The sequence below is a fragment of the Mesoplodon mirus genome, assembly GCF_964341445.2.
Source record: "Mesoplodon mirus genome assembly, contig: HAP1_SCAFFOLD_883, whole genome shotgun sequence".
In the NCBI taxonomy this organism is placed as follows: Eukaryota; Metazoa; Chordata; class Mammalia; order Artiodactyla; family Ziphiidae; genus Mesoplodon; species Mesoplodon mirus.
In genome coordinates, this window is record NW_028295157.1 from 136761 (window position 1) to 206000 (window position 69240).

At 38.4% G+C, this 69240-nt stretch overlaps 1 pseudogene across 1 annotated transcript; it reads right to left on the reverse strand.

Moving 5' to 3' along the window:
* Positions 1-41133: 41133 nt before the first annotated feature.
* On the reverse strand, positions 41134-56017 carry LOC309797683 (ferritin light chain-like; annotated as a pseudogene). Its single transcript has 2 exons — positions 55949-56017; positions 41134-41822 (listed from the first exon to the last, which is right to left on the reverse strand). The product of its transcript is annotated as a ferritin light chain-like (transcript).
* Between the last annotated feature and the right edge of the window lie 13223 nt (positions 56018-69240).

A 69240-nucleotide genomic window follows, 5' to 3' on the forward strand; every position in this document is an offset into this window, starting at 1 on the left:
GGCCCCCTTCTCTTGGGCCCCACTAAGTTTCCAGTATCAACTCTCATTTCTTTCCCAAACCCTGAGTTCCAGTCCTGTACATTAGTTTTGCCATATTTTCTTATATTTCTCAAACATCAACACACACTGCTCTCTCCTGCCACCCCAGGAGCTTCTACATATCCTTAGAAAGGATGCCACCTCCTCCAAGAAGCCTACCCTGAACTTTCCCTTCCAAGATTCTGAGCTCTGCAAAGGGGAAAGATCGGGGGGAGGGATACATTAGGAGTTTGGCATTAACATAGACACACGACTCTATATAAAACAGATAATCAACAAGGACCTACTGCATAGCACAGGGAACTCTACTCTATATCCTGTAACAAACTTTACAGGAAAAGAATCTGAAAAAGAATGGATACATGAATAACTAAATCACTTTGCTGTACACCTGAAACTAACACAATATTGTACATCAACTAACCTCCAATATAAAATAAGAATTAAATTTAAAAAAGATTCTATGCTCTGTAGCACCAGAACTCACTTCTTCCAGAGTACTGACTACTGTGCTTGTGTTTACCTGCCGCCCAGTAGAAGGGGAGATTACCTAGGGCAGAAGCATCGTCTCCAGCAGCCCTTGGTTCTGACAACTCATTCAAGTGCCAGGCTACTTGACACACATAACCTGCTTAATTAATTCTAAGAACCCACAGAAAGAGTGGTTATTAACGTCATTTTACAAGTGTGGGGATTGTAGTCCATAAGAAACCTGCCCAGGCCACAGACAGCATAAGCCCTGGAATTCAAACCCTAAGCTGCCTTCACACCAGTGCTCTTTCCACTATATGATACGACTATTGAAAAAAATATTTTTTTCCTGAACCCTGTTTTAATGGAAAGGAAATGAAGCTGGGATATATCCATTTCCTAATCGCTTTGGTGTGTACCAGGCAAAGTCATTCAACAGACCAGGAAACATCTGTGCAACAATTAACGATGCTCCAAACTGTGCTAAGTGTTCTACTTTGTAGAGTCTAGAAGCATTAATACAGTGCATCCTTGTAACCACCACAGAGACTGGGACCTGTTAAGCCCACGCTACAGATGAGAACACTGAGACCTAGAAGCCTTAAGGCACTCGGCCGGGGTCACCGAGCCGGCAGGAGTCCTAGGCCGCACGCCCCGTCTAGTGCACGCACACCCGGGCACTGGGCACTGGTTCTAGTGCCCACCCTCCACCTTGCACCATTGAACACCCCGCTTCTCAGCGCCAACACGAGAGGCCCTGGAAGCGGGAAGTACAAACCTGTCTCGACAAGCCATGGCTGGAAGAAGCTCTGGATACAAATCAGGGGCAGCGGGTGCTCAGGAGCGGCGCCAAGTGCACCCCGCGCAGGCGGTCGGCCTTAAGTCCAGCGGGGCGTCCCGCAGGGAAGCGCGCACAGAGGGCAGAGGCACCAAGTCCTGCAGCGCGCACAGGTCCTCAGAGCGCGGAAAGAAGTCGGCCGCGCTGTCCCGGCACAGCTTCACCGAGTGATCATGGCCCAAGCACGGCCTCGGGAATGCTGGCTGCGGACACGATGGCCACACCCGCCTGGGGGCCCCGGCCCCTCGGGCGCCCACCGCCTGGCGGCTGCGGCCCCGCAGCCTGCACAGGACCGGCGTCGCAGCCAGAAGACATAGGGCCACAGGCCCCAGCTACGCCGACCCCCCCATGCCGCGCTCCAGAGACCCCGCGCGGCCTGGTGTTGGCGCAGGCATCTACGGCCTCCATGCCACGGAGCTGGGGTTTACGGCAGCGGGCGGGACCGTTGGGGCGGGGCTCGAGGACGTCTGCACGCTCGCCGTGCGTCCGCACGCAGCCCTGTCTCCCATGGTGACGCGGCCTGAAGAGTAGGGGCTTGAGCTCTGAGACTAAGGCAGCGCGAAACCTACGAGGTGTGGAGACTTTGGGGTTTCCAAAAAGCGTTTGCTGACTCATCCAAACAAAACTGAGACCTGGTTGTATCAAGCATTTTAAAAGTAAACTCCCGTAAGTGTCTGTGCTCCCCCCACCCAGGAGAGAGCGTGCACTCCGTGAGGGACACACGAAAGGCTGAGTGAACGTCTGCCTGTGGTCCCTTACCTGGTGCACGGGTGTGTGAATTTATGCGGAGAGCTCTTAATTTCTGTAGTTTCTGCTAATTTGACACAGTAGTTGGCAAATGGTGACGTGTTCCATGCATTCAGGACATGATCGTGGTTACTAATAATCACTTTGTTTGGTACTGACAACTCCACAGAGAATTTACTACTGAATATCCACTTTCCAGAAGAGAAACTGAGGCGTAGGAAGTGAAGTGACTAAGAGTAAGGACTCAGACAACTGGTGTTAGTAAATTAACCCTGCAAGGAGGCCGTTAGCCTGCGGTGGCTCTAGTGATGCGGCCGCCTACGTAAACCAACAAAAATCTAAGCCTGTCAACGCCTCAGGGTGGCGAACACTGCTGAGGACAACGAGTCACAAATCACCAACTAGGCTTTAAAGTTATAACAAGTCAGTCATTACCTTGCTTTGCTTCTGCCCTTTTAAAATAAACATCTCTGCAGCTCCTGTGGCTGGAGTGCTCCTCACCATTTCCGCTTTGGTGGTGCCTGAATTGAATCTATTTTTGCTCACGTAAAGTCTTATTTTCAATATGCCTCAGTTTGTCTTTTAACATTGGTCGTAGAAGTTGGATTTGTGTCCAGTGTCTAGAACAGTGGTCGTTCTCTGGTCAGGCCTTAGGTGTTATGCATACAACGTTCCTCTTCTACCACCACCTTCTGGATGCCTCCACCCACTACCAGCTCCCACGTATCAGATCCCCTAGATGTGGTCAGCAATGGCTTTCACATGCAGCATGCTCACATTATAATATCGCAGACACTCCTCCATCCTCCAGCCAGCGTGTGAACTGAAACATTACCATTCCTGTTGAAGAGCCTGCTGTGACCACTTTCCCAAACACAGCCACTCCCCAGCTGACCCTGGGTAACCACTCTTCTGAACTTGGTCTCCATCACTGCATGGATGTCTTTCTATTTAGGCTACATTTTTAAGTATTCTTCAACCTCATATAGTATTCTACTATGTTTTCTCTTCTTACTTGCTTTTTTTAGTGTTATCTTTGCTAGGTTCATCCATGCTGACACGTAAAGATCTGTCTAGTTCATGTACTTTCCTCACAATGTAGGATTCCCATGTAGGGAAGTACAATAATTTATATGTGCATTTTCCTGTTGATGGACATTTAAATTGTTTCCAATTTTCAGTATGATTTCTGTTTTAAAATATTTTTATATACTTTCTAAAGGTCACTTTACATTTACTGTTATTACAAAATATTGGCTATATTCCCTGTGTTGTACAATACATCCTTGAGCCTATCGTACACCCAGTAGTTTACATCTCTCACTTCCCGACCCCGTATTGCCCCCTCCTCCCCCTCCACACTGGCAACCATTAGTTTGTTCTCTATATCTGTGTCTCCCCTTCTTTTTGTTATATTCGGTAGATTGCTGTATTTTTTAGATTCCATATATAGGTGATATCCTACAGTGTTTGTTTTTGTTTGACTTATTTCACTTACCACAATGTCCTCCAAGTCCACCTATGTTGCCGCAAATGGCAACATTTCTTTCTTTTTTAAGGCTGAGTAGTATGCCATTGGTTATATGTACCGCATCTTCTTTATCCATTCATCAGTTGATGACACTTAGGTTGCTTCCTATCTTGGTAATTGTAAATACTGATGCTCCGAACATTGGGGTGCACGTATCTTTTCAAATACATGTCTTTGAAAACACGTGTTTTTGTTCTTTTTGGATTTATACCCAGGAGTGGAGTTGCGAGGTCATATGGTAGTTCTATTTTTAGTTTTTGAGAACCCTCCATACTGTTGTCCACAGTGGCTGCACCAGTTTACATTCCGACCAACAGTGTACCAGGGTTCCGTTTTCTCTAAAAATTGTAAATTTTCTTCCTAGGGGTAATTGAGATGATAGTTGAATAATAACATAAGATCAGGCGAAGTCTAAAGAAATTTTAGAAAAGCTGGATAGAGTAGAAAAACTTCTGTTCGCTGGCGTCTGAATGTTAGAGAGACACCAAGACATGTGGGCCAAGTTGTGGAGAGAAGGGAAACACAGACGCAAGCTTGACACTTGGTGCAGCTTTTCTCCTTGGGGCATTTGCTGATTCAAATGTTACAGCCTAGGAGCTGAAAAGCCAAAGAGTTCAAAAGACTCTAACAACAGAAGCCAAATGGCAAGAACAGTTTTACATTGATAAACAGCATTTTAACTATGGAGAAGCAGAAAATGAAAAGAAAGAACTTTGCATTACATTTCATAAAAGTTTAGAGAGATCTTTGTGGTATATTAGTGAACTTATTTGTGGAAATTTAGCCATGTACATTGTGTTGGAGAGGCACCAAGAGTTCAAGAATTCTCACAATTTGAGTACACAGTTGCCTTAAATGTAGGCATGGTAGCATGCATTTACATAACAATGATTTGGAGGATGTTGTGTTAGTCAGCTCTTGCTGTGATAATGCTTTGGAACAAATCACACCAAAGTCAGTTACATAAACAAGAATTTATTTCTCTTGGACCTATGGGCTAGCTGCAGTGGCTCTCTTTTAGACCTCTAGATGGCTAGTTTTGCTCCGTGTTTTGGGTCAGTTTGAGGTCTGTCACACACCTCTTCGTCTGGAGCCCAACTGTGAGGCCGCAGCTCCCAGGCCTTGTCTTCTCTAAAAGTTCACTGAAACGTAAGAGGTGAGCCCAACCACACAAGCCCATTTAAGGCCTCTTCTGCTCTTTTAAGGCCATCATGTCTGCTCATACTTCAGTGGCCAAAACATGTCACAGATCTAAGCTGTATTTAGAATATGTGTATTTGTTTAAAGTTGGGTGCTCTCACAGAAGAATATTGCATTTTGGACAGTGTTAGCTTAGCATTTCCATTGGCATTTGCAAACGTGATAAACGTCGTGTGCACTTTTTCACCTTTGAGAACTTTTTGAAATTGTGGGACAATTTCTATGGGAAAAGAGGAAGGTACATTTTAGAACTCAACTCTAGTTATAGCAGTGTCGGGAGAAGAATTAATGAGATAAGGTCAATACAAATGAAAGATTTGGGATTCACATATTCATAATTAACATTAGCATTCTTCAGAACATTCCTGGAGAATTGTGATGCTTGCTTTACGTGATTTTATCCTAAATCATTATAATCTGACCAAGCCACTTCAGTAAAACATACATCATACAGTACATCGCATTTTAGTTTTTCCTACCACTGCACAACTTCTCATCAGGCACGAAAGCCTACATATGGTATGGTTCCATTTATGCCAGATGTCCAGCAGTGGCAGATCCATACACATGGCAAATATTATACATTAGTGGTTGCCAGGGGTTTGGAACAGAGGGAAATAGGGAATGACTCCTTAAAATGGGTGTAGGTTTCCTCTTGGGGTGATGAAAATGTTTTTCAGCTGGACAGCGGTGATAGTTGCACAACATTGTGACAGTACTAAATTCCACTGAATGGTACAGTGAAGTGTAAAATGATCAAAATGGTGAATTTTGTGTTCTGTTCATTTTACTACAATAAAAAGGAGAAAGAATTAGGGAAAGACTTAGAGTTTGGGAAAGTAAGGTGAACTGGTCAAGAAAAAGACAGCTCTACTGTTCAGTTCTCTCTCAGCTCTCCCAGTGCATTAATCCTCAGCAAGAAGTAGCCTGAACTTGTAGATGATAGTCATTCAACACAGTCCAGGGAAAAGTAAATAAAATAAAAGCCAACTCTTCTTCTTTAGCACAGCTGTGAAAGGTTAACTTCCTGCTCAGCCACATGGACATTCATGAAGACGTTTCACTTCAGGTGTCCTCTACTTCAGTACTTTACTCACAGCTCATTCACACATGTAGGCAACAGCATTCCTGGTTGTGATCAGTCTCATGAAAAGAAAAGGGAAAGAGGAAACAGCCTCCACATTGACTTGGTGGTCTTGACAAAATGGATGCAGAAGACAGCTTGAGTGTCAAACTGGAAACTTATTTTCCTTTTCCTTTTCTTTTTAGCTTTCCTATCAGGTCTTCTGCCCACTTCCCACCTGCTTCTTTCAAACAGGAGAGACACTAATTAGCTGCTTTTTTTTGTTTGTGCTAAAACAACTATTGTTTTGGGTTTCTTGTTGTTCGGTGAACATTTTTGTTTTTACTGCCAAATGAGCTTCGGTGGTTGGTGTAGGGGGTCTCTTGGGAACTTAACTTTTTCCAGTTTAAGTGGGAAAGCTTTTTTGTTTGAATGGGCTTTTACTGGGTGCTTCAAGGTTTGCTCTTGGCTCTTTGATGGGGGACTGGATAGCACTGTGTTTCCTTTGAGGCCCCGATAAATAAAGGATCCTATGTCCTCCTGGGCACTTTGTGTTGATTTTGCTGTGTGTCCTCTCTAATAGCCAGATGCAGATTCCAGGAAAATGACATATAAATGAATATAAGTAATCTAATATTTTTAGAATTTGCTTTGGCCATACTCCTGGTCTTATTCTACTTGTAGCAGATGGCTTTAAAGAGCATTAGCTATGTATATATTAAATATAATATAAATATACCAATATTAAATATTATATTGATATATAAATTTAATATACTAATATTTATATTAATGTATAACAATTATGTATTATATTAATATATATTTTTGCCTAGCATATATTATATACAAAATGTATGGGTAATGAAATGTATTTATATGGTTAATATGTTCATAATATTAATAGGATATATCCTGTAATATTGATTATAAAACAATTATATCATAATATATAAATTATAAGTATATATATTTATATATATTATAAATATATAATTATTATTATCTGATATAATACACTATAGTTAATATATTCTATATAACCCAATACGTAATGTATGAGTATAAGACAATTATATTATGTAATATAAATATAATACATCTATAAAACTATATATATTTTAATTATACATTACACATACAAGTATGTATAGCTATTTATAATTTTATTTACATAGGAATCTGTTCATCCTAACAATTGATATAAAAATATGCAATATTTTCAATCAAATGGGCCTTAACCTCACTACCTACACATAACTACTTTTATAATCGTGAGCCCTGTCTAACTCATGCTTCCATATCTCTCAACCTGCTTTTCTACACATGCACATAGACGACACACATTTATACACAATATATATGTATACTACCAGTTTTCAGTTCAATGTATATAACTATATAATTTATATAATTATATTCCTGTGTATGTATACAAATATAAATCAAAGGTATGTGTATAGGTATGTATTTCGTATGTTTATATAACTATATCATACAAATAATGTATGTGTATATAAATACATGACTATATACATACATACACAGAAATATACTTATTTAAACAAAAGGGACCTAAATAAACATAGTTCTCTAAGAATAAAACTAGTTATGTCTCACTGTTTCAATAAGAGTTTATAGTTTTCTACTGTATGTGCTTCTATAATTGTTATGAACAATTCCCATTTGTTGAATGTTAAGTTGTTTTAATTTTTTGCCATTATTAATGAAGCTCTAAAGAATACGGTGGGCAAGATTACTTGAAAAAGTCTCCTGAAGGAAAACGGTTAGGTATGCTAGGTTAAATGTACGCAACTTATTTTTAAGTGCGTGGTTGATTTTTGAAGTATGCAGTAGAAATTTCCAGGACCCATGAAAGAAGTGTGGTACATGTATGAGAGTTATAGCTATATTAGGAGTGGATTGAAGATCTTGATAGCTTAGAACAGAAGCTGGAAATCCTGTTTTTATGGAGCCAAGTGGCAAATATTTTAGGCTTTGTAGACCAAAGAGCAAAATTGAGGATATTATTTAGGTAACCATTTAAAATGTTACCAGTTAAAATGTGAAAATTATTCATAGCTCACAGGCCATAGAAATAGGCATCTGTCTGGATTTGTAATACAGGCCATAGTTTAATGACACAACTGACATAGAGACTTGTTTATAAATGGCCATAACCACGTGAGAGGCAGGAGGTAAGACTCCATCCCTACTAGATGGGAAGTTAGAACTAAACCTATCTCTCCCTAGCTTCACCTTCAATGAAAGGGTGTGCCAGGAGAAAAAATATCTGCTGGCAAAGGGAGACTAAGACCAAATTCTCTTGGCCTCTGCTCTGGGTAGGAAACAGGTAGGAAATCTTGAGAATTCTGAACCCCAGATCTGTGTTCCCAGTGTTTGGGTTGCAAATTTATGTGCGGTCTTGCAAACAGAAGCTAAGAAATTAACTTAAAATGCTCCCAAATCGGTGGTATTCCAAACACAAAACTAAACCCTTTCTGGAGAGGTAGACCTTCAACACAGGCCTATAGCATTCCCACAGATAAAGTTTAGCTAAACATGAGCTCATGATCTAAATTTACACAATAATGAAGAAATCAGCTAGAAGTGGAGAGAATCAGCAAAAAAACAATCAATACCAGAATTATATTCCCAAGGCCATCCATCAGATGTTGGAATAATCAGGTGCAAGGCAGAAAATACACATAAAACTAGAACTGAAACAAGGAACAAGGATGTTTTAAAAGACTGGGTAGGATCTTTAAAACATTTTTCAAGTACATGTCATTGATAAAGCTAAAAACTCGAAGGTTGTGTAATACAGCAGATTAATCATGGAGAAGTGTGAATTTATGCTGTTTTTAAAAATATGGCAGGTCAGATTTTCTGCCTAATTATATAAGTAGATTTAGCTTTAAAAAATACACATTATTTTAAAGACTTATTGGCTGTAAAATAAGTTAAGGTTATTTCAAAGGGCTTCTCTCCAAAGAAAAGTGAGAAGTAGCAAAACACAGAAAGTCGAGGGGAAAAAATGTCAATATACACATTGTGGTAGGGTGAACTAAGCCTTAGGCTAGCAACAGTGTGGACGAGCTGACCCTTAGATACTTACAAGTAAGCTGGAATCTTCAAAAAGTTCAACTATTTATAACTAAAAAGATTTCTTAAAATTAATGACCAAGTGTTTTAATTGACATCAGAAGAGTAAAACAATAAACCCTGAGAACATAGAAAAATAGATAATAAATATATGAGCAGAACTTAATAAAACAGAAAAAAGTATAAAATTGAGGTGATTTAGTATGTCAAAGAATATTCTTTGAAAAGATTTAAAAAACACACTTTGATTAAGCAAAACAAAAACATAAGTAAATAATATACAGAAAGAATCAGGACAATGTTAGAGCAGAGAATATATGAAATGCCCGTAAATTTGAACATTTCTGTAAAGTGGACAATTTCCTAGCTCCTAAAGTTTACCAAAACTGACACAAGAGGAAATTTATAGCTGGAGCTCTTTCACCAGTAAAGGAATTATGTCAATAGTTTACGATCTTTCACCAAGAAAATACCAGACCCAGCCAGATCATTTGGGAGGTGAATTCTGTGGAACTTCTATTAAACAGATAACATCAATATGAACAAAGAAAAAGTTCTAGAGATAGCGAAGGAAGAATGCTCCTTTATTCATCTTATGAAGTCTATATAATCCTAATACTGAAAATAGATTAGGACTGTAAGGAAAAAGAAATTTACAGGTCAAACTTACTTGTAAATATAAAAGCAAAAATGTTAAACTATGATATTAGCTACCCAAGTTCACTAGAGTAAGAAAAAGCATGAGCAAGTTAGGTAATCCAATGAATGAAAAGGTAGTTTAATGTCAAGGATATATATCAATAGATTGAAAACACCACATTTTATTTCTTTCATCTGTCTCTTTAAAAAATGATAAGTACTTATATTGATTTCTCTTGTACTAGGCACTGTGCTAAGTCACATATTTACTCCTTTAAACCTTCTATCATCCCTGCGGGAAAGTTCAATTTTGCTTCCATTTCTTAGCTAAGACTCTAACCCCCAGGAAAGTGAAGCAACATTTGTAAGTTTTTGTGGATGGTCAGTGATGGGACCAGTACAGGAACATCCAAAGTCTGTGCTTGGAAACAGCGCCCCATGTGGACACTCACATTACAGATGAAAGGAAAGGAACCATGCACTTACCATATAGATTAAGTCTCACATTACAGGTTAAAGGAAAGGAACCATGCACTTACATTATAGATTAATACCCCCATAACAGGTTAAAGGAAAAAGAAACATGTGCTTCCTCAAAAGTTGTAAAGAAAGCATATCCATTTCTTAATATATTTCCCAATTTCTTTTGCTTGTTTTCTGACCTTTGTAGTGCATTTTGCCATGAGGCAAATTTTATTTCTTATATAATTAAATGTATCCTTTTTTCTTTGTATCTGAGAAAGGTATTCCTCATGAATACTTTATTTCATGTCTCCCAGGTTTCTGATACTTTTACAGTTTCATTATTTTTTAACTTTTAACTACTTGCTGTATCTAGAATTTACTAATGATAGCCATATTTTCCCACTTTTGTTGAATAATTTTTGCTACTGATCCAAAATGTGAATTTTATTTTAAACTCAATTCCCTTATGCTCTTGCATCTAGTTTTAAGATGCTTCCTATTCCACTGGTTGTTTTGTCTATCTAAAACAAAATGCTACCTTAGTTATAATGTAATTATAATATAATAAATGTAATTAGTAAACATAATATGATATATAATAAATAGCATATATAAAATAACAAAATATAATTTACCATATAACAAGGTCCAAGGAGAGCAATACTATACAATCACTTGAAATATCCCGCAAAAGATAGTTTATAAAATTCAATATTCATTTGTAATTTAAAAGAAAGAGTAAAATAGGGATGATGAATGCTTCCAAAATAAGAAGAAATTATATGTCTACAAGAGAAAAAGGTAAACGATAAACTTTAGTAACACTGGCAATAAATGCAGGACAAGAAGAGGATGCCTGATATAATGTTAAAGAAAAAGTATTATGTAACATTGTTTTTGCAGCACTGATGAGTTCAGTGAAAAGAGAATCTCATAGAAAAGAGTATCTCGTTCTTCTTAATGTCTGTACACTTGTCCATTGCATGAACATAACAGCTTATTTAGCCAATATGTTACTGATCTGCATCTGGATTTCTAGGTTTTCATGGAATTTTTTATTATGCACAATTGTTTCCAACACTAGGACTTCCTCTTATGTTTATATCTTTTGAAAGAAACAATATCTCCACAGATGATTTATCTGTGCTGGCTGCTAGCTGACTTTGGGTACTTCTCAGTTCTTCCCTTTACCTTCCTTGTCAATATGAAAACGGAAGGCAAGAAGGTCTCCTGTTTAGAGACTGTCAAGATAGATCTTGGTGATAAAGTCTTGGTGGTAAAGGCTAAAAGTATCAACCCAGAACAAACGTTTTTCCAGCTGTAACTATGTGTGATTCCCTTGGCTTGATTCCGTAGAGGATGTCAGACAAGACTGTAGAATCTGCCGTCAAAGTGCTTCCAGTAGGATGAGCTAAGTCAAGTATGGTGGCATATGTAATTCAAGACAAAATATAATGTCTCCTTTTCTCTCCTAGCAAAACTTGGTAGAGTGAACGTAGAAGTCACTGTATGCTTTGAATTAAAGGAACACAATTAATCTTGTTTTGGAAGGTAAGTGTTCTGGTCTCTTTGTGGAGATGAATTGGAAATTGTCTAGAAGAAGGAAAATGAGGTTAACCAAAGTTAAACTCATAAATAATTGGGCATTAATTAAATATCTGTGGTCTATGTTTGTCTTTGATCATAATTTCTCCCAATTTATGGACCTCTTTGATACTTGATGAATCCTTGTCAAAGATGCACTTAACAATGGTTATCACTTGTGTATTGGGTTTTGCCTGGGCCCTGAAGAAACTATCCTAAATTACCAGCTATGATTGTCACTTGATTTCCTCACAGAGAACAATCAGAACTCCTTGTCTTAAGTGGCTTGGAATGTGAAACTAGTCTCTTAGATATTGTTAGAGGACCCTACAGAGCCCATTGGTGAAAGTTTGGAAAACATGGGGCTTCTTAAAATTGATTCTTGTAGTGCTATAGGAAAGATCACTGAACCAAAAGGATAACGGTGTTTCTGGTTCTGTTGTTAGCGTTCTCCATGGAAACATTGCTGAAGCTTCTGGACTCAATTTCCTTCCCCATGTGTGAATGTCACTGAAAATATCCAACTCCATTCTATCCCCATATAACTTCAGGAACTAAGCAAAATGAAGACTCAAAATTCATTTCAAATAATGAAATGAATATATAACATAGAATGGAACTGGGAAAATACCTGGTTTAAATTCTGGAAAGTACCAACTATACAATTCTGGATAAGTTGCTTACTCTTGCTTAGTCTAATTTAATGCCCATCTCACAGGATGTTATGATTAATTTAATATCTTTGTATAACATAGTGTTATGTAATTTCTTCTTGTTTTTCTTGAGTAAATACATATCCTTAAGCAACTCACTGTAAACAATAGTTACTTACTTGCTTAAATTACTCTTATCTTCTATTATCACCTGAACTGTGTCCTGCTCAAGTTAATATGTGGAAGTCTTAACCCCCAATACCTCGTAATCTGACTGTATTTGGAGATAAGGCCCTTAAATAGGTAACTGAGGTCAAATGAGGTCAAATGGATGGGCTCTAATTCAATATGACTGGTGTCCTTATAAAAAGAACATATTAGGACACAGACATGCACAGAGAGAAGACCATGTGAAGACCAAAGGAAAACATGGCATCTACAAACCAAGAAGAGATACCTCAGAAGAAATCAATCCTGTTGACACCTTATCTCAGATTTCTAGCCTCTACACCCGTGAGTGAGTAAATTTCTGTTGTTTAACCTCCTCAGTCTCTGGGACTTTGTCATGGCAGCTCTAGGAAACTAATACAACTTTTTATGGCCTCCTTGTCTCAAGTTGAAAGTTCAATATTTGGCATCATAGCTAAGAAACAAAAATATCATCTACATTCCTTGTTGTAGTCTTTCTTCCCCATTCTCATCGCTAGTAATTTCCATATTTGGGTCTGTTTTCTGTATCTTGTAAACAGAGCGTTACACTCATTTCTTGTCTTACTGCTAATATACAATAAATGTGCAGATACCGAATAGATTTTGGAGAAGTGCAACATATAGTTGATACATGTGTGATATGTGTGTATTCATATAATTTATACTTTTTCTCTATTTTCTTCCTTTGGTGTGAGCTAAGATTCTCTGCTTTTGTGACTAGCGCTCCTGAATACTAATCCCTGAATTTAATTCACCAAAAATTGTCAAAAATAATAATCATATGGGGAAAGAGAGAGTGATAGAGGGAGAAGAACAAATAATCAGGCAAAGGCAGTACTGTGAATTATTAGGGTCTTATTAATAAGATTATGTTAGTCTAGAGGAAATGACCGTAAATACCATCAGTGAGCCCAGTTGGTCTTTACTGAGTGCTAGACACATCCCTGAGTTCTGTTCTTAGTCTCCAACTGTATGATGACTACTGTCTGGAAGTATTATCTGAACAACTAAAGTCACTTAATGGAAAAGGAATATGTCTTTAGAGAAGCAACAGTAATTTTTCTATCTGATTAAAAAGCAATGTTGACTGTCTGGAAACCTCAGTCATATTTGTAAGCAGAAAAGCATTGGCTATTCAAAGTGGATGATGTAAAGAGATGAGCAGAAACTTTGGCGATAGGTATACCTGGATTTAATTCTCACTTCTACCACTTGGCAGCTGGATAGCCTTAGGCAAGTTTCATACCTCCCTGAAATTCACTTAATTCAGTCTGTAAAATGGCATAATAACTTATTATAGCATCCTTTTAGGAATTTTAAATCAGTTATTGAAATAAAAGTACACACTATATAGACAAGTATGGATTCCTCAATAGGTGTTTGACCTTTCATTTCTCCAGTATCCCACCCCCATCAAATAAAGAAAAATACTTTTTAAAATTTACGAATATTTCATTATTCCAAAGTTAAAGCCCTAAAAATAAAAATAATCAACTGGCCTATGATCATACCATTAGAAGAACAAAAAAATAGGTGTTCATGAGAGTTCCAAATGAGAATACAAGTTTTCATTAGGCACCTGTTTATGTATGCTATTCTACTCTTTAAAATAAATAATTAAATTTGAAAGACTTATTTCCTCACTTTTAAGACTTTATTAGTTTACAAATTACATATCGACCTATGCTAAATATTATACCGACCCATGCTAATGAATTCAGTACAGAAAACAAAAAACACTGCACTCAAGCAAACTACATATATATGTGTGTGTGTGTATATATATATATGTATATATATATATATATATATATATATATATATATATATATATATATAACTTAAATGCATTTATATCCTAGCATGTCCCATAAAGCATTGTGGTAACTCACCGGAATACATACAATCAAATATAATGGCAAAAGCACTTAATATAAACAGGGCCAAGGAAACATAGACAGAAGATGAAGAAAAGATGAGGGAAATGTGAACAGGAGGAAGTGTAGTTAATCGAGTTGTATGTTTTGACCTTAAGAGTCTCTGTGTGAGGACTTCCCTGGTGGCACAGTGGTTGGGAATCCGCCTGCCAGTGCAGGGGACATGGGTTCGAGCCCTGGTCTGGGAAGATCCCACATGCCGCGGAGCAAATAAGCCCGTGTGCCACAACTACTGAGCCTGTGCTCTTGGGCCCATGAGCCACAACTACTGAAGCCCCAGCGCCTAGAGCCCGTGCTCCACAACAAGAGAAGCCACAGCAATGAGGAGCCCGCACACCACAATGAAGAGTAGCCCCCGCTCGCCCCAACTAGAGACAGCCTGTGTGCAGCAACAAAGACCCAACATGGCCAAAAATAAATAATAAATAAATTTATTTTAAAAAAAGATTCTCCGTGGATAAAACAACATGTAAATAATTGGTTACAAAGCCACATTATTTGATGGTGCCAGACTGCACATTAACAGTCTGACACAAAGGGACAGCACAGGAAAACTATTCAAAGATAGAGATTTTTAACTATTTGCAGTTTGAAACCTTTTAGAGCACGTATAATGAGCTCGACACACATTTCAACACTCAACATGTTAATCACATGTTCAAAGTATGTCTCAAAGTCATTGGAAATAGCTGTTGTCTCTGTCCCTGATATCCAAAACTGATCTGTGATGTGTAAAACTCAGGAGGTATTGATATCCACTTTTTGACATCTGAACAGGAAACAAAGTTGTTTCGCAGTGATAATAAAGAATGAAGTAAATGCAAAAGGATACAAAAGACAAAGTACTGAGGGAATGTATTAACAGAACGAGTCAAACTAAATTCTGGTGAACTGGGGCCTACGATTGTACACACTCCATGGAAATACCCCAGCCTAAATACTGGCATAGGAGGAAGGGTACTGCGAAGCCCATCACAGTATAATCCTTTAAAATGTCCCTTTCAAGGTTGGCTCCACTCAACACTGAGTATAGGAAATCTTCCCATCAGGCAGAAACACTGGCTGCCCAATGATTGACCAAGAAATTAACACACTAATGAATAAATGATGCTAATTTATTTCTATCCCTGACAATGGGAAACAGCACACACTCTGTGTCAATGGTATGTCCTCCTTCCCACTTTTCTAAGTGGGAAATTATGTTTTTCCCTTCATTGCTTTATATCATGTGTGGCAGGCATGATGGGAAATGGCTATCAATGGTTCTGTTATTGATTTCTACCTTCATTTCACTGTGGCTAAAGAAGATACTTTGTATGATTTCAATTTCTTAAAAATGTATTGGTACTTGTATTGTGGCCTAACATATGGTCTTTCCCGGAGAGTGTTCCATGTGTACTTGAGAAAAATGTGTATCCTGCTGTTGTTGAGTGGAGTGATCTATATACGGCTGTTAGGTTTAGTTGGTTAAATGTGTTATTCAGTCCCCCTACCTCTCTACTGATCTTCTGTCTAGATGTGTTTTCCACTATTGAAAGCAAGGTATTGATCTCCAACTATTATTTTAGAACTATCTATTTCTTCCTTCAATTCTGTCAATGTTTGCTTCACATATTTGGGGGTTGTTTGGTACATATATGTTTATAGGTGTTCTATCTTCTTGATAGATTGAACTTGTTATCAACATATAGTGGCCTCCTTTTCCTCTTGTGATAGTTTTTGATTTAAAGTTTATTTTGTGTGATAGTAACATAGCCATCCCAGATCTATCTTCCTTCCTTCCTTCCTTCCTTCCTTTCTTTTTCTGTCTCTCTTTCCTTCTTTTTTGTTACTATTTGCATGGGATATTTTATTCTATGCTTTAACTTTTAAGCAACTTGTGTCTTTTGAAATCAAGTGAGATTTTTGCGGACAGCATATACTTGGATTATGGTTGTTTTTAAAGTCCATTCTGCCAATGTTTATCTTTTCATTGGAGAGCTTAATCCACTTACTTTTTCAAAAATTACTGATGAGGAAGAACTTAATTCTGTCTATTTCCTGCTTGTTTTCTGTATGTCTTATGCATTTTTTGCCCCTCATTTACTCCATTACTGACTTCTGTGCTTAGCCGATTTTCTTGTGGTGAACTCTTGATTCCCTTTTCATTTCTTTTTGCATATGGTCTATTGATATTTTCTTTGTGGTTATCAAGAAGATGACATTTACCATTCTAAAGTTAAAACAATATAATTTCAATTGAAACCAACTTCAGTAGCACACAGAAACTCTGTTCCTCTACAGTTCCATTCCTCCTCTTTACATTATTATTGTCACAAATTACACCTTTTTACTTTGTGAGCCCAATAACATGGATTTATGATTATTTTATACGTTTGTTTTTTCAATCATGTAAGAAATAAAAAGTAGAGCTACAAGCCAATAACACAATACTGGCTTTAGTATTTGCCCATGTATTTATCTTTACTGGAGATTTCTATTTCTTTCTACAGCTTCAAGATGCTGTCTAGTGTCCTTTCATTTCAACCTGAAGGTTCAATTTAGCATTACTCATAGGGCAGTGGTAGGAAGTTGTAAAATAAATGCCCTCAGCCTTTGTTCATCTGGGAATGCGTTAATTTCTCCCTACGTTTTGAAACCAGTTTGGCCAAATATAGAATTCTTGGTGGACAATTTTTTTTCTTTCAGCACTTTAAATATGTCTGGCCTCTTGCTTCCGTGGTTTCATATAGGAAATTAGCTCTAATCTTTTTGAGGATCCCTGCTTTGTAACAAATTTCTTTTTTCTTTCTCCTTTGGGAGAAAAGATTCTTTCTGTGTCGTTTGGCTTCTGAGAGTTTGATTATACTGGTTTTTGCTGTGGGGTTCTTTGAGTTTCTCTTAGTCCTGAAATAAGCCAAAGATTTATAGCAACCAAACACATAGTGAACCAGGGAAGAGGCAATTTGAAAATGGCAGGAAAGCTTTGTGGCATTTTTACTTGCCCTTGCCCCATCCACTGTTAGTGTAGTGATGGTGTTAAAGTGGTGGAGTCTTAATGCAGTGATAGTCTTAAAGTAACAGCAGACCATTCCTAGTATGGGCCCCTCAATCCTGCTTCAGGAGGGAGCAGAAGAGACCGTACTCTCAGATTATTATGTGTATCTGTTCTAACCTGTCTGGGAGCTACCTGAAGGACTGACACAAGACGCTTATCTCTGTCTTAGCTAACTTGAAACACAGTCTGGAAAAGCAGTGGTCAATGCTCAAAAAAAGTGCAAGGTGAACTAACAAAGCACAGATGGCTGGGGCAGAAGACTGTGCATTGAAATACAATAGACCACAGAAGATGCAGGAGCCAAAGTTGGGAGAGATTCTTTGGGAAATTAGAACCTACAAAAAGTACACATGTGTCCAGAGAAATTAGGAAAGCCACATGCATACTCGAGATAAGATGCATGTTCTGAAAACACCAGAGGAGTCTCTAAGCTTTTACCATGGGCTGAGCCCTGAACTCAATGCAGGTCAGCTAAATGTTGAAGGAGTGATCCAGCAGTCTGCACAATGGGCAGAGGTGTGTGGTTTTGGGTGTGCATGTGGATGTGCTTGTGTGTATTTATTTTTGTTTGTTTTAGGTGCAGGAATTCATCTCTGTCAAAACATTAGCTAAACATGAACTAAAGGAACAGAGACTTCAGTGCGTACATATGATAAGGAAAATAGTCATTGCAAAAATAGTTTGGAAAGGTCCCTAAACAAACAGACTACTACAGCCTCCAACAATCAAAAGCCCAGGAAACCCTGGGAAAGTGGGAGAATCTGATTTCCATAGATACCACATTATAGTATTTGAAAGACAAATTTTCAACCAAAAAAATCACAAGGTATACAAAGACATGGAAAAGTATGGTCCATTTAAGAAAACAAATTAATTGATGAAACCATCCCTAAGGAAGCCCAGACATTTCTCCACTGCATATTCTGGCTTCCTTTGTCATAGATTCATTGACCATAAGTGCATGGGTTTCTTTCTGCGCTCTCTATTCTGTTCCAGTGATCGATGTTTTTGTGCCAGTACCATACTGTTTTGATTACTGTAGGTTTGTAGCACAGTCTGAAGCCAGGGAGCATGATTCCTCCAGTTGTGTTCTTCTTTCTCAAGACTGTTTTAACTATTCAGGATCTTTTGTGTTTCCATACAAACTTTAAAATTATTTGTTCTAGGTCTGTGGAACATGCCCTTGATATGTTGATACAGACTGCATTGAATCCGTCGATCTCCTTGGGTATGATGGTCACTTTAACAATATTAATTCTTCCAATCCGTGACCATGGTATATCTTTCCAGCTGTTTGTGTCATCTTTAATTTCTTGTATCAGTGTCATATAGTTCCCTGGGTACAGGTCTTTTACCTCCTTAGGCAGATTTATTCTTCTGTATTTTATTCTTTTTTTACGCGATTGTAAATGGGATTGTTTCCTTAATTTCTCTTTCTGATAGTTCACTGTTAGTGTATAGAAATACAGTAGATTTCTAGATATAAATTTTGTATCCTGCAAATTTACCAAGTTCATTTTTGAGCTCTAATAATTTTTGGATGGTGTCTTTCAGATTTTCTATGTATCATGCCATCTGCAAACAGTGACAGTTTTACTTTTTCCTTTCCATTTTGGAGTCCTTTTATTTATTGACTTTTCTTGTCTGATTGCTGTGGCTAGGACTTCCAAAAGCACCTTCAATAAAAGTGGTGAGAGTGGGCATCCTTGTCTTGTTCGTGAACTTAGGGGAAATGCTTTCAGCTTTTCACCATTGAGTATGTTAGCTATGAGCTTGTCGTATATGGCCTTTATTATGTTGAGGTATGTTCCCTCTATGCCCACTTTCTGGAGAGTGTTTACCATGAATGGATATTGAATTTTTTTCAAAAGCTTTTTCTTCATCTATTGAGATGATCATATGGTTTTTAGTCTTCAATTTGTTACTGTGATGATAAGAGACCTAAGAGAGCTACAGAGGCTAAGTGACCTTTCCTTCCCTGAATGGGTAGGTATCCTTGTTCTGCCTTCTAATTGAGTTAGTATCTGCGTAAAGAACTGCCAGGTGTCATTTAGTTCACAATACACTGTTGTGGCAATATAGAAATGAATTTGCCTAAATCGTTTGGCTTTTCTAAATTATAGTAAATGAATATACTGAATGAATACTTCAACTTAAGGAAATGTTCTTAAAAATATATTAATGTAGGCACTTCAGTGGAGAATTGAAAACAAAACAAATAATTCAGGTAAAATTAAAGTACACTCAGTTGTATCCAGTTTCCTCTTGTAAATCTCTCTTTTTCATTTGAGTGGACAGTCACTGGAGAATATCTGACTTGGGGCTAAGGAAATCTAAGCCTTCTTGGCCACACTGTATTCCCTTATGTCGTTTAATAAAGACACCAGTTGGGTTGCTGAAAAAATAGTGGGAAAAATCAATGCCTCACATCCAAAGGGCAGCTCTTGAAAATATGTGGATTGTTGTAGTCATTTTGCTCTTCTGGCCTCAGAAGTTCTAATCTTAACCTTAGCCCCTCATGCAGAGAGACTTTTGAAACCAATTCGCACATTACTCATTATGTGACTGTTGAATAAGAGAAACCCAGCTCTTTTCCTGTGCTTTCCACCAGTTATCTTCTTCAAAACTTTGTGTGGATTGTTATACTTTAATCTTGCCTGGCAAGGGACTTATGGGAAGGTTGTTATTGTTTGAAAGTTTGGTGCCAGTATCTGCAAAGAAAGAAGGAAAGGTGTGTTTATCAAACATCCCAATAGTGAAGGTGTGTGAAAGCAACTTTTGAAAAAGTGAATCTGTCAGAGTTTAGCCATATTATTACATTTTATATTATTCATTGAACATAAATAATTATCAGTGAATCCTTTCTAGATTTTCTAGTTTCCCAAAGTTCCCTGTATTCACATTCTAAGGTGAAAAATGGTATTTTAAGTCGCTGCTCTCCACCTTATATTATGTATAATCACTCCTCATGACCTCTTCCTTCAAAGAAACGTGATCCTGAGAAGTGTCCTTTGTTTGTCTTTGTGGAATAAGTGATGGGGATGCATCCTGGAGACCTGTGAGATGTTTAAATTGTGGCCTAATGAAACTAGGATGGAGAGTTCTGGAAAGATCTGGAAAGATGGCTGGTAGAGTGTGGCCAGATGTGGGAGAAGAGACGCATACAGAGAGAGGGAGAGGAAATTTTCAGAGGGAGATAAACAAATAATTCAATAAGTTTTGTTGTGTGGTGTGGGATGCAAGCCTTTCTCTCCCCCTTTCCTTCACAATCTCTTTGTTAAAGACTGTGTTTTTCATTAGTTTTACTAAGATAGGATTTGCCGTTTTCTTTGGATACTGAGAATGGACCCATGGAAACAGTTACATTTGGGTTATCTCTGACTATCTTTAATGAAGAACATAAATATTGGCCACACTATCTATGCACATGCTATCACCATGCCTTTTTTGTTCTCTGTTCATATATCTAAGTCCTCTTCTTTGAGGTCAATCTCAAATCTCATCTGAAATGTACATTTATTGATAGATTCAACCCATAATGAACTGTCCCTTCTTTGTGCTCCTTAAGCTCTGATTATTTATAAAAACTCATTTTTGAACTTAGACACTGTCCAATATGATATATTAGTTATTTCATCCGTATATGTTATATCCTCAACACAGTTATAAGCTTTTGTGGGGCTGGGATCATACATTCTGTAATTTTTCTCAGTACTTACACTTACTTTGATAGAAAGTGCATTCATTCATCTAAACATCATTTATTGAGTGTTAATTAAATGTCTCAACTCAGTCAATATTGTTTGAATGAATGCATGCATGAATGAGGGAGTATGCAATAGGTAGCCTAATGTACCGCCTGATGTGAAAAAACCAAAAGCATAAACACAAAAGAAAGCCGAAAAGTGGCCCAGGACTTTCTGTAAAATATCCTGCTTTTGTTGGATGAGGCCATGAAAATCAAAATGCTCCTGAAAGGTCTTAAGAGCTGACCAAGAATAGTAAACAATTGAAATTCTCTCAGGCTTATTCAACCCTATCACTGGACACATTTATACCTCTCAGGAATGTTATTAAAAGAAGAGATTAATAAAGCTTTTATAGATGAGTCGATAAATCTCTAAACATTTAAATCTTCATTTCCTCCTAGGTTTCTCTAGTTTGGGTTTCCAAAAGATTTCAAGAAACCACAAGATAATTAAAAAATTAGACATTATCTTTCTTACCTTCATGTTTTTTGATGGTAAACACATTTTATTTTCTCCATAGTGCTGCCCAATTTCCACCAGTACAGTTCTTAAGTGAATTTTGCTCTGGATGGTGGGATATATAAGATGTAAATGAATTGTTTGTATATGTTTTAGAATTCTTCAAAAGGGCCTGGCCATGGGAATGCATTGAATCTTACTTAAGTAAGTAAAGTAACTTCCTCAGAATTATTATTTTGTTCTGGTTAGGATACTCTCTGCCCTGGTTTGTTAAAATTTCCCTCTAGAGTGGTTTTAATTTTGTTTCTGATAGGGTCCTAGGATTTATTGCCACACCCATCCTGCATCTGGTTTTCTTTGAATTACTCTCCTTGCAGTTTCTGATTCATACAGGGCCTTACAGGTTAGTGACAACCTGGCCATCACAACTCTGGGAAGGACAGGCCTACTTTTCAGAGGTGTTGATGTTTTCTGTACCTGAAGGATTTCAAGAAATATCAATCTTCCTCACCACCTCCCTTGGCCCTCTTAATGGACTAAGCAGTTCCTCATGAAAGTTCTGTAGGATATCTGTACTAACTTCTCCATATTGTTCCATCCTGAGTCTAAATTCCTGGCCTCAAGGTAATGTTAGATTTCTAGCTCCAGCCCCTATGTACATAAGGCCTATACTAAGGAACGGAACCCATACACATCAGTCTGCTCTTATTTCTCTGGATTTAATTTCTCTGTTACTTTCTGAAACATGCAGGTGTTCCTTTCTTTCTTTTAATCTCAGCTATGTGCTTTTAACATTTTCAAAACTGACCCAGAATTTACATGTGTCTCCAGTAAGAGTACATTAAATTGAGCTTAGTCTGCTCTTCTACTGGCATATTTGAGATCCAAATAATTTGCTACTTAACTGGATTCAGTTACCTGTATATTTCAGGCACCTAAAACTCACCATGTTCCAAATTTCCCCCTTTATAGTTAGTAATTTTCTTGGGAATCTGGATAACATTAGATGGAATAAAGTTAGTGAGTGGCCCAGGATTGCCTGAAATTTTGTTTGTCAGAGTGGCCAGGGAAAGTTAAGCAAAGAAGAAAACCAAATGAAAAACAGAATCACATTATTATGGCTGAGACAAGATTCCATGCAGAACTCTCTGTAGAGCTGGGTTGGGTCATAACTTATGCCAGAGCTCTAGGTGGGGTTGACACCATCTCATGCCAAGCTCTCAGTTCTGGGCTGACGTCATCTCTGGTCCACTCTATGGAGTGGAAACTTTGGAGGAATGGCCAATGTGTTCCACAGTGTAGGAAGAGGGAAACTGTGAACGTTACTTTCTAAATTGTGGAGGAACTAACCACTGTAAATGTGCCTTGAACTATGGTGTTTAATTTGACCAGTCAGATCAATGACTTTCCCCTTGAATGAAATGCTGCTACGTATATGAGCAGAAAAACAAAACTGGTATAAGGAATAGATAGCTAGTGGGAAGCAGCCACATAGCCCAGGAAGATCAGCTCTGTGCTTTGTGACCACCTAGAGGGGTGACATAGGGAGGGTGGGAGGGAGGGAGATGCAAAAGGGAAGAGATATGGGGACATATGTATATGTATAACTGATTTACTTTGTTTTAAAGTGGAAACTAACACACCATTGTAAAGCAATTATACTCCAATAAAGATGTTTTTAAAAAAAAAACTAGTATAAGGAGATGGAGAGACTGGGAGTCTTATTTTCCCAGCAATTAACTTTTCCTCGACCATGACCTTCCCTTTCAGTCTCCTAGACCTTGGGGATGATCGCAACCCCTTGGGTTGGGTGATGGCAACCCCATCTTCACTAGAACCTCTATAGTTAACTTTGATTTTTCCCACTCCGTCTATCCATCCCATGTATGCAGTCAGACATTTGATCTTGGACTTTTACTGACAAAATATCCTTGAATATAACCATTTCTTTTCACTGCCACTGCTACTGCTTTTGTCACTGCCTTAACTAGGGCTTTATCTTTAAGTTCTTTATATAAATATATAAATATCTATATATAAATAAAATATACAAATAAATAAAATGTAATATTAATTCTGATGATTTTAAAGTCTTTTCTTGATAAAGACTTTTCCTGATAAATATACACAATATCTTATATAAATATTTGTGTATTATCTGTTCTTTTCTTAGAATTTTAGTCATATGATTCTATCTCTTGGTATGTCTAGAACTTTTTGATTGAATGCTGACTATTTTATTTGGCTTTTTAAATTTTTATCAGTGGAAATGTTGTTTTGCTTCAAAATATTTTACTCTACCTGGAAGTAGCAAATCTTCAAAGTACAATTTTTTAAATGCTTTCAAATATCAATACTATAGGTGTCACAAAATCTAGAAAAATGACATTTGAAAATTAACTACTGCCAGATGTGTCTCTATAAAACTTTTTCCCCACTCTTGTAGCTATATATTCTTTAACTGCCTCCTCATATGACAGTTTATGTGTTTTAGAAATAAAATTTTAAGAAATAAACTTTGTAGTCTATAGACATAGATTTCTTTTCACATGGTTGATTAGAGTTTGCTTTTAGTTATTAATAGTTTAGAAAAGTTTATTTCAGCGTCACAATTTATTATTGATAATGTCGCATTAATGTTCAATGTTAACTTTGAGAAAACCTCTATGGATTACTTCCTCATAAATATTTACTATTATAAATGCATTACTGATTTCAGTACTGCTATAGGTTTGTGCATTACAGGAATTCTGATAAAATACTCATTGACACCATTCCATTACACACATTATTGATGGGGTATATTCTTTTATTTATTTATTTATTTATTTTTGACTGTGTTGTGTCTTCGTTGCTGTGCGCAGGCTTTCTCTAGTTGCAGCGACCGGGGGATACTCTTTGTTGTGGTGTGCAGGCTTCTTATTGCGGTGGCTTCTGTTGTTGCAAAGCACAGGCTCTAGGCACACAAGCTTCAGTAGTTGTGGCTCGCAGGCTCAGTAGTTGTGGCTCACGGGCTCTAGAGCAAAGGCTCTATAGTCGTGGCACACGGTCTTAGTTGCTCTGCACCATGTGGGATCTTCCCGGACCAGGGCTCGAACCCGTGTACCCTGCATTGGCAGGTGGCTTCCTAACCACTGTGCCATCAGGGAAGCCCCTGGAGTATATTGGGGTTGTTTTTTTTTTTTGCGGTATGCTGGCCTCTCACTGTTGTGGCCTCTCCCCGTTGTGGGGCACAGGCTCCGGACATGCAGGCTCAGTGGCCATGGCTCACGGGCCTAGCCGCTACGTGGCATTTGGGATCTTCCCAGACTGGGGCACGAACCCGTGTCCCCTGCATCGGCAGGCAGACTCTCAACCACTGCACCACCAGGGAAGCCCTGGAGTATATTCTTGACAGAAGGAAATTTCCGTTTTGACTAAGCATTGAAGAAAACTGAATCTTTGACTTATCTTTCACATGCCTGATGATTGAAATAATTTTCCACAGAATAACTTCTGGTTTTATACTTTTCAGTTCTTTTTTCTTCTTCACACGCACATGCTTTGAGAGCTGTGAAGTGCAAGACATGGCTATATTGTAAGGTTGTTTTGTCCTTATGCTTCTGTGTCTTGTGCTAGTTAAGTCAGTAGAGTAGTCAGTAAGAGTACTGAAAGTTATTCCTGTAATGGGATATTATATAGTCAATTACATATGGTGGTGTCTGAAAATCACATAATAGCCTCACTTAAAACATCTCCTTATCCAGATTTCAAAAAAGCCTGTGACCAATCCAATATGATCCAACATAGCAGAATATGATAGAAGGAAAATTGACAAAGAAATAGACGCTGGACTTACCTGATGGAAATTAAAATATCTCACTTTTGACAATTTTGCAAAAACCTATAATTACATGAACTAATTTCTAGGGTTCTTCGTAGGACCTCAAAAGGAACCCATAGAGTTGTGGAACAACAATAGTAGCTACTGTGATGAGAAGCCCGGGCACTGCAACAAAGAGTAGCCCCCGCTCACCGCAACTAGAGGAAGCCTGCACGCAGCACTGAAGACCCAACGCAGCCAAGATAAAAATAAATAAATAAAAATAAATAAATTTATCTTTTAAAAAGTAATACTCAGGTTTGAGGCATGAGAAATTTGATGAGGAGAAATTAGCTAATGTTTGCAGAACTTTTAAAATATCAAACTCAGTCTCTAAGATTTTAGCATTCTATACAACATCGGTTACTTATTAGTGGTTTGGAAAGGCCAATTTAAAATTTTCTCATCTTACTGTATTGAAATTCATGGCCCTAATGTTTTCCACGTTGACTATATGAATGATGAAGAAAAGTCAATCATGTATTTCATTTCCAACTGGACAGAAAACAATATTTTAAGAAGTGTTTGGCCTACTGACTTTTGATTTCTTCTAAGACAAATGGATAGGTAATTTTTATTCCCTGATTGGGAGAAAAATGGTGGAAGAGGGCAGGGTTAAGGATTAAGATTTCAAGAGCATGAGAGGTAGATGGACAACCATAGTTCCTAAGGTTCGGTGCCTGTAACTGTTGCCGCTGCTTAAGCGTGCCAAAGCAGTGGTATGGCTGCTGCGCTCGTGTTTGCTACCACTAGAAACATTCTTGCCAGTAGTGGCGGCAGCGGGACTCAATTACTCCCTTTTTTCACTCTCTCCAGAAGCTCCAGATGGCGTCTTCCGTGGGCAACGTGGCCGACAGCACAGAACCAACGAAACGTATGCTTTCCTTCCAAGGGTTAGCTGAGCTGGCACATCGAGAATATCAGGCAGGAGATTTTGAGACAGCTGAGAGACACTGCATGCAGCTCTGGAGACAAGAGCCAGGCAATACTGGTGTACTTTTATTACTTTCATCTATACACTTCCAGTGTCGAAGGCTGGACAGATCTGCCCACTTTAGTACTCTGGCAATTAAACAGAACCCTCTTCTGGCAGAAGCCTATTCGAATTTGGGGAATGTGTACAAGGAAAGAGGGCAGTTGCAGGAAGCAACTGAGCATTACCGGCATGCATTGCGTCTCAAACCAGATTTCATCGATGGTTATATTAACCTGGCAGCCGCTTTGGTAGCAGCAGGCGACATGGAAGGGGCAGTACAAGCTTACGTCTCTGCTCTTCAGTACAATCCTTCTTTGTACTGTGTTCGCAGTGACCTGGGGAACCTGCTCAAAGCCCTGGGTGGCTTAGAAGAAGCCAAGGCATGTTATTTGAAAGCAATTGAGATGCAACCGAACTTTGCAGTAGCTTGGAGTAATCTTGGCTGTGTTTTCAATGCACAAGGGGAGATTTGGCTTGCAATTCATCACTTTGAAAAGGCTGTCACCCTTGACCCCAATTTTCTGGATGCTTATATCAATTTAGGAAATGTCTTCAACGAGGCACGGATTTTTGACCGAGCTGTGGCAGCTTACCTTCGTGCCCTAAGCTTGAGTCCAAATCATGCAGTGGTACATGGCAACCTGGCTTGTGTATACTATGAGCAAGGCCTGATGGATCTGGCAATAGACACCTACAGGCGAGCTATTGAATTGCAACCACATTTCCCTGATGCTTACTGCAACCTAGCCAACCCTCTCAAAGAGAAGGGCAGTGTTGCTGAAGCAGAAGATTGTTATCATACAGCTCTCCAGCTGTGTCCCACCCATGCAGACTCTCTGAATAACCTAGCCAATATCAAAGGAGAACAGGGAAACAGTGAAGAGGCAGTTCGCTTGTATCGTAAAGCATTAGAGCTCTGCCCAGACTTTGCTGATGCCCATTCAAATTTAACAAGTGTATTGAAGCAGCAGGGAAAACTGCACGAAGCTCTGATGCATTATAAGGAGGCTATTCGAATCAGTCCTACCTTTGCTGATGCGTACTGTTATATGGGAAACACTCTATGGGAGATGCAGGATGTTCAGGGAGCCTTGCAGTGTTATACTCGTGCCGTTCAGATCAACCCTGCATTTGCGGATGCCCACAGCAATCTGGCTTCCATTCGCCAGGATTCAGGGAATATTCCAGAAGCAATTGCTTCTTATCGCACTGTTCTGAAGCTTCAACCTGATTTTCCTGACGCTTATTGTAATTTGGCTCATTGCCTACAGGTTGTCTGTGATTGGACAGACTATGATGAGCGAATGAAGAAGTTGGTCAGCACTGTGGCTGACCAGTTGGAGAAGAATAGGTTGCCTTCTGTGCAGCCTCATCATAGTATGCTCTATCCTCTTCCTCATGGCTTCAGGAAGGCTATTGCTGAGAGGCATGGGAACCTCTGCTTGGCTAATATAAGTGTCCTTCATAAACCACCGTATGAACATCCAAAAGACTTGAAGCTCAGTGATGGTCGACTGCGTGTAGGATACGTGAGTTCTGACTTTGGGAATCATCCTACTTCTCACCTTATGCAGTCTATTCCAGGCATGCACAATCCTGATAAATTTGAGATATTCTGTTATGCCCTGAGCCCACATGATGGCACAAACTTCCGAGCGAAGGTGATGGCAGAAGCCAATCATTTCACTGATCTTTCTCAGATTCCATGCAATGGGAAAGCAGCTGATCGCATCCATCAAGATGGTATACACATCCTTGTAAATATGAATGGTTATACCAGGGGTGCTCGAAATGAACTCTTTGCTCTCAGGCCAGCTCCTATTCAGGCAATGTGGCTGGGGTACCCTGGGACTAGTGGCGCGCTTTTCATGGATTATATCATCACTGATCAGGAAACGTCACCTGCTGAAGTTGCTGAGCAGTATTCTGAGAAACTGGCTTATATGCCCCATACATTCTTTATTGGTGATCATGCTAATATGTTCCCTCACCTGAAGAAAAAAGCCGTCATTGATTTTAAGTCCAATGGGCACCTTTATGACAATCGGATTGTGCTGAATGGCATCGACCTCCAAGCATTTCTTGATAGTCTATCAGATGTGCAAATAGTCAAGATGAAATGTCCTGATGGAGAAGACAACGCAGACAGCAGTAATACAGCTCTTAATATGCCTGTCATTCCTATGAATACTGTTGCAGAAGCAGTTATTGAAATGATTAACAGAGGACAAATTCAGATTACAATGAATGGATTCAGTATTAGCAATGGACTGGCAACTACCCTGATCAACAATAAGGCTGCCACTGGAGAGGAGGTTCCCCGTACCATTATTGCAACCACACGTTCTCAGTACGGGTTAGCGGAAGATGCCATTGTGTACTGTAACTTTAATCAGTTATACAAAATTGACCCATCTACTTTGCAGATGTGGGCAAATATTCTGAAGCGTGTTCCCAATAGTGTACTGTGGCTGTTGCGTTTTCCAGCAGCAGGAGAAGCTAATATTCAACAGTACACACAAAATGTGGGCCTTCCCCCGAACCGTATCATTTTTTCCACTGTTGCTCCTAAAGAGGAACATGTTCGGAGAGGCCAGCTGGCTGATGTCTTCTTGGACACTCCACTCTGTAATGGCCACACCACAGGGATGGATGTCCTTTGGGCAGGGACCCCCATGGTGACTATGCCAGGAGAGACTCTTGCTTCCTGAGTTGCAGGTTCCCAGCTCACTTGTTTAGGCTGTCTTGAGCTGATTGCTAAAAATAGGCAAGAATATGAAGAGATAGCTGTGAAACTGGGAACTGATCTCGAATACCTGAAGAAAATTCATGGCAAAGTCTGGAAGCAGAGAACATCTAGCCCTCTGTTCAACACCAAACAATACACAATGGAACTAGAGCGGCTCTATCTACACATGTGGGAGCATTATGCAACTGGCAACAAACCTGATCACATGATTAAGCCTGTTGAAGTCACTGAGTCGGCCTAAATAATGACTGTGTGCCCAGGAGAATTACCCCTGTAGCTGAGCCTCAACCTTCTGGGGGAAAGGGAACTACTTTTTCCATATCATGGTGCAGATGGGTGACAGACAATGATAAGAAATAGCACAGCCAGACTTGCTTCCTGCATGATCACAATAGGGAGAGACCCAAGAGATGTGAAACTGCTGTTCCACAAGGAGTCTCCATCGAATTTTGCAGCAGCCAGGTGTCTGGAAGGTCTGGAAGGTAAGTCTGGAAGGTAAGTCTGGAAGGTCTGATCTCCCTTGGTCTTCCAGGGGATGGATGGTTAGTGTGGAAGGGAGATAGAGATTGCCCAGCCGTTTTGTGATTATCACGGATTGATTGAGTCTTCTGAATTAATTTTTTTCTTTATATTTTGGGTATTGGAGCTTTTAAAAATGTTTGGTTTCAGGTATTTTTATTCATGTGAAGTGTATATGATTCTCTTGAGATAAGGTTTTAAGCTAAAATATTCCTTGTTTTAGTTTCTGAACTCTACAGATAAATGGGAACTTTGCTGGTGTAGTCTTTTTATAGGTTTTATAAACCACTTGAGCCTCTATCAGTCACTTTAGTGTCTGACATAACGTTTGGAACTCTCAGTGCTTTGTTGGTCTGTAGATGATGGCTTCAATTCTTTTTCTGGTCCATTTCCTTCTTCCCTTCCCCCCACTTTAAAAATTCTCCTGTAACTTGCCTAACAAAATACCAAGTGTGATTCAAAACCTCCCAGAGTGTTTCTCTTCAACACATCATCTGGTGCCAAATGAAGATTCTTAGGAGTGCTTATTAATTATGAAGGGCACAGTTGTGGTACTGTCACTGACGATAATAATAATGGATTTTTGGCCTAGAGTTTTGACCTATTTCACCAGTGTTTTACCATTGACTGCCCCTCTATGCTGCTTCCAAAAGTGATAGTGTGTGATAAGATTTTTACTTTCATTTCTAAAGTTTGGTTTTTTTAGGTGAGTCCTGTTCTTCCTTTTTCTTTCAGCAGAAATGAAATCCCAGGTAAGTATAAGTATTCAAATATTTGATCAGTAAGTCACAGTTATCTCCAGTACATTAAATGACTTTCATCAAAAAACATGTTATAGGTAAAAAGCTCTGAAGGACCAGCTATGTATATGATAATTATGTTTCAGGCCTTCTAGGGTATTATATATAATAACTTGTCTTCTGGTCGTGGTCTTGAAGTCTTTATGGATTCAGCCTCAGTAGTAGCAAACTGCACTGCTACTTGGTTTGGAGTACAAATTAGACTTTAGCCCTCCTGGAGGTTGAGTTTTTGGTATTGAAAACCATAGGAATGAAATTATTGTATTTCATCAAAGGATCGAGGGCTTGAGGCTTAAACAAGCCAACATATGTGTGGGAAGCAGTCAGCCTTGAGAGCAGGCTACGGACATGCCAGGCATGCCGCCGCTGCTCGAAGGGACTGTCCCTACTTGTTCCCCTCCTTGTTCCATTCCACGGGAGATAAATCACCAGGGCCCAGAAATCAGAAAGAATGGAAAATGAGACAAGCAAATCTGTCTCCACCCTGCACGTGCAGGTTATTTTGGATGATTCTGGGTTTATGGGTTTTCTCCCAGGGAAGTTAACCTTGAGCCGAGACAGTCATTAGATAATGTAAACCACCGTCTGGCAACCTTCCCTTTTCTAGTCTATATAATCTGCAACTGTAGCATAATAAAACTTGCCTTGCAACCATCAGTTGTCTTGGTCCTTCTGACCCCATTCGTCGGTGCTACTTCAGCTCCTTACCCCGTCCCTTCTGACCCTGGGCGGTGAAATCCTCTTTCTGAGGCTGGTCCGTGGCAAGTGGCGCCCGAACAGGGACCTGAAGCGTGAAGCCAATGAAAAGAAAAAGAAAGTGCAGGTAAGAGAACCCTTATGCAAAATATGTGTGGACACGAGTAAAAGTGAAACTAATAGAGGCATAAGGCAACAGTCAGAAGTAAAATAAGATGGGGCCAAAGGGCTCAAAGGAGCATGAATTATTTGCTCCGGTTTTACTTTTGATGCTTCAAGCTCGGGGTAATAAAGTTTCTACCTCACAGTTGACTGAATTTTTGCAGCATATCCATGATGTATCTCCCTGGTTTCCTGATGGCGGCTCTGTGACATAGAAATCTGGCAGAAAGTTGGAGAAGATTTAAAAAATTATTATGAGTCTCGAGGGCCTACTCATACTGCCGTTGTTACATTTAGTTTGTGGAACCTGATAAAAATATGTTTAGGTTCTTCTCATGATAGTGTTGATTTGAATGTAAAGTCAGAAAAACATAAGCCTCTGACAGAAGAAAAGCCTGTATTATCAGCTACTGTGTCGCCACTTCCTAAACCGAAAGAGCTAATTAATTTAAGTATTTCAGATGAAGAGGAACATTTTGACTTAACAGATGAGGCTTTTAAACATAAAAGAGAGAAATATCCTGAGGATGATTTTCTAATGGCTATAATAGATAAGTCAGTGCAAAAGCTGCAGATTAGTAAGGACTGTCTTCCTCAAAATTCTCCATCTGTAAAAATGCTCAGTCCCTTGCAACGTGCTGTACAAGCAGCAATAAAACGAGGAGAAGATCCTATTTTCTGTTGTCCTGTCACGGAAAGACCTGATCCTAATAATCCTCAACAGGCTATTAGGGAGCATCAGGCTCTTCCTTTTAAAGTTTTGAAAGATTTAAAATCTGCTTGTGCTCAATATGGGCCCACTGCTCCTTTTACTACTGCTATGGTTGACACTATTACAGGAGAAGCTCTTCCCCCTGCTGATTGGCAGTCTATTGCACGAGCTTGTTTAAATGGTGGAGATTATTTAATATGGAAGTTTGATTTTTATGAACGGGCTGCTGAACAAGCAGAAAAGCATGCTACCCATGATATTCCAGTTGATTATCATCTGCTGATTGGGGAAGGACCATATATTTCTTTACAAGATCGATTAACTTATCCCTTTGTTGCTTATCCTCAAATAAATCATTTGGCATTACAAGCCTGGAGGAAGTTATCTTCTACACACAAAACTGAGGATCTTTCAAAAATTAGACAGGGACCTGATGAACCATATGCTGATTTTGTAGATAGATTGTTACAGCCGGTGGGGAGACTCATTGTGGATGGGCTCACTGGTACAATTGTAGTTAAGCAACTTGCTTTTGAAAACGCTAATAATGCATGTCAGGCTGCGATTCGACCTTGGAGAAAACGGGGAACATTGGAGGATTATATTCGCCTTTGTGCAGACATTGGGCCTGCTTATATACAGGGTGCTGCTATGGCTGCAGCATTAACTAAAGTGGGGTTTAAAAACAATCCAAAGAGAACAAAGACTAGTTTTAAATGCGGAAAGGCAGGTCATTTTGCTGGAGAATGTAGATCTTTTCACTGTAACCCTGGTCCTTCCTTCCCTACTCAAAACCCTCCAGATGGTCAGAAAATCCCTGGTTTATGCCCTAAATGCAATAGGGGAAAACGTTGGGCACGAGATTGTCGCTCAGTGGCCCACAAGGATGGAACACCACTGTCGGGAAACTCCTCCCGGGGCCTTCCCCGGCCCCAACAGATAATAGGGGCAATGTCTGTGTATCCTCCTCAAACTATCGATCAGACATTAACCCAAATCAAAAACATACCATACATTTGCTCTCCAGAGAAACAGCAGGAAGTGCAGGACTGGACCACAGTACCTCTGCCTGATATGTATTAACTCCTGAAATGGGTCCTCAGGCCTTCTCTACGGGCATCTATGGACCTTTACCCAAGGGTTTGATGGGACTATTATTGGGAAGAAGTAGTGTCACCATGAAGGGTTTAACTATTATGCCAGGAGTCATAGATTGTGACTACGAAGGAGAAATAAAAATCATGGCACAAACTATTAAAAATAAAATAATGATTTCTCCTGGGGATAAAATTGCACAATTGCTACTTTTGCCCTTTGTACCTCATGGACAAATTTTACAACATCAAAAGAGAGACACAAAGGCTTTTGGATCATCTAATGCTGCCTACTGGATTCAGAAGGTAGGGAAAGAACGTCCAGAAAGGAAATGAACCATTAATGGAAAGGTTTTTTCAGGTTTGTTAGACACTGGAGCTGATGTCTCTGTTATGACACAGATTCACTGGCATAAACATTGGCCCGTTAGTCCTACTATTACAGAACTTCAAGGAATAGGACAGAGTTCTTCTCCTATGCAAAGTAGTCAGTTATTATTATGGCAAGATAGTGAGGGCCATTCAGGATACTTCCAGCCTTATGTTTTGCCTAGGCTGCCTTTAAACCTCTGGGGCCGAGATATATTAAAAGAAATGGGAGTATTACTTTATAGTCCAAATTCTCAAATCTCTAATATGATGTTGGATCAAGGATTTCTTCCCACAAAAGGGCTGGGAACAAATCAACAAGGAACTGTCTATCCTATTGATGTGAAAATAAAAAATGATAGACAAGGTTTGGGTTTTTCTTAGGGGCCTTGGATTCTCCTCCACTCACTGCTGATCCAATTACTTGGCTGAGTGATGACCCTGTATGGGTGGACCAATGGCCCCTCACAAAGGAGAAATTAGAAGCTGCAGAACAATTAGTACTGGAACAATTAGGGCATTTAGAAATTTCCAATAGTCCTTGGAATACTCCTATTTTTATTACCAAGAAAAAATCTGGAAAATATAGGTTATTACAGGCTCTAAGAGCTGTTAATAAAACTATGCTAATAATGGGAGCTCTTCAAGCAGGCCTACCCTCTCCAACAGCCATACCACACAATTATCATCTTTTAGTTATAGATTTAAAAGATTGTTTTTTTCACTATTCCTTTGTTTCCTGAAGATAGAAAACATTTTGCTTTTAGCTTGCCTTCCTTAAATTTTAAGGAACCCAGGAGGAGATTTCAATGGAAAGTATTGCCTCAGGGCATGGCAAATAGTCCTACATTATGCCAAAACTATGTGGCTCAGGCCTTAACTCCTGTGAGAAAAAGGTTTCCAACGTTATATCTCATGCGTTATATGGATGATATACTTTTAGCCACTGATAATATTTCTTTATTAGAGACTGCTTTTCAATTTTTACAACAATCCTTACAATCATTTGGCTTGGTCATTGCCTCAGAAAAAATTCAAAGACAATCTCCATTTTTCTATTTGGGAAAATATATTGATAACACTACCATTAGGCCTCAAAAACTGCAAATTCGAGTTGATAATTTAAAAACATTAAAGGATTTTCAGAAATTACTTGGAGATATTAATTGGCCAAGGCCTTCCTTAAAACTTACTACTGCTCAATTAGAGCCTTTGTTTGATATTCTTAAAGGTGACTCAGATCCTTCTACTTCACGCTCTATGACTCCAGAAGCACTTCAAGCTTTACAAATAGTTAATAGAGCTATCAGCTCTGCACAATTAACTCGAATGCATACTCACCTGCCAATTTCTTTAATTGCTTGCCCAACACCTCATGTGCCTACTGCCATCTTATGGCAAACTGTTGGAATTATTGAATGGATTCATATGAAAACTACATCCTCTAAGGTTATTAACCCTTATTTTGAACTTAGTAGTAAGCTAATAATGCAAGGCAGAACTAGATGCTTACAACTTCTGGGTATAGAACCTTCTCAAATTATTATCCCTTATTCAGTTAGTCAACAAAATTGGCTTTTTCAACATAGTAATGAATGGGGTCTTGCTCTTGCAGGATTTTCAGGTGCCTTGGAATGCCATTACCCTGCTGATAAATTGATCCAATTCGACAAAGTTAACTGTTATATCTTTCCTTCTATAATTAGGCAACAGCCTATTCCTCATGTACCTTTGGTTTTTACAGACGGTTCTTCTTCAGGAGTGGCTACTGTAATCATTGACGACGGAACCAAACTCATTAAACAAACTTCCTTGACTTCAGCTCAACGTGTTGAACTGTATGCTGTCATTATGGCTTTTAAACATTTGCCTTCTATATCTTTTAATTTGTTTTCTGATAGTAAATATCTTATCAGCTTATTATTTCTTCTGGAGACTGCGACCAGAGGACATACTAATAACCCTGAATTATCATCCTCTTTTCGTTTGCTTCAACAGCTTATTCGTTCCCACGATGGTCGTGTTGCAGCTCTGCATATCCGTGCTCATTCTAACTTGCCTGGTCCATTGTCTAAACTTAATGCGACTGCAGATGTTTTAACTCAATCTAAACGTGATCTTTATCCTGTGCGTTTTCCTCCCAAAAATAAAGTTAAAGTTCCTCTTCCTCCTCAATCTCTTTTCCCTAAAGCAGGACATATCCCAATTTACCGTCCTCCTCCTTTCTGTTCGTCATGCTGTCAAGAATGGCTACGGTATTGCATTCATTATCTTCATACTGTTGATACTCATGGTCCATGTCCTGGACACCCTCATATCATGGTAAGTTATGATCAAACTGCTTCACAAGCAGCACAGCAATCGCATGCTTTACACCATCAGTCGGCGGCTACGTTACGCAAAGAATTTTCCCTTACTCGTGAAGCCGCCCGACAAATTGTTAAGCAATGCCCACAGTGCTTACCTCACCTTCCTGTTCCACATTATGGTGTTAATCCTCGTGGATTATCACCTAGTCATTTATGGCAAATGGATGTTACTCATATCCCGTCTTTTGGGAAATTACAATTTGTTCATGTCACTATTGATACTTATTCTGGTTTCCTCTGTGCTACAGCACAGACCCGAGAAGCTACTAAACATGTTATCACTCATTTATTACATTGTTTTGCTTTCATGAACCTTCATTTTACAGGAACCAACATTACTCTTACAGGCCCGGCTACCAGCCGACGAGAGGATCTTAAGGATACCATCATTTGGTATAAAAATGGGCAAGCTATTAATATTAGAGGTCGAATCTCATATGCCTCACCACTTTGGGATTCCGCTATTACTATAGCCAAGGTTCCAGGTGAAGATTCAAGAAATTATTTCTGTGTGAAGCATTTACTTGGAGGACAAGGGATACTTATAGTTGGACATAAGGTTACTATTCTTAACAGAAAATCAAAAACTCAATTTCCTCCTTTTATGACCATTAACTTTGCTGGATCCAATTTTGAATGTTGCAATGCATCTTGGAATAATAACCAAATATGGTGTACTACAGATCATACCAAGGGGTCAATTCTTCTCTCTTCTATTCCCATCATAGATAGGTTTATCACATTTCAAAAGAACTGGGATATATGGAAACTAGCTCTAACATATTCCAATACACCTGTTATAACTTGTGTTGCTCCTCCATATACACTTTTGATTGGTTCTATTAACATTGGTAATTCTTCCAAAGGAGGATATAATATTAGCTGTGTTCATTGTATTTTTAGCAGTTGTATGTTCCCTTCTGCAGGAACACAATCTGTGCTTATACTAAGGCAACCCATATATGTTATGGTGCCTGTACATCTGAGAGAACCTTGGTATGAAGATACGGGAGTACAGGCATGGGTGGAACTCTCCAAAGCCTTGCAGAGAAGGAGACGCTTTATTGGGTGGCTAATAGTAAGTTTACTTGCCTTGGCTGCTCTGTCTGCTACCGCGGCTACTGCCCGTCTTGCTCTTTCACAGAGTATTAATCATGCTCACTTTGTTAATCAGTTATCTCAAAATACCAGTCTTGCTTAATCTTTACAAAGTCACATAGATTTACAGATTAATAACAAGTTAGATGAATTTAAAAACGCAATTTTGAGGATTGGAGATCAGATGGCAGCATTAAAATTGAGGATGCATTTAGCTTGTCATGCAAAGTATACGTGGATTTGTGTTATTCCTTACAAGTACAATGACTGTATTTGGGAATGGGAAAAAGTAAAAATGCATCTGCTGAGTGTTTGGTCAGATAATAATATTAGTCTTGATCTTAAGAAATTAAATGCGGAAATTCAGGATATACAAAATGCACATCTTGATGATATTTCACCAGAAGATGTAATTCAAACTTTACTGGATCATTTAAAGTGGTTAAACCCTTAGTCGTGGATTACTAGAGGGTTGTCAGGATTTATTACCCTGGCCATAATTTGCCTATTATTGATAATAATCTTCTCATGTCTGTTTCGTATCCTCATGCAACAGTATACTACTCTCGGCACTAAGGTTCATGGAATTATTTTGCAGCAAAACTTAAAAAATAAAAAAGGGGGACCTGTGGGAAGCAGTCAGCCTTGAGAGCAGGCTACAGACATGCCAGGCATGCCGCCGCTGCTCGAAGGGACTGTCCCTACTTGTTCCCCTCCTTGTTCCATTCCATGGGAGATAAATCACCAGGGCCCAGAAATCAGAAAGAATGGAAAATGAGACAAGCAAATCTGTCTCCACCCTGCACGTGCAGGTTATTTTGGATGATTCTGGGTTTATGGGTTTTCTCCCAGGGAAGTTAACCTTGAGCCGAGACAGTCATTAGATAATGTAAACCACCGTCTGGCAACCTTCCCTTTTCTAGTCTATATAATCTGCAACTGTAGCATAATAAAACTTGCCTTGCAACCATCAGTTGTCTTGGTCCTTCTGACCCCATTCGTCGGTGCTACTTCAGTTCCTTACCCCGTCCCTTCTGACCCTGGGCGGTGAAATCCTCTTTCTGAGGCTGGTCCGTGGCACATATGAATATGTTTTTGTCTTGCTGTCCTGCACACATGCTGTCTAGTAACAGATATTTTGTCTGCTATTAGTGTTTTAGATTATGTCTTTCCAAAGCGCTGAGGCAGTGCACCTATTTTGAAGTTGCAGCTGATGCCTGAACGTATCCTAGCTGACAAATTATTGATTAATAAAAACATGAATTTATGAAAGATTTGTACTGTTAACCAAAATCTGAGCAAGGAGTCTCAAATGTAATTCTTAGCCAGAATTACATGTTAATGAACCATTTAACAGTGTAAATCAAGGAACATCAATGTAGGAATTTCTTTTCATTTATATCTTACCTGCTTGAAATATCAGTTAAAGGTTGCCAGCTTGGTTGCAGATGAACGGACGTTTGAAGTTCCCCGAACTACTTAATGTGGAATAGGATACTAGACTTCCAACGCCCTCAAGGCTGTGACCTTGCAGCCATTTTACATAGCACATCATCCTCCTATAGGGATGAACCTTTCCCTGGCCCGAAAAGTAGCCACTCCGTTGAAGCTTTGCTTATTGTAACAGGCTTTTGTTTCCAGGTTACATGTCTGTGGAAGACTTAATTCTGAATAGAGATATAGATATTACTGGAAACTAATTGTTTTTGCTATTATACTCTGCTTATACTCTGTTTTACTCTGTAAAACATTTAAATTGTGCTACAAAAATTCAGATGTTGTCTTGCAATCTTTAAACAATAAATGAATGAATTGCCCTTAAAAAAAAAGAATTAAGCAGTTAGTTAAGCTGTTGGTCCCACATCAGACAAATTATCCTTATACCTCCTGTCAATATTGTTAACAGAGACTGTTATTTTATTAATCCTTATGATCCCGTGATTCTTTCTTTCATGTTTCGGGGCACAGCAGGTGAGAGAGTGGGTCTGTTTAGCTGGGTGGCTTTATCCTTCTTTTATGTGTTCATTCAATTTTCTGTTCGTTTACTTATTGTATACATATGGCAATAGAAGCTGCTAAGGCAATCATTGTTATTCTGCAAAACAACAAGGCACAGAAGCAGATGTCTTATTTCTGAGATTTCTCCCCCCAGGATTATTATGATTAAAGATCCTTTCCCCCCACTCCCTGGAGTGGACAAGGGGCTGCTCGCTGGAGGATTTTTAATGACTTGGGGAAAGGCTCAAATATCCCCCCATTATGGTAATCCACCCCAGGGGCAAACCACCAAGAATATTATGAATTTATTTTATTTTTCTATCCTTGCAAAGGTAATACTCAGCTCATTAGAATATGAAAACTATACTGTCAAATTTCAGAATTACCTGGATGAAGAAAATCACCAAAGTGGCATCATATCATGTGTGTTATAGTTGTATTTACTATATTGACTATATTAAATATGTTGTGTTAACAATGTATTGTATAACTATATATTGAAAAGGCAAAATGCTGTAACGTATTTCAGAGAAAATAATTATGTTGGCCAACCCCAAATTGTACACTGTAGACGGGTCCTAGGAAAAGAAGATTTAATTCATAGTGAACAAGAGGTTAGCTTCTGTTTTCAGCCATGTGCTATTTCAAGAATTAAACATCATGAATAATACAGGATATAAGAGGAATAGTCTAAAGATGGAAAAGCACATTTTGATTAGGAAAGAGAATTTAAGGCTTAAGTCTTTTTTTTAAGGAAAACTGCCTTATTACTATGAGATAAGAAAATTGTTTCCTTCTTTTCTTCCTTGCTTTCTTCTTCTTTTTTTTAACCTTTTTAATTTTGGATATTGGACCTCTAAGCTGAGATGACTGAAAATGCCTCCTCTGGGCATCAACCTTTTTGAAAGACTTTTTCCCCCTCCCTGAGGGCTATTTGTCTCTTGGAGGCTTTGTCTACATTACTCCTCAAGAGGCAAGCATTTGTCCTTGCACTAAATGCTGACATCTCCTGAGAAGAGGGAAGCTGCAAAGTAGAAGAATTGAAGGTCAGTATGTTGATATTGGTCTCAAGCGCATTGATGTACATTTGTGTATTGGGGAAGGGGAGTGAAGCTTGAGAGTGGGCCAGTGGGGAGGGGTAAATATTTTGTGATGCTGTCTACCTATGGGCTTATAAAGTTTACAGCTGCATTAGGAGGACAAGCATTACCATTAGCATGAAAAGTAGGGCAGACCTCAGTTGCAAAAGCTTCTAGCCATACACATAGGGCAATACGTAAATGATACACCTTATTGCATTCACCCATTCACCCTCCCCTGTTCACGCTAATTGGAAATTTCCATCCATTTCAGAGAAGTAACACAACTATCAATCATTTTCCCTGGCACGAATCTTCCAGGAGGAAGAAAATGGAATACACCTAGCAACAGAGCTCACACACTAGTAGTCCATGTGTCTTAGATTTAATATCTGATGACTAGCTGCATTGAAGCCAAGAGGTGGTTCACAAAGTTGCTGCACATTAGAATCACCTGGGGAACTCTGAGACCTCCCCGTGCCCAGGCTCCTCCCTAGACCTACTGAATCAAAATCTCTGGGGCTGGGACCCAGACACCAATGTTTTTCTTCCAAGCTCTTTAGGTAATTCAAACGAGCAGCAAAGCTTGAGAACCAGCCCAATAATGGGAACAAACTTATTTCACACAGATAAAGTGGGGCAATTCATATGTTAAAAGAACGTGAATATATGTATATATTTCTTTTTTTTCGCTTTATTCTGTTTGTATTTCAAATAGGCTTTTTTTTCCTTCTGCAAAAAGCGTTATTGGGGCTTCCCTGGTGGTGCAGTGGTTGAGAGTCCGCTTGCCAAGGCAGGGGACACGGGTTCGTGCCCCGGTCTGGGAAGATCCCACGTGCCGCGGGGTGACTGGGCCCGTGAGCCGTGGCCGCTGAGCCTGCACGTCTGGAGCCTGTGCTCCACAACGGGAGAGGCCACAGCAGTGAGAGGCCCGCGTACCGCAAAAAAAAAAAAAAAAAAAGCGTTATTGTTTCCATTTGGTCCAAGGCTTGGGAGAGGGCTCCAGGGCGGTTACAAAGCTGCCTAGTGGCTGCAGAGCGGGGCTTCAGGCAGAAGCTCTGACGCCAGAGGGTCTCCTCAGACGCGGCTGGACTTCAGAGACTCCTGTTTGGCTCGAGGGTGAGCCTTTCAAAGAGATACTCGCCCAGCACAGCCTGCGGACCAGCCAGCCTGCGGAGGTTGGTCAGGTGGTCGCCCATCTTCTGGATGAGTTTCACCTGCTCCTCCAGGAAGCGGCTCTCCAGGAAGTCACAGAGCTGGGAGTCTGCACGGGCAGGACCCAGGGCGCGCAGATCCGATAGTGCCTGGTTCAGATTCTTCTCCCTAAGAATGGCGGCTTCCACAGCATCCTGGGTTTTACCCCACTCATCCTGAGAAGGCTTCTGCGCCTCCTGGAAGAGGGCGCGGCCGCAGCACTGGTTTTGCATTTTCAAGAGGCGCTGGGCGCCCTCACACTTCTCCTCAGCCAGTTGGCGAAAAATGTGGCCCATACTGTCCAGAGTCCCATTGTTGCTGTCGAAATAGATACTCAGAGAGAGGTAAGTGTCCACAGATGCATGTTGAACAGGCGGTGGACGGCGGCCTCCACCTCGGTGGAATAACTCTGACGAACCTGGGAACTCGTGGTTGATCAGTGATAAAGAGCTAAGCTCAAAAAATGGTGTTGGCCTGTCCTGGAGGCTGAGGATAGCTGAGTGTCTGATTCCAAAGGTTGCGAAAGGAAGAAAGGTTGGAGGGTGGTCGGGGGCTGGAGCAAGGAGCGTCCCTGGGTCTGTTCATTCCAAACACTGTTGAAGCAAAAGACAGATCTGCAGGACTGCCGAACGCACTGCCTCAAATAGGCTTCGATATAAATGAACAAGAAGTCCAAGCAAGGACAAAACTTACCCTTCCTCCCACCAAAATAGCTGGTGATACTAGAATCTAGATCTGGGAAGGGATTCTTCCATTACTTTCTTAACATTCCAAGCCACTAGAGCAGTGGTTCTCAAAGTATGGTCACCTTGTAACCAAGCAGTACCCTATGGGGCCTTCCTAGGACAGACCCATCCACCATATCCTCTATTGTAGTTTCTCTCTGAAGTACTCAGATAATAGTATCTCAGGCATATTTCTTGAGTTTTCAGATGCTAAAAACCACCACCCAATGGAAGAAATGAACTCCTTGATGATCATGAGCACATAGCCCCCAGACCTTCTGGCACCTAAGGATGGATAATGTTACCTGCCTTGTGGCCTCAACATCAGCCAATCAGAGGATTGTGCACGAGCTGATCACATGCCCTGGGATGTCCCTCCCTCACCTGGCCTTTAAAAATGCTTTGCTGAAATCCTTTGGAGATTTCAGGGGTTTTGGAACACGGACCACCCCTCTCCTTGCTCGATCCTGCAATAAGCCTTTCTCTTCTCCAGACTCCAACCTTTAGGTTTTTTTTTTTTTTTAATTTTATTTTATTTTATTTTATTTTTTTTATTAGTTTCTGCTTTATAACAAAGTGAATCAGTCATACATATACATCTGTTCCCACATCCCTTCCCTCATGCATCTCCCTCCCTCCCACCCTCCCCATCCCACCCCTCCAGGCGGTCACAAAGCACCGAGCTGATCTCCCTGTGCTCTGCGGCTGCTTCCCACTATCTATCTACCTTACGTTTGGTAGTGTATATATGTCCATGCCTCTCTTTCGCTTTGTCACAGCTTACCCTTCCCCCTCCCCATATCCTCAAGTCCATTCTCAAGTAGGTCTGTGTCTTTATTCCTAAAAAGAAATGAAACTGAGCTATTTGTAATGAGGTGGATAGACCTAGAGTCTGTCATACAGAGTGAAGTAAGTCAGAAAGAGAAAGACAAATACCGTATGCTAACACATATATACGGAATTTAAAAAAAAAATGTCATGAACAACCTTTAGGTTTGTTTGGCCTCACTGTGCTTCAGACACATGAACCTGCATTCGGTAACAACCTGACCAGCTTTACCAGCGTCCCCTGATAATGTGTCAGATATTCAAGTTTTAGGGCCCTATCCCAGCCCTATGGAATCAGCAACTCTAGAGGGGCTCAGTGATCTCTGTTATAACAGGCCCTCCATATGATTTTTATTCACCTTAAAGTTTGAAAATACCTGCATTGTCAGCTGGCCAAAGCGTCCACCAGCAGGTGAAGGGGAGTGACGCCTGGAAAAGATAGGGAGTAGCCAAGGCAAGTACAGCAGCATTTGCCGTGGTAGTAATGGAGAATGCCTTTTCTCCACTGGTTGGCACAGACTAGTATCTGGGAGCAGTGGCAGGGTTATTTAGGATGCTTTACAATTCAATGTAGAGTGACCGCTGTCCTGGTTTGCCAGGGACTTCCCTTGTGTGAACACTTAAAATCTCATCCTGGCAAACCCCTTAGCCCTGGATTTGAAAAAATTAGGGAATAACATGAAATTTAGGGGAAACATGATCTAGGATTTGGGCAAGTCACAAGTGCTAATTAAAGCTAAGCAAGTATGGACAACATCTAGCCTTCTTTACCCCTTTGTGGGAAGGTAAATCTGATTGGGTGAAAGGACTTATTGTTAAGAAATCTTTGTAGAAACATCCCCTTCTGCTTAGTCTGCTGGTTCTCAGTTCTGGCTAGACACTGGCATCGTCTGAGGAGATTTAAAGTTATTTTATTGGTCTAGGATGACCAACAGTCAGTGTGAGGGTTTTTAAAAAGTGCTTCAGATGATTCTAATATGCAGCCAAATTTAGGTGCCACTGCTTAAGCTTTTGAACCACTGCTACTTTTTTCACCTCATCTTCCTATGAGAATATCCAACTGTAGTTGAGGTGTGTTGTTTTTTCTTTTTCTTTTTTTAACTCTCTTATTATAAGATTTACTGTCTTAAATAAGATTGAATGTACAGAAAATCCTGCTAGTCCATCTGGTATAGCTAGATACTTAGAATAATATCGTTAAGATATATACCATTTAAGTACTGTGACTGGCCTTTTTAAAATTAACATATGCATTGAATTAGTACAATCTCTTTTGAAGTTGTCATGTTGGGGAGCTATACCTGTAATCTGCTGCCATTGCTAAATATCTGGACAACTCTTATTAGGAATTGTTTTTAAAAATCTTTAGGGATTAAAACCAAGAGTGCTGTATTATTTGTACTGGGACCACAAAAACCTCACAAAGTTTCCCCACTGTACCTTCTACCCCCATCTCTAACCCTTGGCAACTTCTAATCTGTTCTCCATCTCCACAGTTTTGTTATTTTTTTTTCAGTTTTGTTATTTTAAGAATAATATGTAAACATAATCATGAATTACTTAATCTTCGGAGATTGGCTTCTAAAAACTTTTTCTTCGGCATCATTCCCTTGAAGTTCATTTTAATTTTTGCATATATTAATAATTTGTTCCTTATTGTTGCTCCGTAGTATTCTATCATAAGATTTTATCACAATTTGTTTCAACATTCATCCATTGAAAGACATTTGGGTAGTTGCCAGTTTTGGGCTATTATAAATAAAACTGCTATGAACATTTATGTGTAAGTTTCTGTGGGAACTTAATTAAGTTTTTGTTTCTTTTGGATAAATGCTCAAGAGTACAAGTACTGCGTTGTAGGGTGAATCTACTTTTAGGATTAAAAGAGACTGTCAAGCTGTTTCTCAGAGTGGCTAAACCATTTTATTTTCCCACCAGTGACGTGATATAACTTTTCTACGTACTCGCCGGCATTTGATGTTGTCACTATAATTTTAGTTATTCTCTGATATCTCATTATGGTCTTAATTTGCATTTCCCTAATGCTAATGATGTTGAGCATCTTTTCATGGGCTTCTTTGCCATGTGTATATGCTCTTCCATGAAATGTCTGTTCCTGTCTTCTGCCTATTTTCTAGTTGGATTTTTTTAAGTTGTTTGGAGCGTTCTTTGTATATTATAGATACAAGTCATCTGTCTCATATGGGATTTTCAAATATGTTTTCCCACTGTGTAATTTGAGTTTTCATCCACTTAAAAGGATCTTCTATGAAGCATTTTTAACTCATTTTGATGAGATCCAATTTATCAGTTTTTGCTTTTATTGATCATACTTTCGGTGTCAAGTCTAAGAATTATTCACCTAGTTCTAGATGCCAAAGATTTTCTCCTATTTCTTTTTCTAAAAATGTCCTGCTTTTACATTTAAGATTATGATCCACTTTGATTTAATTTTTGTGTAAGGTGTGGAGGTTTAGGTTAAGGTTCATTTTTTGTTTTTGTCGAGGGATGACCAACTGTTTCAGTACCATTTTTTGAAATGTCTATTCTTCCTTGATAGCTTTTGCACTGCTGTCAAAATCAGGTTAAATGTATTTATGTCAGTCTATTTCTGGGTTCTCTATTCCATTCCACTGATCTATGTATCTACCCTCCAAAATTACTGCAAAGTTTTGAAATTGGGTGGATTAATTCCTCCCATTTTAATCTTCCTTTACAAATTGTTTTAGCTATCCTTCAGCCTCTTCTTACCATATAAATCTTAGAAAAACCTTGTCTATATCCGCAAAAACCTTGAGGGCATTTTAAGAGTAATTGTGTTAAGCCTCTTAAATTGGGGAGAATTGACATCTTTATTATGTTGTGTTCTCTAATCCATGAACAAGGTATGTCTCCCTATTTGTTTGGGACTTTAAAATTTTTCTTCATCAGCATTTTGTAATTTTCAGTATAGAGGTCCTATAAATGTCTTCTTGGGCTTGTATTTAAGTACTTATTTAGGTCAGTTGTAAATGGCATCACATATTTTAATTTAAGCTTCTACACATTTGTTATTAATATATAATGTGATAAAATTGTGTTGATCTTGTACTCTAAAACATTTACAAACTAATATTATTTCTCAAGCTTTTTGTGGATTCCTTGGTATTTTCTCCATTTAGATTATCATCTCATCTTCAGACACAGACAGTTTTACTTTTCCTTAGGCAATATAATAGGATATATTACTCTTCAACATTCAGTAGGATATATTCCTTCCTATTCAACATAGTAGGAATAGTCCTTTTATCTTTTAAATGAACTTTTTAAAAATTTAACTTTTAAATGTATGTATTTATTTATTTTTGCTTTATTTTCTTACTAGAACCTCCAGTAATATATTTAATAAAAGTGGTGAGAGCAGATATCCGTGCCTTGTTTCTGATCTTACAGAGAATGCATTCAGTCTTTCACAGTTAAATATAATGTCGGTATAGGTTGTTTGTAGATCATCTTTATGAGTTTCAGTATGTTCCTTTTCTATTCCTAGTTTGCTTGGAGTTCTTTTTCCTTCTTTTTTTAAAATCATGAATAAGATTGGATTTTGTCAAGTGCTTTCTCTGCATTATTGGATAGGATCACATGACTTTTCCCTTTAATCTATTGGTTATGGTGGATAACATTGTCTGATTTTCAAATATTTAACCAACTTTGCATAACTAGAATAAATGCCACTTGGTCATGGTATATTATTCTTTTTGTATATTTCTGGATTTAATTTGCTAATATTTGGCAGAGGATTTTTACAGCCAATTTCATAAAAAATGTTGGTCTGTAGTTTTCTTCTTTCTATACTATCCCTGTCCAGTTTTGGTATCAAGGTAATACTGGCTTCATAAATTTAATTAGGAACTGTTCCTTCTACTTCTCTTTCTTATCAAATCATGTAAAATTGGTGTTAATTCTTTATGTCTTGGGTAAAAGTGAAATATCTAAGCCTGAATATTCCTTTTGGGAGTTTTTAAATGAAAAATCAGTGTTTCTAATGGTTACAGGAAAATTGAGATTATCTATTTCATCTTGGCTGAGTTTTGGTAGTTTTGAGTGTAGAAGCATTGGCCCATTTCACCTACATTTTTGAATTTATAGTGTAGACTTGCTCATAACAACTTGTTCCTCATTAACCTGCAGGATATGTCATGGTATCCCTGGTTGCATTTCTGATATCTGTGATTTGTGCCATCCATCTTTTTATCTTTATCAGTCTTGCTAGATCTTTATTGATTCGATTGTTTATTTCCAAGAACCAGCCTTTTGTTTCATTGATTTTCCCCCCTATTTTCCTGTTTTCAGTTTCATGGATTTCTATTTCATCTTTATTATTTCCTTCTTTCTGCTTGTTTAGTGTTTTTTTTCCTCTTCCTTTTTTACTGTTGTAATATAGAAAATTAGATTATTGCTTTGAACTACTTTCTTTCCCAATTTAGTGCTATAAACTTCCCTTTCAGCATTGCTTTCACTTCATTCTGCAAACTTTGATCTGTTATATCTCCATTTTCTTTTATTCTATGCATTAAAAAATATTTCCTTGGTGCTGTCTTTTTTACCCATGAGTTATTTGGAATTGTGATGTTTAGTTTTCACATGATTGAAGATTTTCCTGTTGTCTTTCTGTTATTGATTTCTAGTCTGATTCCATTATGGCTAGAGAACATACTCTATGATTTTAATTCTTTTAAATCTGCTAATTTTTTATGAATATATAAATGAAAGAAATAAGAAATCCTCTGAGTCTTAGCATCCAACACTTAGGCACATTACAATTTAAATCTGCTAAGGTTCTTTTTATTGCCCAGTATATAGTATATGAGTGAATATTCCATGGACACTTGAATATGTATTCTGCTGTTACTGAGTGTGTTCTTTAAATGTCAGTTATATCCTATTGATTGATGATGTTTTCATTTCTTCCATATTCTTGCTGATTTTTCTCTCTGGTAGTTCTATAAATTGCTGTGCTGAAGTCTCAAATAATAATTGTGGATTTAAAATTTTCTCCTTTTACTACTTTTTTCAGAGTTTGCTTCATGTATTTTGAAGTTCTGTTGTTTGGTGCACACACATTTAGTATCATTAGGTCATCTGGGTGGATTATTCCTGTTATCTTTATGTAATGACCCTGTTTGCCCCTAATAATTTCCTTTGCTCTGAAGTCGACTTTATCTGATATTAATATAGCCATTCCTACTTTTTCTGATTAACATTCACATGATATATCATTATCTTCCTTTTACTTTGAACTACCTATATCATGATGTTTAAAGTAAACTTCTTATAGACAGTATATAGTTGGATCATGCTTGTGAATTTTTAATCTACTCTTCCAATCTCTGTCTTTGACTTGGTTATTTAGATCATTTACAGTTAATGTAATTATTGCTATGTTAAAGATTAGGTCTACCATTATATTTTTTGTTTTGTCTTTTACCTTAGTTTCTCAATCCTGTGTTTCTCTTATTTTGCCTGGTGGGTTACTTAAACATTTTTTAATAAGTCCATTTTAATTTACTTTATTTATAATCATTTGTGTATACTGTTTGTATAGTTTTCTTAGTGGTTGGTTTTGGCATCACAGTATACATATGTAACTTACCATAGCCTACTGGAATCAGTGTTTTATTACTTCAAGTGAAGTTCCAAAATTTTACTTCCATTTAGTCTCTTAATATTCCCCAGTTTTAAAGTATGATTTTCTGTAGTATTTCCTTTCTCTACATTGAGAACCACATCAGATGGTGTCATAATATTTGCTTTGACCATCAGATAGTATTTAAGAAACTCATGAGGCTAATGATAGTCTCTTATATATACCCCATTTGTTTTCACCCATTCCATTGTTCCCCTTTTCTTTCTGAAGTTCCCAGTCTTCTGTTATTGTTTTTTTTTTAATGTTTTCATAACATTAGGTGATATCTGGGCTTTCCAGTGCCATTGAATATGAGTTTCAGGAAACACTGAGTCTGGCTCACTTAATGCTGCTGAGTTGGAGGGTTTGTATATGTTGGGCCTGTTGGCGCAGCAGGTGCTAGCAGATTAGACTAATGTTGATGGGACTAGTGCCACAGGAGGATGGGTTCCCATTCAGGCTATGCTGCTGCTACAGTAGATCAAGTCCCCCTCTACCCCAAGTGTGGGGCAGTGACCTGCTGCTGTCACTGCTTTGTATTAGGCTGCTTTTGCCTCAGGTGTGTGGTGGGATCCCTTGGAAGCTGCTGTCAATCACAAGGTTAAATTCATTTCAGAAATACTTAAGTATAAATATATAGCCTGGCTCCTGTAGGACCCCTGTAATAGTTTTTTATTGCTTCCATACAAATGACCACAAATATAGTGACTCAAAACAATGTAGATTTATTACCTTACAAGTCTGACATTGGTCTCAATTGAGTAAAGTAAAAGTGTTGGCAGGATCTACAGATGAATGGATAAAGATGTGGCACATATATACAATGGAATATTACTTAGCCATAAAAAGAAATGAAATTGAGTTATTTGTAGTGAGGTGGATTGACCTAGAGACTGTCATACAGAGTGAAGTAAGTCAGAAAGAGAAAAACAAATACCATATGCTAGCACATATATATGGAATCTAAAAAAAAGAAAAAATGGTTATGAAGAACCTAGGGGGCAGGGCAGGAATAAAGACGCAGCCATAGAGAGTGGACTTGTGGACACAGGGAGGGGGAAGGGTAATCTGGGATGAAGTGAGAGAGTGGCATGGACATATATACACTACCAAATGTAAAATAGATAGCTAGTGGGAAGCAGCCGCAAAGCACAGGGAGATCAGCTCTGTGCTTTGTGTCCACCTACAGGGGTGCGATCGGGAATGGAGGGTGGTAGGGAGATGCAAGAGGGAGGAGATATGGGGATATATGTATACGTATAGCTGATTCACTGTTATGAAGCAGAAACTAACACACCATTGTAAATCAGTTATACTCCAATATAGATGGTTAAAAAAGAAAAAGAAAGTGTTGGCAGAGCTACATTCTTTTCTGGAGGCTCTTAGGGGTGTTTCTGTTCCCTGGACTTTATCCGCTTCCAGCAGTCACTTGTAGTCCTTGACTCAGAGTCCCCTTTCTCCACCTACAAAGCCCAAAATGTTGAATCTCTCTGATTCTGCTTCTATTAGGACATCTCTCTTTCTCTTTCTACAGTTGGGAATGGTTTTCTACTTTTAAGGACTCATGCAATTAGATTTGTTCCATGAGGTAATCCAGGATAATCTTTCTATCTCAAGGTCTATAACTTCAGTCATATCTGCAAAGTCCTCTTCACCATGTAAGGGAACATATTAATAGGTTCTAGGGATTAGGGTGAGGGCATTTTTAGGAGCCATTATGCTCCCTACCACACCCTTAACAAGTGACCTTGAGAAAATTACTGAGATTTTTAAAGCCTTACTTTCCTCAAACATAAAATGGAAAGAAAGCTAAACTAGTTAACATCATGAAAGTGAAACAGTATACATGAAATCAACTAATTCAAAAAATAAGATTTCTTCTTTTTCTTTATGATTTACATGATTCTCAGAGTTCAGTTACTTGAAGAGTTACTTTTTTTAAACAGAACTAAGGAATTTCAGGGTTCAGGTGCTGTAAGATTGTCTGAATTATCTGAGTAACAATTAGCTAAGCACAGGTGTAAAGCATTTGATTTACTCCCTGGTTTTCTTTATCTTCTCATCCCAGTAAATGCATATCCTTTTCTAGCTCCAGCCAGTAGAGTCAGAGCTTGTTTTACTGTTTAACTAAAGTTGAATTTAAATTCTCTCTACATCTCCAGATTCTCAGCCCTGGTTGCATATTATAATCACCTGGGGAGATTTCAAGAACTACTGATGCCAAATTTCTACCTATCATGGATATTTGAGGAGGGACCTGGAATGAAATGCTCTAGCTTATGGTTTTTGGAACCAAATCATAGTCTACACTGAGCCAAATTATTTGCGAGATCACCTCTAAAAAGGAATTTATCTGTGGTAACTAATGCTCTTCCTTTGTCAGTATGCTTGATTTGTCCCTCTTTGGGGGAAAAAAGAGGGGGAAAAAAACCCCAGCACTTGTGCTCCCTGAATTATAACCTGATGCTGTGGAATTAGTGTTGGCTTAGAGCACACATCTTCGGATACCCATTCTCTCTCCTGCTTCCTTGCATGAACTTATATCCTTGGGCAGTGTTTCATCCACCACCCTCTTTTGCTTCTAATCTTAGCAAGTAAAGTCTCCCCTTCATGAAACAGCATTTCATGAGGCTTACTGGGAGCATAGGTCTGTTCCAGACCTATCCTATGTTAGCTAAAGCAGATATAAGTGATGTATTTTTGGCATTCATCCTTGTGGGTTGGAAAGAGAAGACAGAATTTTATCCTTTAGGTGTCATCTGACTGGACAAATGGGCTCTTTCCCTCTGCTGCCTACCATGTAAAAACCTGAGGGTGTTACCTCTAGACGGTATCTTCCAGTTATCAAAATAGTTCAGATAAGTCAAATTTCTCAGTAAAAGATGACAAAACTATGGCTTAGGTGGTTAATTTTCTATGTCAATTTGTCTGGGCCACCATGCCCAGTTATTTGGTCAGATATTATTCTGGATATTTCTGTGATGGTGTTTTCGTGTTTTTTACAATTTGTATTTATTGATTGATTGATTGATTGATATTTTTGGCTGCGTGGGGTCTTCGTTGTCACACGTGGGCTTTCTCTATTTGCAGCAAGCGAGGGCTACTCTTTGTTGTGGTGTGCAGGCTTCTCATTGCGGTGGCTTCTCTTGTTGCAGAGCATGGGCTCTAGGTGCACGGGCTCAGTAGCTGTGGTGCACGGGCTTATTTGCTCCACGGCACATGGGATTTTCCCAGACCAGGGCTCAAACCTGTGTCCCCTGCATTTGCAGGCGGATTCTTAACCACTGTGCCACCAGGGTAGTCTCTGTGATGGTGTTTTTGGATGAAATTCATATTTAAATTGGTGTTGGACTTTGAGTAAAGCAGATTATCCTCCATAGTATGGGTGTGCCTCATCCAATCAGTTGAAACTCTTAATAAAACAAAGACTGACCTCCCTGTCGCAAAAAGGAATTCTGCCAGAAGACTTACAGAAATTGAACTGCAACTCTTCCTAGAGTCTCTAGACAGCCTAACCTGCAGATTTTGAATTGACCAAGCCTCTATTATTGTGTGAACCAATTGTTTAAAATCTCTCTCTCTCTTTCTCTATCTTTATATAGATATGGATATTGATCTAGGTATCAATATTGATATCTAGATCTAGATCTATCAATATATATGGGCACATTGTATACACATGCTGTTGGTTCTGTTTTTCTGGAGAAGCTTGACTAATATAGTGGCCCATATAAATAGAAGGATGAACTCAAGTTCACCCAGGTAGAAAGTAGTACAATGAGAACTGGAGCTTAAGGCCTCATGACTCATTCAGCTGTGAACACTGACCCAGAACTGGGGTCCGCAAACTCTGGCCCACTGATCAGATCTCGCTTGACTCCTGGTTTTATACATAAAGTTTTGCTTGAACACAGCCACACCCATTCATTAACGTATGGTGCATGGCTGTTTCTGTGCTACAGCAGCAGATAGGCAGTTGCAACGGAGAGGTATGGTACACAAAATCCAAAATATTTACTATCTGACCCTTTACAGAAAAGATCTGCTCACCCTTGCTCTAGGATGCCATCTGATTTCTGATAACACAGAGGAGAATAATTCATGCACATTGGGGTTGATTGTTAATCTCATGTCCTCCTTAGGTCAAAGATCTCTTAAATGCTCACCCTTGCAATAGCCAGCTTGGGGAGCATTGTCTGAGGATACAGAAATATTTCTTGCCAGGTCTTTCCAATCCACACTGCTCCCTGACTATGGTTCTTAAAACCTATTTTTTAAAATAATTTTATTGGAATATAGTTGATTTACAGTGTTGTGTTAATTTCACGTGTACAGCAAAGTGAATCTGTTATACATATACATATATCCACTTTTATTTTTTTTTAGAGTCATTTCCAAATAGCCCATTACAGAGTATTGAGTGGAGTTCCCTGTGCTAATAAGAAGAGCAGGTTCTTATTAGTTATCTATTTTATGTATAGCAGTGTGTATATTTCAGCCCCAATCTCCCAATTTAGCCTCCCCACCACAATCCCCTGGTAACCCTAAGTTTGTTTTCTACATCCCTGCCTCTACTTCTAAAACCTGTCTATTTTAACCAACTACCACTCATTGCTTACTGTCTCTGGCTTCATGTACTTCATAATAAATCTACCTCTTGTTCAATCCTGGATGACATGTTCCAAAGACTGGGATAATATCTTATTCTACATAACTTGTCCTTGATATTGTCTAACTTGGGGTCTTTATCTATGTCCCAAAGAAGACAGTCACACTCTGTCTTCTAGTACTACTAATAATACCACATTTTAGGGCATGAATTTGACCCAATGCACTGAACTATCCCTTTAGAAACTGTATGCAACCTGTCACTGGGTTTTAGCACCGGGATAGAGCTCAAATTAGTGTTCATATTTAAACAAATCTACTTGACCAGAAACTTTTTGTCTCACCATTTATTTTATTACACAAGTAACTTCTCTCTTTGCATCTATGATGTAAATATTTTTAATTTCCTAAATTATCTGAAAAATTATTTAGAGCTTCCATTTCAGTAGGCATTGGAATTGCTGTGTTATGACTATTTCATTATTTTATTTCCAAATGCTAAATTAGGCTTCAAGCTTTGGCCAGGAGTAGACAGGAAAGGGTTTTAAAAGAAATGAAGAATGGGAAAGACTTCTGATGCAACGGAGACTTAATAAAGATTTGCTTTTGAATCAAGAATTTATAATAAAGGTTTGATTTTGAGTCAATAAGTTATGTCATTGCAAAATAGCTCCCTGGTAAAATTCCATTCTTTTGTAATCATTAAGTACAGAAATTAACCATCAAAATATGCAGTGATCTTTTTCATTTTCTAAAAACAAACCTATATCTAGATGAGAGGAGAATTCATTTCATAACTCAGGCTCTGGACTTACGACTCCAAGTCCTGTTTTCTTTCAACCATGCCTGCTAAGTTTCTGTCTAACTTCTTGAGCATGAGGTAATGGCTTCAGCTTTCATCTCCTTACTCAGTATATAGCTTGGTGACTAAGAGTAAGGGATCTAAACCTTGAGAACTTGGGTTCCAATCTTGACTCTAAAATTTACTTGTTGAGTACTCTTGAGCATGTTATCTGTTTCTGCCTCAGTTTTCTCATCTATAATATAGAGATAACATTACTTCTCTCAGCGAGTTGCTATGAGGGTTAAAAGAGAAAATTCATACAATGCAAGAATTTATCAGTTCTTGGAACACAATAAATACTGAAAAGAAATGTTAGCCATTATCAAGGGCCCCTCATTTTATGGATAATATAGATTAGTTTATATAGGTCTAATATTTACATATACATAACTATTTTGTACCTATATGTGTGTATACGTTCTTCTTAGAAATTGAGCAGTCAACATTCACATCTAAAAGTATGTGCTCCAGGGAGATCAGCTCGGTGCTTTGTGACTGCCTGGAGGGGTGGGATAGGGAGGGAGGGAGGGAGACGCAAAAGGGAGGGGATATGGGAACATATGTATATGTATAACTGATTAAATTTGTTTTAAAGCAAAAAATAAATAAATAAATAAAAGTATGTGCTCTGTGAAATGTAGATCTCCTGTGTACAGACACAGTGCTGTAGTTATCTATTGCTACATAATAAAGAAGTCCAAACTTAGTGGTGAAATAAACAAAAATTTTAATATGTGCCCAGATTCTGTGGGTCAGCAATTCAAACAGTACGCAGAGGAGATGGCTTGTCTCTACTCTGTGACTGATGTCTGAAACCTCAGCTCAGGAGGATTCAAATGGCTGGGGCTGCAATCATCTAGATAATTTTAATTCACATGTCTGGCCCTTGAGATGGGATGACTTGAAGACTGGGCCCAACAAGGACTGTTGCCTGGAGTGCCTATAGATGGCTGCCCATGTGGCTTGGACTTCTCATAACGTGGTAGTTAGGATTCAAGATAGAGTATCCCAAGAATGAGCGTTCAGGGTTGAAGCATTCCAGGAGAATCATGCAAAAGCTGCATGACCTTTGATGACCTAGTCTTAGATGTTACATAGCATCACTTTATACTATTGCAGGCGTTGGAGACCTTTTTCCCTAAAGTGTCAGACGGTCAATATTTTAGGCTTTACACGCCATACAGTCTCTTTTGCAACTACTTAGCTCCGCTGCTGTGATGTGAAAACAGACACAAACAATACGTATACTAAGGAACATGGCTGTGTTCCAATCAAGCTTCATTTATAAAAGCCAGTAGAGGCCTAGATTTGGCCCACCAGCCATAATTTACTGACCCCTGCTCTACTGTTTGAAGCCATGGAAAGCCTGCCCAAATTCAAGGGGAAATGCCCACGTCTGGATGTGAAGAATGGCAACGAATCTGAAACCCTGTATTAAAACCACTACATATGGGATACTTAGAAGAAGATCTGTCTGCATACCTTGTTTCTCCCATGTATGGTGGATATGAGGTATTGGCACATGTTACATCTCTGTAAGCCTGGGTCAAGGTCAAAGTTGGAATCTGAACTCAATGACCTTGATTTCTGGAAGAATTGGTAACTCTACTTATGATATCCTTACACTCCTTACCCATATAAATACATCACAAAAGATAGATTTCAAGTAAACAGTTGCTTTATGGCAGATTTTTATTATGTCTCCATTGACTGAATTATTCCATTTTGGTTAGAAACATGAGTTTTGGTTCTTTCCTAAAGAGATCTGCAACTTTTCAGATGTGGCATTTCATTCTAATGAGAGGATGATGTAGGTTTTTATAAATGGAAAAAGCAGGGCAGGCTGAGTTCACTCAGATCATACCAATGCTTACAGGAATAACCGAAACTGGAACACAGTCTTCCAGGTTTTCCCGTCCTGTGCTCTTTCCGGTAGGTGCCATTGTCTGCTGGGCCTGGCAGTAATAAGTTTTGACCTTTACCTCTCTACACTCTTGTGAAGTGGTTTTGGGCTTTGTTAGCTTTCTTATGAGTTTGTACTAAACTGTGTCCATAAAGTAGGCTGAATTCCTCAGGGAAGGATGATAGCTGTTACTGTGTTATTACTGCAAATGTTGTGTTGGTTACTTTTTTTTTCTTTTCTTTTGTCCAGTTGTATCCTGAACTTAAAAGTTATATTATCTGAAATGAACGATGTGCCTCTGGTGGAAAACACTAATTTAAGGGATGAAAATTCCTGATGATTGCTTCAGTCAACCCTTAATACACACTGAGCTTCATTAGTAAATAGACAACTCTCAGACCTTTCCCTTGGAAGAGGTCGCATAATCAGGCTTTGTGTTGATTTCGCATTCTGTTCGTTAGAGACAGAACAAAGTAGAATAATTGGCTGGTACAGGGAAAGCAGAAAGAACTTTCTTCTATTTTGGTGATGCATCCCGTAATAAGGGTTGAAAATGAGACTGGAGGTAAAAACGTGAAACTCAGAAGAGCAAAGGAGAGAGGATATTGTTTCTTTGAAAATATTCTTTCAGTGTTGGCCCAGATGAAATATGAAGCTGAAGAAATTTTTTTTAAATGATGATTTTTGTGTTAACAATGTGAGTGTGGAATTAGTAAGAATCAGAAAGCAAGCATCCTTTTCCACCAAGGACTTGGGAGCAAGTGAAACCATAAATACTCCCGGTTCTTAGAAACCCTTTTGGAGCAGTAATCAGAGAAGGGTAAAGGCAAAGCCTCAGAGCAGAGGTGTTCAGAGCAAAGGGATAGGAGGAGAACAAAAGGAGAGTGGATATTTTTAGAGCTGTCATTTTGAAATGTACCTGCTTCTGATTCAGTGCTGCTTTGCTACTGTGTTGATCCCGTGGAAATCCTCAAAGCAGGAGCAGCCCTATTTTAAAATAATAAGGTTAGAGCAAGTGACTTGAATCCAGGTCTCTTTAGCTCAAGAGCACAGAGGAGAGTGTGAGGAAAGAGTGAGGCCACAAGGAATTGTTCACTGGGTACATTTTCCCCAAACCTCACTAACTGGGAGAAACTGACCACTGGATTATGTGGCTTGAAGGAAAGCAAAAATGTTGAAAACTAAGAGTGTGGAGCTTGTTTAGAAAGCAAGCTCTATCATTTGGTCACCTGCTGATGATAATAGCATTGGCTGAGTCCTGACCATTTACAATGAAGGCACTTCTGTAGGTCATAAGTTCCAGGAGGGCCAGATCTGAGTATGTCTGTTTCAGCATTTAGCATGGTTTAGCATCTTAGAGCCCGGTACATTATTGGCATATAGTAGACTTAAAAATGAATATTTGTGGATTGTCTGAATGAGTGGATGGATGTGTGTGATTCATATCCTATTTGCAGGTCCTATGCCCTACAGTGGATTTTCAGTGTCAGATTGGGAACATATTTATGATGGGGATTGGCATTGGATAAAGATTACACATCAAAGGGCTTTACATTGACATCCCAAAAACCTCATAGGAATTACTTAACAAAGAAATAAACTTGGATTCTGTATAATTTCTAATTTATAAGCTGGCCAGACCACTGGTATTTCTGCCAGTCCTCTGGTAGTTCCGATGATGTCCCCATGATGACCCAGGCATAATCAGAATGGCTTTAGGATTTGGGAGCCAAAATGTTCCTCAGTATTTACTGCTTTGCTAGTCCATTTAAGAAAATGGACTATTGAAAAAATAGCTTCAGACACAATATGGCATTTTATGATTTAGCATAAAATCTGAGAAATATAGAGGTTATCTGAAGCCTGCAATGGTAAAGTTCCCTCTGCTATTGAAGTTGTTGTCTTTAAATAAAGATTCTACATCAGTAATGCTATATATATATATATGTTTTTTTTCTGATATTCAGGTTAATTTCCTATTCTCTATAAGGAAGTAATTAGTTGGTTGGTATGAGAGCTAGTGTGGCTTCCAAAAGTGAAAAGTATTATTTTGTTGTAATTTCCAGCTACCTAAGGATGGGAGAGGCCCAGGACACTGCAGTCAGTATATTATGTGGAGCAGGTTATATTGTGGTTTATTTATGACCTTTTACATGTTTATTTTCTATGCAATTTTGTGTGCTCCTTTTTGAGTTTTGGTAGATAAGTGTTTTGTAACTTCAGAATACTTGGAGTTATATATATATATATATGACATATATATATATATATATATATATACATATATATATATATATATATATATATATATTTATCATAGTAGTTAAAGCCGTGGACAGTGTACTAGTCTACCTAGGTTCAAATTCTGGCTTTACCCTATGACTTCCCTGTGGCTTCCTCTGCTCACCTATTTAAAAGGAGTATAATAAGACTGCTGTGGTGAGTTATATACTAAGTGCTATTTAAGCATTTGCTATAATGATTATGTATAGTCGAAGGAAAGGAACTTGCCCCTTGATTCTCTCTGTATTCCTAGTGCTTAAGAATTCCTAGTGCTTTCCTAGTGCATTGTCTTAGGATAGAGATAGCTCAGTATAGTTCTTCTCACTATAAAGTACTGTTACGTTGAAAGTCTTTGCTTGTGTACTAATAATCTATGACATATCTGCTGAGGACAAGGAAAGGAATAGTTTTAAAACTTCAATGGATAACAAAAGATTGTATGATGTAATGCCTTTATTATGTAATTATAAAACTAACAAATGATCATGGTAGAAAATTTGAAAAACTCCTAGACAAAATAGAGATCAATAAAATTTGGAGTAGCGTTCAGAGTGTAGAGTTGTCCATGAATATTAGTGCTTTCACATTTTCCAGGACTTTAAGTAGACTCTGCTTCTTAAGAGTCTGTTCATGATATTTTATTTTAATGATGTTTTCATCATGGGGACACACACACACACACACAGAAATCTGTTAAAAAAAAAGAAAGACATGAAAATCACTGATGTTTCAGATAGCCACATGAAATAAAGTGAGAAAGGTCAACAAGCTGAAAGAATGTGGAGTAGCATCTCCTTAATTGCTTACATAATTCTGATAATTACCTCTCTGTGGATAATGTAATTAATGGGGAATCTAATTCAAGAAAAATGTATGAACTTCAAGCCTTCTCAAAGCCACGTATTTCTTTCCACAAAAGTTTAATTTCCACGGTCGTGCTTCCTTATTACCTGACAGGGAAAGTGTATTGTATGGCAAAGGATCTTCCCGAAGGAGGGTGCTTCCCACACTGATCGTCATAAATGACTTCGGAATTACTGTTGCTATATTACCAAAATCTTAAACTAGGGTATTTTTGACAAATGTGGTCCTTAGTTAATTTTTAGAGCTACAAACTGTCAGATGGCTCTGCAATAACAATTGTCTGGCTGTTCTTCAGGGTGATCACAATATGGTAATGACCTTGAGGTACCACTAAAAAGCAGGAAGGTGTGAGTCTTCCTTTGGTTCCAGAGTGAAATGCGAGTTGGAGTTGGAGTTGGAAAAGAGGCCGACAACCAAGTGATAGAGAAGGAAATGTGAGGTCATTAATGAAAATCCAGGTTTAAGTTAAGGTGAAGAGGCATGAGGATATGGTCAGCTGTTACAGTATTACAAAGATCAGGAAGAAGCATATCCATGAATGTGGTTTGTATTGCAATCTGCTGAAAAAGAGACAAGTATCCTGGCCTGGCCTTCATGGAGATTATTTTTATTGATTCTGATAATAGATTATTGTTGAAAAGGGCCTCCTATAAATTATAACCATGCAAAGGCAGCAAGATAATTTGTTTTTTCTTTATGTATGTGTTTCTCATTCCTACTCACTTCTCTCTTAGGGGAAGAGAAAATCACAAAACACAAAAATGTCAAATCTCAGCTATTCTTTTTCAAACTAATTTCTTTTCCAAATTCCAAAGGAGGCAATAGGTTAACTGTTAAGATTTGTAAGCCTCAAAAAACTAGATTTTTACAAAGTGTAGCCAAATTTTATTCCATAAATAGTAGCTTTGGAAAGAATATGTGATGATGCAAAGTTGGAAAAAGCTGGTTTTTCTTCCATAAATGACTTCACCGTGTGGGAGAAGAGGCAGAGAAGAAATCAAAGTAATTAAACATGGGGTGAGTTTTTCTGATAGGGGACTCTAGTGCTTTAAAATAGACTAGATAATCCTCGGGATAATCTGAGGGTAGAACAGACCAGTGCCTCATTTCCAATCTGGTACCCTGGAAGAAAACAGTGTATTTCCTTTGAGGTCTTGAGAGGTGTTTCTTCTTCTTTGTTTTGTTTTTGGTTCATTTTGTAATCAACTTTATTAAGGTATCATTTACACACAATAAAATGCAGACATGTTTAGTCAATGGTTCAATGACTTTTAATTAATGTACACATTTGTATAACTACCACCCCCATAAGATCGATAACAATTCTAAAACCCTAGAAAGTTTCCTCCTAGGCTTTTGCAAAAGTATCCCCATCTCCCACCCCAAGGCAACCACGGATCTGATTTTTATCTTTAGAGATGAATTTTGCCCAGTTTAGAATTTCATGTAAGTTGAATAATACAGTAGGTGCCCTTTTGATCTGGCTTCACTTGCTCAGCATATGGTTTTTGAGATTCATTCATGTTGGGATGTTTTAAAACCAGGACTTTAGCCTGGGTGGCCGATGTTGTCTGAAGGCACCTATAGGTACATCTGAGTCTCTGGCATTGTCACTGTCTGTTCTTGGCTCAGTATTTTCAACTTTACTAAGAAGCACAAGGTTGAAGTAAGGAAGATCATTGTCAGTATAATGGAGGTGAAGTGGGTTCTGTTATATAATATTCTCAGCATAAATTGACCTGCTTGGAATCATTGTGTTGATAATTGACAAGAATACTCTTCCTCCAAAAACCTTGATACTATAAAACTTCTAAAGGACGCTGTCCTAGGACTCTTTTAGTTTTCATTTTTTGGGAAACATTTCTGGAAAATTGAAATGCTCACAACCTGAAAGAAGCAATTATTCACCTGAAGGCTAACTCTGCTAAAGTTGAGTTGTCCGACCTTTACATGCTGATAGAACCCAAATAGCCTTGCAAAACAATGCTCTCTTATTGGATATAAGCATATAGATTGTTTAAGACGGACGTGTATATGCAGTAAAGTGAAAAAACAAAGAATCTTTGAGTTTTCCTTGCTGTTTTTTTTTTATTTTTTCATTTACGCTTCTATATCATACGCTAATAGTTTAGGGTAACCTCAGGTTAGTTTTAGGTCCACTCTTTACGTAAATGTTGATGTACTCCATACGCAACTTTTTTCTACCTTCCTTCTTTTCTTCCATCTTTCCTTTCTAACTTCTTATAATCCATTATACTTAATCCTGCACTTGTTGAGGTGGCAAGTACTGTAGGAAAATTGAAAGCAGTGTGAAATTTTGCTGTTCAGAATGCATGTTGACCAAATTCTATATTGAGAAAAGGTCTGAATTTACCCACAGTATCTGTTTCTCAGCGTCTCTGAATAAAGGCCATAGAAACTGGGCTCTATATAATATCCTGACAGGTATGTAGAATTCATAGCAATTGCCCTCAAAGAGCTTACCTAGCGTAGATGCACATGAATGCATTTAATGATTGCTTTATTGGCATCAGTGCCAACATACACAGTCTATTTTGTTTTATATCATTATCATTACCTGCTGTTTACCACTGTATACATTGCTAATGGTGTGGTTTCTATGGCTTGTGAATTTCACGGCCCAATATTATGTAATTTATTGCACACTTTAGTGTAGAAGATGGAGACTCCATAAATTTTCGTGTGCTCTTTGCCCCTTTGGAATGTATTACACTGAGATCAGGCAAAGTAATAAATTTATTTCAAATGTGCGTGATAGCTAAACATCAATTAGGACTTGATGGGAAATATTTCTTCTTCCAGCAACATAACAGTTTTTAAAGACTAAGCCATTGAGCGTGGAGTTCCTGAACATGGGACTCAGTTCACTGGGATCCCTTCTTAGAAAAATAAAGGAAAACTTGAATTGGATATGTGTGGCTTATTCAAGTAGTAACTAATCAGCTACATCTTTGTTAACTTAATTTGTCACAATGGTTTGGTATTTTATTAACTCTCTTCCCCTTCTTCCCCTGACTCTCACGAGAATGGATCATGAGTATCTTAAAACATACTAAGTCGTCTTCCATCCCTGTTAATCTAACTACAAAAACACACTTTCCTTATCCAATGTAACATACTGTCTTTTAGAGTAGCTGTGGTTTTAATTCTCTACAAAATTAAAACCAGCAAAGAGAAACATTTTCAAGGAGCCACCACATTGTAGAGCTTTAGAAAGAAGACTTTAGAATTAAGGGCAACTATATCATTTTATAGCTAAAGCACCTGAGACCTAAAGTAGGAAGGTAACCATCGAGGTCAGGGAAAGGGGTTGAAGATCAGGTTTCAAGCTGAGAAAGAGTCTACAGGGACTCAATCTGAGCAGGTCAAAAACTGAAATGAGACCACGAATGTTCTGGGAAGGCTGGCACCTGGCCTCAAGTGTGGGATTCAGACAGGGACTGGGCCCCGGGGGAACTGAGCTTCTGCAGTAGGCAGAGAAGTCCACCTCATCTCTGGAAAGTGCCACTGACATCAGGGAGTTGAGGGGAAAGAGCAGTGAATTCCAGTCCCCCTGAGAAAGCAGGCCAATCTGATTAACTCTGAATTTAGGCTTATTTCAGATACTTCTTGAGAAAGAACTTGGACAAGAGCAAATCCCGCACAGCCTCTTTAAATCCATGCCCAGTATTTTCCTGTGGAGCTGCTTAAACCCTCCAAGTGACTCCAGTATTTTAATTTCACGTTATATTTAATTCCGACAGTTCTATGATCGATTATTTAATGGGCAAATAAGTAGGGTCACAAAAGAGTGTGAATGTATTTTACAGGATGAGGATGGGCGGAGTGGAGCAGTCTGGAATAGGACACCAATAAAAAGGGATCTTGGTAAATAAGAACGTCTATTAGAAATGGAGAGGAAATTGCAAGGAAATTAGTGCCTGACACCACGCCCTTCTCTCTGCATGTTTAGAAGCTAGTTTCTAATTTTATTTTCATAGGAGATGTCCCTGTGATGAATTGTCTTTTACTTCCACACTATTTATCACGTGACATATTGTGAAGTTTGTGTGAGAGAAAGTAAGTATTAGCATTTGTCCTGGAAGCAGCTATAAACATTTCCTGGAACAATCTAGGGTAGAAGGGAAAGGAAAGGAAGGTGGAAACAAAGGAGAAAGACAGCTAATGCTGCTGGAGTCTCTCGCTGGGATTTGTGGTGTCTCTTTTTGAAACTAAGTACAGAAAGTCAGAACTTGACCGATTGTTTCTTGATCACGGTTTGTTTTCATTTTTGTTTTTTTCTTGCTCTCTCATCAGTTATTCCAGCCAGTGCTATGTCATTTTCAGTTTCATTAAGCATGCCTGTCTTGTTTCCATTTGCATTATTCATGCAAACGTTGATTGAACTGATGACCCCGAGTTATCACGGAAACATTAGATACACCAGTGGATACATTTCTTAATTTTAGAAAAAAATTACTGAGTGAAGGTTAAAATAACTCCTCTTAAATTTGTCATTTAAAAAAAACTTCTCCTAACATACAATACCTCATTGCCTAATAATGTCAGATAAATGAAGAATTCCTATGTATTCATGAATGCAGGCTAGTCTGTATATTTTTTGGCAGGTATGACCATTACCGAGGGTAACGGCCTGGTTTGCTAGCCATGTCCTGTCTCCTAGAAAGTTGTAGTTTCTGTTGTCTTTCAGTTGGACCATTGGATATCAGAGGTGAATTTATAAAACTATACTTCCCTTTACACTTACTTTGTTTTGTTTTGTTTTTTACTTGAAGTATAGTTGATTGACAGTGTTGTGTTTCAGGTGTACAGCCAAGTGATTCAGATATATATATATATATATATATATATATATTTCTTTTTCAGATCCTTTTCCACTATAGGTTATTACAAGGTATTGAATATAGTTGCCTGTGCTATAGAGTAGGACCTCGTAGTTTATCTACTTTATATATAGTGTACACTTACTTTGTGTGATCCAGGCTGGTCAGACCACATAATTATTTTCACTTCTGATATAAATTTTTCAGGTTCAACCTCAAATCTTTGATAAGAAGATATTTTAAAATAAGGTTAGCATGTGTGTGCTCTAAATCCAACAGTAGTTATTAGAGATATGGTTTTGCACTAGGTATTCCTCTCTTTTTTGTTCTTGGCCAACCAATTGAAAATTAGCTTTTATTTTCTGGTTGGTTTGCTAGATGTTTATGACTATAATAAAAGTCTTAAATTTTGTCTCATATCTTAAAACACAATCTGAATTAGCAATGGATATTGTGCTATACATAGGGGCTGTGATATAAATATAGTTTCTAACTTCAAAAACATATAACCTAGAAGGGAACACAGACACATATGCAGCAATTATGGCAACTGCATTTGTTTACTAAGTGAAGTAGTACTGAGATGGATAAAGTGCTAGCAAGCCTTGAACAGACAAATCGGCTTCAAAAATAGATGTGCAGTTCTTTAAAAATATTTTTAACATTTTTCCAGCTACATGTAGAATATAACAGCATAAAAATGGTATGGGTTTTATTTTAAGTAATTAAGCATTTTGACATCCTCATAATGAAATTAAATCCAGAAGGAGGTTTCTCTCCATGATCTCTTGAAATGGTCCTTGATCATCCACAATATTTCCCATCATCACAAAGGTGATACCAATGGCAGGGAGCTCCAACATTATTAAAGTTTCATAAAGCAAAGTCAATTTTAAGAATATAATGTCCCCAAACTGATAAAGGTCTTGACAGATAATTTCAAGGGAAGCATAAATTATTTTCTGTTTGTCAGAGGGCAAAAATATTTAGATTGAGTTAATGAATGGTAGAGTTTTTGAGTGGAGAGTGTCCTTAAAATATTATGCAGATCTGTACTGTCAACAGATGCTCGCTATGTGGCATTATTTATATGTAAACAAATTTAAAAATAAGATTAAAAATTCAGTTCCTCAGTTGCATTTGCCATATTTCAAAGATGTTTATTAGCTCCATGTAGCTATTGAATACTGCTTTGCATAGCACAGATATAGAATATTTTCATTATCACCAAAAATTCTATTGAGCAATACTAAAATTATACCCAGATATTCACAGAGAAGGCAACCAAGTCTCAAGGAAATAATATAACTTCCCCAAGGTCACACAGCTATGTTTTTAAAGAAAAACAAAATGACACAAAGGAAATAGTAACAGAGGCATTAAAGAAACCTAGTAAGTTTCTGGAGCAGTCAAAGTAGGGTTTAAAAGTGCATACTTAGCTGTTAGCAGGGTTGAAGCTCTTGATGGTTGGTAAGATCTACCTGCCTGAATTTGGACATTAGCATTTTATGCAATGAATTAAAAGCAAAAAATCATTTCAACGTGTGGCTGCCAGTTCCATATTTTTAGCCACTGCCATGCTTCCAGATTATGTTTATCACTTTCATATACAGGGCACCACTGTGAAATGTGATGGTTTATCTGACCCCAGAGAAATCAAGAAATCTTGTGGGGGCTATGGCTCTATTTGAAAAGGTTGATTTTTAAATGCATCATGCAGACTGGCCCTGTTTTAAAAGGGATTCCTGCCATCAATAATCACAATGTAAACTCTCTTCTCACCTTGAAAAAGTCAAAGATAGTCCCTGCATCTTTATTATTTCATTGAAATCCAAATATTATTTTTCCATTCTCTAACTTGTTTTCCTCACAGTGTGATCAACTATTGCCAAGGAAAGAAAGGTTAGATTTATCAATCAAAGTTTGCTGAAGGTCCCCTAGGTAATTGAACGCTCAGGAAAAACAATCCTCATGTATTCTTTTTCTGTTGTTTCAATAGCTTTGTTTCAGTATGTTTTGTTCTATAGCAGAGGTTCTGTGACGTGCTTATCTTCCTCAGAGGTCCAGAAAGCGTGCGAGTCTGTGGGTAAAGAAGGGTAAGGAGAGAGAGGGAAGGAGGATAGAGAGAGGCTCAGGGCTGAGATAAGGACAGTGATCTACAGCCTCCTGGGGGTGAGGCTGGGGTGCACAGACACCCACGACTAATCTAGACAGAAACTGAGTAATCAAGGGGACGACCACTGTGAGGTCGTGTGGTCACCTCTCCCTCTAGAAATAAACATTGCCTTCAGTAAGTCTCCTCCCACCCCAGAAGAGAATTAGAAAGGTCTGGAGAGGGGGCTTATTGGCAGAAATGGAAAAAGCAGGTTGAAGGGATTAGCCTGGAGCAGAGAGACCAAGAAACCCAAGCCAGTAGGTGGAAGGCAGACTTTTCATGGAAGTCTCCAAGCCCAAGTCAAGTTCTGGGACCACCAAGTACAAGTCAAAGAGTGCTCATTTAGCCCCTTTGGGCCCCCATGGGAGTGGAGGAAGACTGGACAGAGAGGGAGAATTGGAGGTACAGTATATACTAAGGGATTTAACTCCTGAAAGTTCTCCCAGTAGCTTCAGATCTGCTCAAGAATCCTTCATGTCCTGCTGGTGTGCAGTGAGTGGCTCACAGCTTCAAGGCCTCCTCTGCCAGATGGAGAACTATTTCAAACATCCTGCCTCTATTTTGGACTGTAGCAATGCAGACAGGGAACCTGACCCCATTTTCAGGTTCTAAAGAGAAATTCTAAGTACCTGAAAGACTGAGGAACATGGTGGCTTTTATTTAAGATGGGGAGCTAGAGAGCACATACCTGGACTTGGGCCTGCAGCAGCACCAAACTGCACCATGAGTTCCCTTTAGTTTCTCTCGCATCTGTTTCTCCTTTTCTCTCTGCTGGATTAGCCACGGGGACTCCAAGTTCTTCATTGTGTGGTCCTGGTACCAAGATTCTCCTGGGAATTGTAAAGCTATTCACCTTCTACATCGAGCACTTCTTGTTTTTTCCCCAGCAAAGTTAAGTCATCCTTAAGAGGAGTCAGGGTGTTAGCTCTTAAAAATATTTCAGTCATCCCTTTGTACATTAAGTGCTCTTTCTTGGAGACTGCTCCTGACGTGGCGTTCACCATGCTCTCAGCTGGCCTCCTGAAGTTCTGTCCTGCCTTCCCCACCAGGTACAGTTCAGGAGCTGCCTACCTCAGGATGATAGGTTATCTTCTAGTTGCTTTATTCCTTTCCCTTTTACATTTAGAAAATATAATTTGAATACATAAACTTCTCTGTGACCACAGCTTTATTTCTAACCCACAGGTTTGGTTATGGCATATTTTCATTATCATTCAATTAATAAAATTCTAATTCCCATTGTGACTTTATCTTTGACCTACATAATGATCAGAAGTATGTTTTTAATATCCATTTATTTGGTAAAATATTGGTTATATATTTTTAAATTTCTTGCTTATTTGGAGTCTTGTTTTATAACCGGAATATAGTCAATTTTATAAATGTGCCATGTGCACCTAAAAATTTCTGCAAAATATATATATTCCATCATTGTTGGTGCAGTTTTTTATGTAAATATAGGCCAAAGTTATTAATGATGGTATTCAGATCTTCTCTAATCTGCTGATTTGTTGTTGTGGTTCTATATTACTGATCTAGGTAATTTAGATTTTTCTATTTCTACTTAGATTTTTGGAATTTCCCTTCACCTATTGCATTGAAGTTTAGATTTATAATATATTCCTTGTAAAGTAACGGTGGGTTTTATTATCCTTCCTTATCGCCAGTGATACTTTTTGCTTTCAAATCTATGTTAACATTAAAAAATCTTCTTCAATTTTACTTATTGTTGTTAGGACATAAGTTTTGAATCCTTTAATTTTCAATCTGACTCTTGTCTCTTGTAGGTGGCATAGAATTATGTTTTTTGTTTGTTTCAATAATGCTTGTCCTTTAATTTGAGTATTTACAGTTAATGTATTTTCTTATAGACCGTTTACTCCTCGTTTACTATTTGTCCCACCTTGTTATGTTCTTTTTCCTCTTCTTTCTTCCTTTTAGATTTCTTCAAATTCCATTTTCCCTTGTATTAGCTTGTTATTTTTACATAAGTAGCAGTTACACATGCACCATGACTTATTAGCTCTTTTACTGCTTCTCAAGCAATGCTGAGATCTTAAATTTCTTTTACTACTTTTCCTCTTCCATTTGTTTTAATGCATTCTAATTTTTGATATATTTTATTATTACCCTTTTGTGCAGTTAGATTTTATTTAGGTTTATCCACTTATTTATCCTTTCTGTTATACATAATTCTTTATAAAGTCCTTATTTTCGTCTGTGATAATCTTCCTTCTGCCTGCGGGTCTCCCTTTATAATTTAATGCAGTCAGTTCTGCTGAGAACATATTTTCTAAACTTTCTTTGTCTGCAAATTTCTTATTTCATCTTTCCTTCCAAACAACATTTTCTCTGCCTCTAGAATTCCCAATGGGCAGTTCTTTTCTTGAGCACTTAAAAATGTTATTCCATTATTTTCTAGTATCCAGTTTCATTGAGAAGAAAGCTGTAATCTTAATCCTATTGTTCCTTTGAAAGTAATCTCTCTCTTTTTCGTCGGGCTGCTTTTAAGATGTCATGATTTTCTTTACTATTCATGAATTGTACTGTGGTGATCTTAGGTGTGCTTTTCTTTGTATTTCTTCTTGTTGCATTCTTTAGTGCTTATTGAATTTATGGCTCCACATATTCTTTTTAGTTTTAGAGAACTCTCAGCTGTTAATATTTCTGAAATATTGTTTTCATCCCAATCTCTCTCTCCTTTTTTCTGTGGACTCCAGTTTACACATATGATAAAAATGTTTACTGTGGCCCATATATCTCAAATGCGCTTTTGTGTACTTTTTATTCTTTTCATTTCCCATGTTTTAGTCTTAATATTGTTACTACTCTATCTTCCAGTTCACTTACCTCTCTTTGCCTGTGTCCAATCCACTACCGAGTTTTAAATTTCGTATAATTTTTAATTCTATCAGTTCAAATTCAATCAGTTTATAGTTTCTAGTTGTCAAGTTAAGTTCTCCACCTTGTCATCTATTTTCTTGAACTTGATAATATTTACCAAAATATGTATGAACTTCAATGTTTAGGTCATCTATGATTCTGATTCTGTTTTGTTTTTTATTCTAATTCTCCTTTTCTTTGTAGTCTTCTTGTTTCTTCAGTGAATACCAGACT